Source organism: Populus alba, chromosome 2 (genome assembly GCF_005239225.2).
Source record: "Populus alba chromosome 2, ASM523922v2, whole genome shotgun sequence".
In the NCBI taxonomy this organism is placed as follows: Eukaryota; Viridiplantae; Streptophyta; class Magnoliopsida; order Malpighiales; family Salicaceae; genus Populus; species Populus alba.
The window spans coordinates 14,627,392-14,685,946 of NC_133285.1; the positions used below are offsets into that span (position 1 = coordinate 14,627,392).

Below are 58,555 nucleotides of genomic sequence, written 5' to 3' on the forward strand. Positions count from 1 at the left end.
TTCATCCTTAACCTTAAATTAGTTTGCAATTGACCTTCTTGATTGAACTTAGGTATAAAAAATTCATGAGTTGCAAGTTTTAGAGATTAAAGTTTAGGAGGTTTTTTCCGGGCCTTTCTTAGTTTATTTAAATTGATATTTTTTTATTTCATCTAGAGCTTCATAGTTTTATTAAATTGCTTATGTTAATGATTTTTTTTTTATCTTTTATTTACATGAATAATCATTTAATTAAATAAAATATTTATTTTAAAAAATAAAATTATTATATGACTGAGTATATGATCATATAATAAAGTTAAATATCTTAATTTTAATTATCTCATAATTAAATATCAAATTAATTAATTAGATATACATATAATACTATTGAAAAAAATTTATGTTCATCAAGATGTTGGATAAACTTATATTCATTGTTTTTGAAAAAAAAAAAAAAAAACAATTGACCCGCGGCAAGACGTTGGTCAAATAGCTAGCAGATGCTGCAATTTCATGGATGAGCCGAACTGATATCTAGTTCCTGTGGACCCTTACCTCCAAGCTTGTAAGGCTGCGAGAGAGTTTCCAGTGCCAGCCAGTCAGCTATAACTTTGTACAGTGCTGTACAAGTCGTAGCTAAACACCATAAGCAATTCATGGCTGCCCCTTCACTTATTCTTTTTCATACTAATAATCTAAGTTCTCCCTTTCCACTTTCCTCTCCAAAACGTTATAAAAACCAAACCCTAAATGAAAACTCCTTTTTAAACCTCAAGAAGCAATCTCTACTTCCAAACTTGCGAGTCAAGAATCCCAGAACCAAGAATCCTCGCTCAGCTCCTGTTGTAGTCTTCGCTGCACAGTCTAATTTCTTAAAAGGTCAGCATTTTCCCATTTTTATATTTAGATGTAACTTGATAATTGTGGTCTGATTGTGATTTGAGGGTTTGTGAATTATTAGTTGTTCAGACAGTATGGAAGGTTGGGAAGGATGGTATCGAGACAGGGACCAATCTTGTGCCTGTAAGTTTTGTGTTCTCTGGTTTTTCGATTTTGGGATGGGTTTTTTTTTTTTTTTGTCTAATTTAAGGTATTTTTCTGTTCTGTTTTTTTTATAGAACTCTGTACCGAGACCGATAGCAAGGGTTGCGGTGACAGTTGTTGTATTGGCAGTTTCGCTGTTTTTGCTAAAATCATTCCTGTCAACAGTTTTCTTTGCGCTGGTATGTTCTCTGTTTTTGCTTCTTGTGAAGTTGGGTATTGATGATTGATATAAAATCATATCCAATTCTTATGTTTGGGTTTAAATATAATGAATGAAGACATGTCAACAATCTACTTTGATGGTCCTAAGGTAGCGAAATTCGTTGTTGATTAAGTTCTGAGCTGCACAAAAGGCCTAACGATTTGGGCACTGTCTCGGAGGAGACTAGGTGAAACAGACATGTCTGTGAAGAAGCGGGCCTGGACATAAAGACCCTATGAACTTCATTGTTCCTTGTGATTGGCTCCGAGCCATCAGTGAGATACCACTGATCTATGGGTCAAGAGACAGTCATGAATGTGTATGTGTGTGACTGTGTGGGTACGTTTGATCGGGTTGTAGAGAGATGTTGGCTTTTGTTGCCGAGTTTTGATCCGGGTGCCAGAAAATTATCCAGTCCCAGAGAATGTGCGTGTCTTAAAAAATATCCGTTGATCAAAAGCCTTGTTGAGAAATGAAATTTTATGTGCTTTTCAATTTTCCCTGTTCTACACTTAATACTCTTACAAGCATCTGGACAAACTGTTTGTTTCTGCCAGGGGGGGAGGTTGGTTGGTTTTACTGAAGCGTGTTTGAGCAGTATGTTTTTAACGTTGTTAAGTATTGCTTTCTTCTTGAATAACAGGCTACGATGGGACTCGTATACTTCACATTCATTGCCTTGAACAAGGACCAAGGGCCAAAAGGAGGTGGTGGTACCACTTTAGAGGACCCTGAAGAAGAAGCAAGAAGAATAATGGAAAAGTACAAGTGAAGTTTTTAGGAGTAAGTGATCCAATCATCAAGTTTATATTCATGAAGCATGGCGCTCTAGAATTGGGCATGCGTTTAAAATAGGAAGAGATATTATATATAATGCAACCGAAATTGTTCTTTTGTTTAAAGTAGATTCAATCCTTTTGTTTTCTAGATAGGCTTCAAAATTCCTGAGCAGTGAAGTTCTGGTTTGGCTTAAACCAGTACCCCAAGAAGTGCATTTTGAAATTAAAAGAAATTCTACAGATATTCACATTTCTGCATTCATAATAGCCTTCTGCTTGCTTATATTTATGCAGAAAGCGACACTGTTAATGTCATTTTCTGCCTACTTGGAAAGGCATGGACTGTATTTGATTCACCTGGAAATAGGCATATGCGTGTCCTCATCGAGTCTTAATCCACTGTGCATTTCCTACCGGCCACCAAATTATCTTCTTTTGAGCCTCATGGCTGTTCCTTTTATTCTTTGACTCATGATGGCACATGAGAACTCTATTTTTTTTTTCAATTCCAACTTCTGCGGGACCTTTTCCTCTGGTTAATGATGTTACTATAAATGAAAGCCCAAAACCTGTGACAGCAAGGGAGTTGGTTACCTTGTGTGTGCACGGATGGGAGGTCAGCCCTTGGTATATAATTCCCAAAGAAAGCTGCCCTCCTCAACTGTTCTTTCGTTGAGCACATTGATGGTCTTAGTCATGAAGACTGCACCTTTCCTTGGCACACCAACAAACACTGCCACTCCTCATCCTCGCATAGTTAAATCCATGTTGCTTGATGAGTTGATAAATGCTGCATCCGAGTGAAACAGGACACTATAAATTATGCTGGACTCAGATTAATGTCCAAAAAAGAGTCAGGCGTGACTTAAACTGAAAAATTCAAGTTTATTTGATTGGGAACTACATATTAAACTGTTGTTATGAATCAGATTGATTTGGTTTGCTAATCAAAATCTCTCCCTCTTCTCATCACAACATCAAATATGCACGCAAGTGTTTTAGCCAAATTCGTGAGCCCAATTGCTTCTCTTGGAATACTATCATTAGAGCTTAAGCTGAAACTGATGATGATCATCTTCGTCATGTCAACTCATTACAGGCATTACTGTATTTTTATTTTTTTTTCTCCACATGCTTACGGATGGTCTTGTGGAAGCCAATAAATTCACGCTCCCTTGTGTGTTAAAAGCCTGTGCAAAATTGGCCAGGTGGAAGAAGGAAAACAGCTTCATGGGTTTATTGTGAAAGCAGGATTGGTCAGTGATGATTTGTTCTTAGTTATCTCTTTAGAATGTAATTATATGTGGGGGGGGGGGTCTTGAAAGTGCTCATGTTTTGTGTTCCAAGCATTTCTTTGAATTTGGTTATTATAGCAAGTTGGTGAGAGACAAGAGGAAGGTACAGGATAATGGTGTTTTATGGAATGTGATCATTGATACGAGGATGGAGGATCTTATAGCTTCTAGGTATTCCTTTGATAGCATGCCAAACAAAAGTCTGGTTTCCTGGAATGCGATGATCTCTGATATGCACAGAATTGACATTTTATGGAGGCAATGGAGATGTTTCGTTGTATGCAACGGGAGATTGTCTCCAAATTATGTCTGTGGTTACTGTTCTTCATGCGATTTCGCTGTTAGGGGCTCTTGAATTTCAGGCGAGGCTGAGAAGCTTATGCTTGACATACCTCTGAAACCGGATGATGTGATCATGGAGGCCTTGCTTAGTGCTTGTAAAATACATGGCAACATTGAGATGTGATCTTATATGGCTCTCTCCAGTATGTTTGTGAAGACATGAATTGGGAGGGGATTGCCGAGGTGCGGCTTAAAATGAAAAAAAAATGATTTTTCCATTTTTTTAGTCACAGACTTGTATAGTTATTGATACATGCATAGCTACTAGGATACTAACAACACAAGAAACACAGTCATTTTAATGTGTAAAAAAAATTGCAGATGAAAATCCTAAATTTGCAATTTGTTTCTTTGAAAATAAAATTAATAAAGTTTGTCTTTCTAAAGGATAACAAGACTTATAAATAAACCAGAAAATCTTACTTCTACTTGAAAGAACAATTAGAATTATGAAAGTACAGAGAAAATTAAATAAAAAAATCTAAAAAAAACCAAGAAAAAAAAAAAATACCCAAAACAAAACATCAGCCTAATTCTCAAGAGACTGAACAATCAATAACATTACAATTGCTTATAAAATTACCTAATTTTTGATTAGAGGACATTATCCATAAAAATATATGTTAAATCATTTTTATAATTTATTTGAGTCAAAATCTATAAATTCTCAGAATACTCAGAATCTTCAGTTTTTATAAATCAATTGCATCACTTATTCTAGAATTTTTCAATATGTTTTTTTAAAAAATACATTAAGATATTTTTTAAAATTTATTTTTATACTATAACATTAGAATGATTTAAAAATATTAAAAAAAAATTAAAAAAGTTAAAAAATTTCAAAAATATGATGATTAGATTGGTATTGTACGATTTCAAGAACTTCCAAATCAAGTATTTTTTGTTAGCTTGCACTAACTTTTCTCACAATGTTTTTAAAAAACAAATCATATGGGATGGCTAGGGTGACCAATGATTTCAGTGGACCGGCGTGAGTTCAAACAGTAAAATGTCAAAAAACAAGCTTCTTCCATATCCTACCTAAACACAGGAATCATTTCATGATAACTCAACAACTCCTGCCCTTTTTTCCCCTTCGCTACATTGAAGCAGCTCTTGAAAAAAGGCTATGCAGTGACCCTTTTTATTTTGACTTTGCTCGTCAGAATAGACTAGAAAAGGGGATGAACAAGAGAGGGAGTTTCGAGATATATGTAAATCTTATCCTTTCATTCCTTTTAATTTTCAAACTTTATAATATGGATGGATGGATTTTTATATTTTTTTTTCTGTTAGTCAAATAATTGAATAGATATTGAGTTATTTGTAGATTTTCATCCTTACTTTTACCTAATCCATGTTTCCTCCTATAATGAGAAACAAGTGAAAGGAAATTAGGAAACTATTACCAATCACAACCCTTCATGTATTATTTGCAATCGATTCGGTTTTTTTATTATAATTGAATTCACTTAATAAATAAATTAAATTTATAATTTTTTAAAAAAAATAAAATTCAATGTACATTTTATTTCATATATCAGTCCTTATTATCTTCGTAAGGTTGTTTTTTAATATTAATTTCTCATATTTAATGCAGTAAATCAGAGAAATTGATATTTAATTTATTTTTATACTATTTTTAGATAATGAATTCTATTTAAAATTCACACACTTAAAATAGTTTTGGAACATGAAATTCTATCATTGGATTTGACACCCAACATGAAAATATGTGCACAAATGTCAAGAAAAGCAGCCATGCCCAGAGAAAATTTGGAAAAAAGCCAAGAACTATATATTAAAAATCCTCTCCCTCTCATGGAACACTGGCTGTGCATAGCTGCGTAGCATTAACATGGGAAGTCTTGCACGCCATTAAAAAATGAGGTGGAAGGGATTTGGACTCGTTTAGAATTGCATTTAAAAAGTATTTTTTATAAAATTAATATATTTTTGATGTTTTCAAATCATTTTGATGTGCTGATCTTAAAAATAATTTTTAAAAAATAAAATAATATTATTGATATATTTTTTTAAATAAAAAATACTTTAAAAAAGCAATTATAACCATGCTCCCGAGGAATTTGAACTTTAAAAGAGGCATGCTGTTACCAAAGCTGGCCTTGCTTTTTAACCTCAAACACCTGCAAAGCATTAAGACTGCCATTAAAGAGAATAATTACCGAATTTCAGAGATATAATCACTTTCTTAGGGAGACCCACAAGAGGAATATATATGATTAACCGGTGGCTCTCGCATGAACAGAGCTTTTCATCATTTCACTGTTTTATTTACAAATTACAAAATAAATAAATAAATAAAGGTTTTCAAGATGTTGCTTCGAGGGCCCCCCTCACGTCTCAGCTTTGGACCGGGCATAGATTCACCTTTTTCTTTCTTTTCCTTCCTCAGTTTGCTTTTCTAGACTGCCCACAGGCATCTGGGCCTCCACCTGAAAAATCTCCACTATGCACCTCATCAGTATCAAGGTTCGAGCTTGCTCGTGTGATTTTAATATATATATATATATATATATATATATATATATATTATTTTTAATATTAATATATCTTAAGCATATGAAAAAAATCAAGTAAAATATAATTTAAAAACTACTTTAAACTATACAAAAACACACATTTTGGTTTTAATCAATGATCTTGACTTTGTGAATCAACTTGAAGATTTGTGAACTTCAAACCTAGTTCAGAATTTCAAATTAAATTGAGTTGAGATTGTCCTGTTAACATGAAAGATAATTCATAACCTAGTTAAAACTTGATTAATTTTTTTAAAAAAAAAAAAAAAAACTATAAAGATATTAATTTAAATTTATTTTAAAAAGTTAAATGATATTATTTTAAACTGTCATGTATTAACATAGCTAGTTCATAACAGTGATTGATATTAATTAAATTTATTTTAAAAAGTTAAATGATATCATTTTAAATTTACATGTATTAAATATATCTAGTTTCATAACACTGAGTTCTAGATTTGGTTAGGTTAAAAAATTAAAAAAAAAAAGTGTATTTTATTTTAATTCTTTTGGTTTCAAACCTCGAATCTAGCATCTAGGATAATTTATCAAGAAAATCTTAATTCATCAACTTGATGCAAGAACATGTTTTTTTTCTTAAAGAAATTCAAGCTGCCTCGTCATCTCCCACCACCAATGATTGATGGTAAGAGATCATGTAACATAGATGTAGGGTGATGATCAAAGGTGCACAAAACCTAAGGTAGTCCTCACCTTCAACTTCATCACCTTGACGAGACAATACTCGGTGGTTCCAGCCTAGCTTTTCCAATTGAATGCGAGCCTAAGAAGAAAATAATAATAAAATAAAAATCTGGCAATTCCAAAGCAGAGCGTGCAGTGAATTGATAGACAATATAGAAAGAGCAAACACAATAATTTATCCATACAGCATGCTGTTTTGAGCTCCACCTTTTTCCTGTTGCCTCCACCGTTTGTTCATCATATTGTTCTGGTGATATCAACGGTCAGTAATAATTAAAAAAGAAATTAAAACCTAAGATATTTTAATTGATTAGATTTTAAATATATTTTTTAATAATTTTAACTCAAATTTTTTCATGATCATTAAAGATTTATAAATTATTATTTTAAAATTTATAAAGTTAATATATAAATTTACATGATCACTTACAATAATAATAATAATAATAATAATGCACTTGAAGTTTTGCCCCAGTTGAAGGGACTTGTTCCTTTCATCTGCATCCTGGGTTTCAAACTTTACTGTATATATTGTCATCCCCGCGGTTCCTTATATCCTTACTAAGTTTGCAGGATGTTCAATGAGTCGTGAAATTGGTCGTAGTGCGTGCAAGCTGGACCCGGACACTGACATAAATCAAAAAAATAATAATAAAAAAAATTTATATCATATGAATTTCGAAAATCAACTTCAATCTCATTTTTACAAGGAAATAAATCTTGACCGTAGAGTTAGTAGACAAAGAGCTTACTCATAGTCAACAGTGTGTCAGCTTTCCCAAAAAGAGAACACTTCTCTCACAGAACTCCTCAAAAACCACACCATCACTCTTACCTTTCTTCTTCATCTCCTTTGTCTGCACTCCGCTTCATTCATGGCGGTTTTGAAACTTTACTCTATCTACATTTTCTACACCTTAATCAGCATAAACTTCTCTGCTTCCCCCACTCAGTCTTTGTTACTTTCTGCTTCAACAGATGTTGAGCTTCTGCTTGGAAAGATCAAAGCCTCACTGCAAGGTAACACTGAAAACCTCTTGCTCTCTTCATGGAACTCCTCTGTGCCTTTATGCCAATGGAGAGGCCTCAAATGGGTCTTCTCTAATGGCTCTCCTCTCTCTTGTATTGACCTTTCAGCACCACAATGGACTAATCTTTCACTCTATAAAGACCCCTCTTTGCACCTTTTATCTCTACAGCTACCATCTGCTAATCTCACTGGTTCACTTCCAAGAGAGCTCGGTGGGTTCTCTATGCTTCAAAGTTTGTATCTAAACATTAATTCACTGGGTGGAACCATCCCTCTTGAGCTTGGTTACAGCTCTTCACTCTCAGATATTGATTTGAGTGACAATGTGTTTAGTGGGGCTTTAGCTCCATCGGTGTGGAACTTGTGTGATAGATTAGTTTCACTCAGGCTGCATGGTAATTCACTTACCGGGTCTCTTCCTGAACCAGCATTGCCTAACACAACTTGCAATAACTTGCAGTTTCTTGATTTGGGTAGCAACAAGTTTTCAGGGAGTTTCCCTGAATTTGTTACTCGCTTTCAAGGTATAAACGAGCTTGATCTTTCCGGTAACATGTTTTCGGGTCCAATTCCTGAGACTTTAACTGGTTTAAAACTCGAAAAGTTGAATCTTTCACACAATAATTTCAGTGGAGTATTGCCTCTTTTTGGTGAATCGAAGTTTGGCGTGGAGGTTTTTGAAGGGAATGATCCCAGTCTTTGTGGGCTACCTTTAAGAAGTTGTAGTGGAAGTTCTAGATTGAGCCCGGGTGCAATTGCTGGCATTGTGATTGGATTAATGACTGGAGTTGTAGTTCTGGCCTCACTGTTAATTGGTTATATGCAAAACAAAAGGAGGAAGGGGATGGGAGATAGCGACGATGACATGGAGGAGGAAAGCGGAGATGATGGAGTTGGCGGTGTTGGCGGCGTAGGTGGGGAAGGGAAACTAATTTTGTTTCAAGGCGGTGAGCATTTGACTTTGGAGGATGTGTTGAATGCGACGGGACAAGTTATGGAGAAAACAAGTTATGGGACTGTTTATAAGGCCAAGCTTGCTGATGGGGGGACAATTGCTTTGAGGTTGATGAGGGAAGGCAGTTGCAAGGATAGAAGTTCGTGTCTTCCGGTGATAAAGCAATTGGGGAAGATTCGTCATGACAGTTTACTTCCTCTGAGAGCTTACTATCAGGGGAAGAGAGGGGAGAAGCTACTCATTTATGACTATCTTCCAAATAGAACCCTATACGACCTCTTACATGGTAAGCACATCTTAGGCCTTTCCTCTGCGTTTATATATTCATGTTCCTTTGTCATACACCTGTTGAAAGCACAGCTTCTTTTGGCTGTTAGAAACACAGTTCATTAGGACCAACTTTTGTCAAGGCCTTGAATTGTAAGACAATTTTGTTCAAGCACAAAATTCTGTTTGTTCCCAGACATATCTCCATATTACCATTTATATTATACTAAATCAAGAAAAAATGAGTTATTACATGGTTTGATGCTCTTGCCGACACCGATTAAAAACAAAATTTGTTTCAGTAAGAATAGCCTCCTTACTTGTAACACACCCCTTTGTGGCACCCTCAACATTGAAATGATGGATCTTCTGCGATCCTCATGTCATCAAATTTTTGAAATCTCCCAAGGGGCCGTTCTTTTTAAATGCATTACTTTGTGCATTATTGGATATGTTTAATGCTGTTTGAACATTAGGAAATACAGATCCATTACTCTTGTTTTAAGCATCTGGTTAATTGCAGAGGCCAAAGCAGGAAAACCAATGCTGAACTGGGCTAGAAGGCACAAGATTGCATTGGCTATAGCTAGAGGACTAGCATACCTTCATACAGGTCTTGAGACACCAATTACCCATGGGAACGTCAGGTCAAAAAATGTGCTTGTGGATGAATTTTTTGTTGCTAGGCTTACCGAGTTTGGACTTGACAAGCTAATGATCCCAACAGTAGCTGATGAAATCGTGGCACTTGCGAAAAGTGATGGCTACAAGGCACCGGAGCTTCAAAGGATGAAGAAATGCAATTCTAGGACAGACGTTTACGCATTTGGAATCCTTTTGCTGGAGATTTTGATAGGCAAGAAACCTGGAAAAAATGGAAGAAGCAACGATTTCGCAGACTTGCCTTCGATGGTGAAAGTTGCAGTCTTAGAGGAAACAACAATGGAGGTTTTTGATTTGGAGGTTTTAAAGGGCGTAAGGAGTCCAATGGAAGAAGGGTTAGTTCAGGCACTGAAACTTGCAATGGGGTGCTGCGCTCCGGTGGCGTCGGTTCGACCAACCATGGATGAAGTTGTGAAGCAGTTGGAAGAGAATAGACCAAGAAACAGGTCTGCTTTGTACAGCCCTAATGAAACAAGGAGTGAAATTGGTACTCCCTTCTAAGCTCTCCTCTTACAACCATGTTTTAGCTCCTTTTTTAGCTGTTTCTCTTTAGCTGAGGCAGTGTAGTGGATTGATTACAGTACTTTTCTGTTATATTAATGTGTATTTTAAGTCATTATTTAGCCACTAATTCTTGAGAGTTTGTCCTTAAATATTGTGATAATTAAATATGCTGAAATTATGTTTATCATCCGTCCTTGAGAACAGGCCAATTTTGTCTATTAAGAATTCGTGCTTTGTGGCGTTACTTTTTAATATATACAGTTAAACCTCTATAAATAGATATTATATAAACTTCAAATTTAAGTCGAGGTTATTAATTTATCAGGTTTCGTGTATTTTTATGAAATGATTTATCATATTTTCTTGATGTTTATCATTACTGTTGAGAAACCGAGTTATTTTTTAAAGATTAATGCTTGAAGTTTTTTCTTGGTATATTTTCTTAATATTTAGCAGGCATTTTTTTTTTAATTGGAGCAATTTTTTTCATGCTTTGGATTATTATAATTATAGTTTTTTTAGATATTTTTATATTTAGATCATAAGCACCTAATTTTCATATGCATTACAAAAAGATTTTATTGAAACAACAAGTTTATTCTTTTTAGTTTGATGAGCTTGTCTTGAAAGTTGTTTCTTTATATTAGAGTTATTATTTAGTAGTTTTAGAATAGAGGGATTTTTTTTAAAGTATTTTTTATTTTAAAATATATTAAAATAATATATTTTTTATTTTTAAAAATTATTTTTGACATCAATATATTAAAATAATTTGAAAACATTAAAAATATATTAATTTAAAATAAATAAAAAATATAAAAATTTTAAATTTTTTTAAAAAAATTTTTTAACTCAGTATCAATCAAACATTGCCTGTCGGACCAATAATGTGACTAAGGCTGAGAATTAAAAAATTCAACCTCGAATAGTTAATTTATACTTTTGGTTTTAATTTTTAAAAAAAATCAAATATAATGATTTTAATTGACTGAATTAATTTGTTGTCTCGCGACTTGCATTTTGATTCGAGTTATGGCGAAATCAGGTTTAATATTTTTTTTCTCAAAACTAAACTTATTTTTTTCTCAAAAATTCGATCTCGTTGAAAATGCAGCCTCAATTATACAAAAAAAATATTGGGAGCAGCGATTTATTTCCAAGGATTTTACTATGGGCAAGAGCTACTTACGTCTTGACACCCAAATTCAAAACCTTAAATCATTCTGAAAAAAAAGATTTGCCTAGATTTATTTTTCGACGACAAAAGGTCAAAATAAAGTAATTAAAAAGAAAAGAAATATAAAGACAAAAAATTCAAATATATACGGGTATTTTGAATATCCGATGGGCTTGGATCTAAGTTAAGTGCATAGTGATCTGAATTTAATATAAACTTCTAACGCCTTTGGAATGACGATAGTTATTGTTTTTTAAAAATATATTAAAATAATAATATTTTATTTTTTTAAAAAAATATTTTTAACATCAATATACTAAGATAATTTTAAAATATAATTTAAAATAAAAAAATAAAAAAACTTCAATTTTTTTAAAACATTTTTAAAATAAATAAACAAACATCTAAAACCATCCTATCCTAATTAATTATTATGTCTTGTATTTTATGAAAATGATTTAATATTCTGTTATTCTTTAAAGTATTTTTTATTTGAAAATATATTAAAATAATATTTTTAATATTAGCACATAAAAATAATGTGAAAATATTAAAAAAATAATTTAAAGTTAAAAAAAAAACTATAAAGTTTTCAAATCAGTTTTAAAATGAAATAAAAAATGGATTCTAAACTAACTAAAAATAATCTGACCTAAAACCATCCTATCCTAATAAGTTACTATGTCTTGTGTTTTATGAAAATGGTGGGTTAGTTAATGGATTTTAATTAAAATTTTTTTTTTTTTAATCCAAGATGTTTTCGATTAGTTTTTTTATTTCTCAAAGTATATTTTGATTTAGAACACTTGTTAAATACACGAAGGATAGTTTCAGGGGATGGCAAGGCGATTTTGCCGATGAAAAAACTAGAAAACGACAACGATTTGAAAGCTAGGAATTTTCGTCATTTTGCTGATGTGGTCTGTTAAAAGCTTTCATAAGAAGTTTCACATCATTAACGGCTTAAATTTTATATTGGGATGAATTTTTGATATGATTTTTAAATTTAAATAGCTATATGATAATGAGTTTGAATCACACTCGTTTTCTTTTCTAGTTAAACTTGATTAATCACATAAGACACCTTGAAAATTTCAGAATCAAATAAATTTTACTTGAAATCTCAACTCACAACTTAATATAACTATATCAGAATATAAGAAGAAGAAGAAAAAAGAGGGGTTAGGAACTGAGTTCGATCGAGAATTCATGAATGATTTTTGCCATTTAGCCTTGAGAAAAACAGTGTCATATGAAAATTATTGAAGAAAATTATGTTCGCCACGAATAGAACGGTGGTAGGCTTGGAATCCTGAGCTTACAGCTTCTCTTCCATGCCCAGAAACCCGATCGGAGAACTTTGTCAACTTGTTGCCGGCGCAGTTCAAGCACGTTCATGTGGTTAAAAAAGGCAGCCCATTTTCCAGGACGCCGGAGTAGAGGCGAGAAAGAATGAAAACAACTGAGAGGTTTTACAATCTCACAAGTGCACTTTGCTTTCTCAGCTCAGCAAAATTTGCCCTTTTAAATGGTTCCAACTCCTATAATGTCATACAAAGAGATCTTTGCAACCAAATACACAAAAGGATGGGAAAAGATCAGCAGGAATGTATATATATATATATAAGTTTAGCATTTGTTTGTTGTCTGTTCATAGGTTCCCATTCTCTTCTATTGATGATTCAGAGGCAGAATCATCCAACGTTGAATTTGAGATGGTCTCACTATCAGAAGTTCCAGATGATTTATCTTGATCAACAGGTTGTTTCAAATACCAATACATAATGCTTGCTGTCAACGTAAGAATCATCTTCTGATTTACCTGAAACAGAAAAAAGGGCAAACTTGATATCTATGTGCTTATCTGAAACAAAATAGGAGTTCCAGGAGCAAATGAAGTTTCCAATTGCAGCAGTTCTTCTGCTTATAAGCTGACTCTAGCCCTATGGTGACAGAGAATTTAAATGGACATCATCAGATGAGACCAGTGTTCCATCCACAAGATTACCAACTTACATTGATCCCCGGTGCTTGTGCATGTGTGTGAAAATGTCAGCTGAAAAATGCATCAAATACTGTCACTTGCTACAATTTGGCTCCTATCTAATTTCCAGGCCAAAGATTAGTGCAAGTCTTGCAGATTTACCCTTTAGTTTAGGCACACCATTGCTGTAGTTAGACGTGAAGCATATGCCTAATGCAAACAAGTACTGAAGGATAAGAAGGAAATTACCTCAGTTAGGTCTTCGGGAAGCAAAAATATAGAACATCCTAGCTTCCTTGCAATACTGATGATGTAGGTGGCATTCATCTTTTTCTCGTCATCTGCATCGATCCCAAATTTTTGTGGAAACACAATGAGTATTATTTGAATATAATCACACCCTAAAAATGTATTTCAATGAAATTAAACCAGTGAAGTGAGAGAAAAGAGGAGTGAAGATCATTTGAAAAACTTCAGCAACATACAATTAGAAGAAAGCTTACCAGTTACTCCTTTCGTTACCAGACTCCAATTTACTGCTCTAGGCTGAACAGCGCTCAGCAACTCAAGGAAGAAGATGCCATCTGACAGACTTTTATCCTGAAGTGTTTTGAAAGGGAAAGCTTGTAACATCCAAGGCAAACATGCTTTTCTTGCATCTTTGTATAATCCAGTACTAGATCTTCCAAGTAAATATCAGTTTTGTGCTGCAGCTATAATTCCCTAGGATGTCTATGGCACAATCTTGTTAAATCAAGATGCCAGTTTCGCACACTTAAACTAGAAACAGTTGCATTAACAAAAGTAACATGCACAATACACGCAGCAATAAGAAAAATGGATCCGTACTCTATTCAGGACTTTCTTAACTAGGGGGAGATAACAAAAAAGATGTAGAAAATTGTAATCAAGTTCCTTAGTTTCAGGTCAGACGGGTGCCTTCGCCTCTGCCTCTATCACGAAAGAGATTGGTAAGGTGAAAGTTCGTATCACTCACCATTCTTTGTGATTTCTTATTCGAACCAGGCCGACTTTCAAGTACATTGGTTGTAACATAACAACATCCAATGTTTCATATGTGCACGAGGCTTCACAGCCAAAATAACTAATGATGTACTACTGTAATCAAAACAACCTAGCAGGCCTAGTTGAGCCTTGAAAAAGTAGCTAATTCAAAATGTATCTTATATGCAATGAAATCAGATATAGAATCACACCTTAAAACTTTTCATGCGACTTTGGGTTCCTGAGTTGCTGACTTTCGTGTTGGCCCATTGTAAAATATCTGCATCTGTAATTTCCTTTCCATGGGAATGGAATCTCAAGTTCTTTAGAAGTTGGAGAATGTTGTATCTCATCAGCTGCCACAGATAAGCTAAAGAGAATTCCAAGCATTAGTATGAATAAAAAAAACTGACTGAGCACACTGGAATTCAGAACAAAAATGGAGGGTAAGTGTAGAATAGAGTACATACCCAATATTAACTTCTTATTTCCTTGCACAATGTCATTTCCAGCAATGTTAACCAGGGAAAATTTTAACTGTTTTCCTATTTTTACAACTTGATTACAATTTTCTACTTTTCTGAAAGGCAATTTGATAGGAGGTTTATTTGCAACTTTCCAATTAACAATCCCTGGTGAAACCTTGTCAAGGGTCTCTAGAAGTAGCCACCTGCAGAGCAAAAAATAGTTTCACTTCAGCTTCTGATTGAGGTGTTACATAAATATTTCGAACTTGCTATTTGACCAAGAAGTTCTGATAAGAAACCATGGATATTGTTAAGCCAGAATCCAGGACAGTTGAATAAACTATAACCTATTTGTGTCAAGAGGTTTGGATGAGGAGCCTTGCCATGAAACTTGTGCTTGAACATACTCTATCTATTAAGCTAATACTAACCCATTTCTGAGATCTTCAAACACATTGTCAATGTAGGTTGAATTCCCAAGACTATTCATCCAGAAGCGAAATGCTCTTTCTTCTCTAGAGATTTGAGTGTCGTCTGGTAAAGTTTCGAGAAAAGATATCTGTTTTGTCTGTGTTGACAGCCCATTCCTGCAGGAAAGAAACAGTAATTAGAGCATGCTTTTTTGGCTCTTTAAAGGTGATGAATAGAAAGAAAAACAATCCAAATTTCTGCTGGTAAATTACGGCCATTTGAAATGAAATTCACTTCTTGAAGAAGGGCCAATATTCTCACCTGTGTTGGAAAATATGAGCAACAAAGGCAAGGTTAAGATTTGGGGAACCTTCAACAATGTCCTTTGCAGTTAAGTATCTCTTGCAACCCATCCTGTCTGCATGTTCAAGAACTAACTTTGCCCTTGTCAATGGATCTTTTACTGTCAATGTAGATGGATTACTGTATTCAGGTGCAAGAACGTTAAGAAGGTGAGCATAAGCCTCTGCATCCTGCAGAAACCATATCAACGGTCAAGTATCAGGATAATTGCAATTGCATAAGCCTGTGAGTTGATTAGTTATGTCATTCTACAATTGTATAATTTTTATTTGTCATTCTACAATTGTGTGCCAAATTAAGGAAGAGAACTACTGTCGTCTATATTAGCATCAGCAAAGAGGGATGTGTCAGAATACAATCACACATGAATCCTAGAATAACTGTAGCTACAAGTTCAGGAAAAACTAGGATACTTTGCAATTCATAGAACTTCACCTGTTACACAGCAACTTCACCTTCTTTACATTCAACCATGAATAAATTGAAAACCATTTCAACTTCAACTCAAATGTTATTTTTTCTAGTCGGATCATACTTGTATGGGCATGAAGTTTTCTAACATGCAATCTTTCTAAGAAAATACATGGCACTGACCAACATACGGATCATCTGGACTAAAATACATACAGAGCATACCCCAGGAGTGAAGGCAGATTAGGACTAAAATACAGTAGTTTTTTACTAATCTGTGACTAATCTTAGCGCTCATAGAAGTTTGCCACTATCACAATATAAACTAATCTCCTTACCTTCACATCAGAAGAGAAATTTGTGACTATTTTCTTGTACCCTGCTTTTTTCAGCAAGAAGTTCATCCACCTGAGTAAGATCTTCTCTGGTGGTAGACTCATCAACTCTTCTACATCCTGTTTTTCAAAAGGAGTATATGTCATACAATTTAAACCGATAGTTGATGAAAATACAGTTTCTAAAAAAGACTTTATACCTTACTGTCATCGACTAATTCCAGCAACTGAGGTGTTTTCTTCAAGTTTAGGTCTGCCAAGAGTTGTATCTAAAAAAATAGCAACACCGTCGGGAAAGGTTAAACAATGTATGAAGAGGTGTATGCATCACTTTATTTATGATAGCAAAGCTGAGGATGGAGGGAAAAAGCTTAAGAATCTTACTTTAATGATCTGAGAAATCATCCCAAGCACGAGATGGCGCTGATGAAATTGAAACAAAAGAAGAGAATATTATCATCTATAAAAAAGTCATAAGATTATCAAGAAAATTCATTTAAATAAGAGAAATTGCTGAATCAAAACGTGGAAATGGCACATACCCTTCCTTCAATAAAGTCTTGGGTGCCTATATTCACCACAGTACACCCAATTGCCTTTGCAGAATTGAGGCAGAGTGTATGGTTTTCATTCCTTTCCCATGGATTGAGTATCCTCTTAGTATTGATAGCTCTTTCATCAATTGTACCAGCAACTGCTACATTGATAAGCTTACTGCAATAAAAACAAGAATGCTTCAAAATCTTTTTACTCATCATCATCACCAGTTAAAGAACCACCTCAATCCATAAACGTAAAGTATCATATACACCTCATGCTTAATTTTATTAATTTATCCAGATAGAATAGAGCTGGTGAGATTCAAATTCTTGATCATTTGATCAATGAGGCTCTCCATCTCAATCCAAAATCCGATGAGGTCCCGATAGTGATTTTATATTAATTCTGAACCACGATTTAAAAAAAAAAAAGTGTTACCAAAGAAGCACTCCATCTTTCGCAATCTCGAAGAGATCATTAGTTGAAGGATCGATAGGGAGGTATTTCTTCAAGAAATCATCTTCTCCAAGATAATTATTGATATGTGCAACATAGGATGCCTTCTCCGATTCACTGATGGTGTGAAGCAACGTAGTGGTGGCTGCTTTAAGGAAAGCTGAAGAGTTCTTTGCGACACTTCCTGTTCTTGCACTTGCATGCGCATGCAGTTTCAAATATACCTGCAACAAAAAGGATCATCTTATCTCTGTCTCACTTTCTCATCTCAGCCCGGATACGCATGAAGGAAGTAGAAATGGAAATGAAAAAGACAAACCTTGAGAAAGAACTCGAAGTCAACCTCTTCGTCGAGATTCTGATACAAATCTTGAATACAAGCAGCTCTGTCTTCCTCTGTCAGATTCTCTCCAACTACTTTCAACCTCGACATCCTCGAAGCCAAGTCCCTTAGTGTCAGCTTCCCACTTTCCCTCCTCATGCTCATAAACTTCAAATAAAAAACATTGATCAGATCAAAGAAAACAGAGATTACAAGATTTGATCCAAACATATACACATAAACAAATAATACATGTGTTTTTAGGCTGCGAAGCTCGACTTGGGTGAACTGGTTTTGCAGCCATGGATCTGACACAAGAATGCCAACGTAACCTGACATTTTTTTCTCTCTAGAATTCAAACAAACCTCAAGATTGCTACGTAAAAGAGAAAGAAAGAACGTTTCTTCTCTTTCTTGAGGAGGAGGAGGAGGAAGAGAGAGTGAAGAAGTAGCTGTCAGAGTAATTCAAAGAATTCAAATTATGACTGATATGTCCTTGTTTGCTAGTTACTCTCTCTTCCACTTGCCCATGGGACCTCCTTCGGTGTCGTTTACCTGAACTCTTTTCCATTTGAATTTTGAAAAGAGTCTCCTTTCCTTGTGTTCTCCTTTCTTCTTGCCAAGCAATTAGATGGATACCTTTTAGTTTCTAACCAATTACATATTTTGCTTCGATAACAGATTTTAAAGTGTTGATTAATCAATGCATATCATAATTTTAAATATATTTCATTAAAAGTTTATTTTTAATTTATAAATTTATTTATTTATTAAATTTTATTTTTCAAATTATAATCATAAAAAGTTATTATAATATTAAACTGCTAAATGAAAAAAAAAAATCCAATGTATCAATTATTTTAATTAAAATAATATTTTTTTATTTATAAAAAAGTTTATTAGAATTGATTCAGCCAAAATAAGTACCGTAGTTGATGGCAAAGAGAGAATTATTTTGAAAAAATATATAAATCATTGGATTATTAATTTAACTTGTAGATCCTTGAGTTAATTATTTTAATTACAAACAATATATTTTTATTTGAAAAAAAATCAAGTAAATCAAGTTTAAAAATTAAATTTTGTCAGGTCATTATTTTTTTTTTTAGTCACGGATCTCGTAAATTAATTCATATAATTAAATCTAGTTTATTAATTATAATTATTAAAATTATTATTTATTTTAATTTAGTATGTTCATAAATTTAGCATGTTCCCTCTCATTTTCCTAGGTGCTTTCTAATGGATTACGTTTTAAAATTTTAGTTCTTCTATCATTTATTTCAAAATGGAGATGACTTTTTTAATTAATCTGAGAAAACAAACAAACAAATAAAGATAGGTGGTGATGGATAATAAAGTCATTTGGTACGTAAGGGGATGATTTAGTCATTTTCCAAATTGCAAGCCCCACCATGGGAAAAGATTGCTTGCTTTTAAAAAAGTATCTAAGTTGATAACACACCAAAACACAAAGAACAGAACATAACAGAACGGTCGTATTTGAGGTTTTCCTATGCAATTTATTAATTTGAACGTTGAAGTTCAAAACTGTTGAAATTATCCGATTGCCTCTTTGTATCAAACCTTTCTCCTTGACCTCTTTTTTTTTTTTTTTTTCAGATTTTAACCCTAGTTAGTAAGTAGAGTAATTTTTAAAATATTTTTTATTTAAATATAAATGAAAATAATTTTATTTTAGATTTTTTTATTTTTTTCATTAACATTTCAAATCCATTAATGAAAACCTAAACAAATATTAACATGGTATTTTTTTAGGCGAAAAGCAATTTAAAAATTACTTTGAAAAACAGAAGTTGTTGTGCCAAACGGGTTCTAAAGATTGTGTTTTGTATTGCAGTGAGCGGATTATTTTTCAAAATATTTTTTACTTAAAAATATATCAAAATTATATATATTTTTTTAAAAAATATATTTTTAACATCAACGCATATCAAAACAATCCAAAAACACTAAAAAAATTAATTTAAAATAAAAAAAAATAATATTTTAAAAAAAACATTCACACCACAATACCAAATAAAATCTAATACTCCTTCCTTTTTTTTAGTTGGGCTAATACAATTATCAATATACAAAGTTGATTCACATAATATGTTTTTTATGGAAATCAAAATTTATTATCTTCATTCTTTACATTAAATTTTTGGTATATGTTTGGTAATGTGATGATGCATTGTGTTTTTATAAAAATATTTTTTTAATTAAAAATATGTTCGAATAATATTAAAAACAGTGTAAAATCAATGTATTTTGAAAATAAAATTAATATAAAATTATTTTTATAATAAAATTGATAATATACTAGCAATTAAAGTTATATTTAAGGTATAGTCAAAGCAAAATGAAGATAAAAATGTTAGATTGAGATTGAGGGATGATAAAAGGGCCTTTATAGGAGAAATATTTTTATCCACGATTCAGTCTCTCCACCTAAACAACACTATCAAGGAGAGAAGGAGCCATGTGATGGAGGGACCGGAGAGGGATAAAGGAGGAGACATGGGAGCTAAAAGGGAGGTGTTTATGATAAGATTATAGAAGGAGGTGGAGGTGGCGGTGGTGGTGGTGGTGCTCCTATGACCACCTTTCACATACTTAATTAATTACCCCCTTCATAGTAGATGAGTTAAATGCCATCAATTATGGCAGCATAAATCTGAATTCAGAAGTCAGATGGGGTTATTTATTGGTAGGATTAATTATGCCCATCCCCCAGCACTTTTGCATTAATTACCATTCACGAGTTGATCGAGAAGATGCTAAAAAAGGAAAAGCTATATTTCATAATTGCAAATTGACTGAAATATGTGTCTTTCAGTTATTGGTCCATAATTTTTATTAAACGCTACTGTTTTATTGGGTTTTTCTTATAAACTTGATATGATCATTATCAAATTATTAAAAATCTAGTTGATTCAAATACATTTAATTATATCAATATATTGTTTAATTCAATTAAAACTCGATTCAAATTAAGCTATAAATCTAAATCATGAGTTTTTCATATTAATTTACAATATGAACTAAATTGGAATGAATTTAATAATTATATTTTTTTTTATCACAATAGTTTATTTTCTTTAATTGAAAGGAGTTTTGATTACAATCTCTTTCTTGTCGATGGACCACAAGAAGAAGGATCGTAAGTAGGACCGACTAGCGACGACCTTGGAAATCGACTTGTCATGCTTGTGAATCAGCTTGTAGTCATAAAATATGTAGCAAAATATAGAGTAGAGGAAAAAATTTGGAGCTCATTTGTTGAAGAACATGGATCAAGAGCAATGAAGTTACAACCAAAAGGAGAAATATGTTCTGATAAACCAAACACCAAAGTTCATAAGAATGCGTATCAAATAAAATACCTCAATAAAAATGCATAATGGTAAAATTTAACCAGAAATTGACCCGGAAAAAAAATTAAATTGCTCAGTTAAAGTATTTTATATTTCAAAATGTTTATCTAATCAAGTTTAAATAGTTATAATTAGGTTAATTATGTACTAAATTTTGATATAATCAGTTATATTTAATCAAAATAATATCTTATTTGATTCAACTGAATCTTGAATTTTCTAGTTAAAAACATGTAGCATTGGAAGTTATAATTGTACAATACAAAAGGTTTGGGCAAAGGCTAAAATAGAAAAGATGATATTTTTCGTTTTCAATAGAAAGAATGTGAACCAACAAGCATGGGTGAGTGCAGTGGGAACAAGAACAAGGGGACGAGGATGCAAAAATCCATATGCAAGGTCTCCAAGAGAAATCAACTCTACTATATACCTATTTTGATCTTTTAAAACAGAAAGCCAAACCAAATACTTGTTTTTTTGGTAAGCAAAAACTATACATGAATTACATGTCTTTTTTAATTAAATTTTTTTTTCTTCAACCATCAGCTAAAATCTAAGTGTTTGTTTTGGCATTATAACTTATTTTTTAAAGTGTTTTTAAAATTATTTTTCACTTTAAAAAACATTAAATTGATGCATTTTAGATACTTTTAATGTGTTAGTATAAAAAACCATTATTTTTATACATTTTTAATTTGAAAAACACTTTTAAACAGCACTAAAAAGATGTTTGGAATAATAATAAAAAAAAAATTCAAAGTGTTTTATGGTTAAAAAAAATATTTTAAAAAATTATTTTTAACATCATCATATTAAAATGAATTCAAAACACTTTAAAAAAGCAATCATTCATGCCCTATCAAATTTAATTTAGCTACCAGCAGTGAAAAACAACAAGAAAAGGGTGGCTGGAAATTTGAATTTCTAACATCCGTACACTTAAATAAAAACAACTAAACACTTGATAATTAATTAATGAAGCATCATCAAATCACATCACTTATGGTTGTCAACTAGTAATTAGCCCCATATTAAAAAAAGTATAGGTGTTAAATCTTTTCCGAACTGTAGATCGATCCAGAAAACTTGAAGTCTAATCAAGCCGCGTGTTTTAAATTGATTCGATAAAACCTAATTAAACCGACGAGATTGAGTTAATTCAAATCTAATCCAGACAATGTTGTTTTAAAAAAATATTAAAATAGATTAATGTAATGATTCGCAAATTGATCCAATAATTTAATAACCATCACAAAGCGAATTCGACAGGCATCGTTAGATGGAGGTTGTGAGGAGGACGGCTCACGTGGCTAATTCAGACCACCTACTTTCCGACTATTGTTTATGAAGGCAGAAAGGTAATGGAGTAAATACGGGCCTGTTTTTGTTTTTAAAAAATATTTTAAATTTTTTTTATTTTTTTTATTAATTTTAAATTAATATATTTTTAGTACTTTCAAGTCATTTTTGATATGCTAATATTAAAAATAATTTTTTAAAAATTAAAAAAATATTATTAATATATATTTTTTAATAAAAAATTTATTTAAAAAAACAACCAATTATCAAACAAGCACCAAAAAAGATAAATAGAAGCAGCGAGGACACACATGCGGGGCAATGTGGGCCGCGCTAGAGAGGCCGAGGTGGCGCAGATACACAGTAGACAAAGCGTGGTGCCAAATCCTTGCCGGTGGGAGGTTCAACTTTTACGCATCGTATACACAAATTTGCTTTACCAAAAAGGCAAAACCAGGCCTCAGGCATGGGATGAGATGGGGAGGGGAGCTTGTGGGGAAAAGCTGAGGAAATAATTGGAGGAATATGTAGCAATCCTTGCTGTGTTTGCTTCTACTCCTCACAACATTCAAATCATTACAAAGGTCTACATTGATCCCTGTATACCACATTGGCATATTGTGTAGGTCCATTCCCCACATGCCATTCCCACTATTATCTGTCAAACTGGAGTTAGAACCGTCATCATTGTTTAGCTGATTCGGTATGTGATAAAAGCATTATTATTGCTACGTATGGCTTTGATTTGTTTAATAATTGAAGATCTGATTAGTTTATAATCATGATTACGGTTCCTTCTGCACCGAAATCGTTACCCCTGGCCGCCCGCCGGTTAGACAAATGTTAAATACATGCGTGTTCCAGGAAATACATCAGATGGTAAATCCATGTAGTTGTAATTGACTGACCTTTATTTGATGCTCTGAATTTGAGACATCTCATTTGTCACTTCAGCTATGAGTTCCAAAAGCAGCCAGCCACCATTTTCCAGCAACTGCATTTCCATGCACAACTGGCTGCCTGGCTTTTTTACTTCATCAGGAGATGTACTGGTGTTACTGATTTCTTTTTCTATTCAACAATCACTAAACCTCTCCCGTGATCCATAACTTCGCGATATTTCTAACCAGAGGGAGCAATAATATCCACTAGGTTCAACCGATATAAATGTCCATCCAGCAGCTCATTATGAGCTTAATTGAACTCTCAGTTTGATTCACCATCCCTGTGTATAGTCTTTTGTATATATAAATATCAGCATCCCCCTGCATAAGAAAAACTAGTATGCTATTTCCTGGAGAACTTGAAGTGTCTTTTGGTGAACCTGGATGCAGCACAAACAGACAAAATGAGTAACAGTAGGGAGAATAGTATGGCTGCAAACTGAAAATGTTGTGTTTTGCTAAGCAAACTACAAACCCTTGCCGGCAGGAGAGCCAATTCAGAATAATTTTAATTGTGTATCAACTTTAAACATCCAAACACTAATCAACGAATACGAAACCTATTTGCTATCCCATTAGGCAGGTCTTCCTTAATTTGAAATGACCAAAAAATTGTCTTCATGTTACTTCTGTAAGTAAATTAGAAAGGAAATGTATATATATATAACCACTCAAAGACTTGCGGGAATACAAAGGCTTAAATTGTGCTAGGGAAAAGAGAATTTACCCATTCTAGATGTTGTGCAGTAATGCCAGAGATATTTCCTGAATATACACCGCCTAAGACCTGACAAGTCCAAGGTTAGAGATTCATCAGCATCATCCAAGCAAATTGCGTTTTGTTGTAGAAATTGCACAGGACATAGCAACAACCAGAGGACTAAAGCCCTTATTGACTAAGAGAATATGAGAAATATCAGCAGATGGTTGTGCTCTAAAACACAATCACACACCAATTTCTTTTCTGGAAAATTAGAGTAACAAGAAAAAACAATGGAATTTCCTGTTCAGCTGCAATATTTCAACATCTAGAGTTTTCCAGATTTATACTTTGGAAAATACAGGTTTGACGTTTTCCATAGTTTACCTAGATAAGCTTTTCATTGTTTTCCAAAAAAAAAAAATTATGAAAATATTATTTTTATATATACAAGCACTTTTATCAATACAAAACATTAATTTTATTTTCTTTTGCATTTTTATATTTGGTTAAAGATGAAAATCTATTTTTTATTATAAAATATTTTTTTGAGTTAATAAATAACATGACTTTTTAATGATAATTTTTATTTTGAATGACATAAAAGTAATATTTTATAGTTAGATTATTACAAATGCAAAAAATTAAGATGCATAACTATTATAAAATATAGTTTCAATTTTCATGAAAGACAGTTTATAATCTTATGTATTTCTTCTCTTTTTTAGTGGAGAAATTCTTCGTTTTTTGACAAATGAATACATTTTCCTTTAGAAAAGGAAAACTAAAAATGGAGAAGATTATTGGAAATGAGATGGAAAATGGATTTCAGAAACTGAACAGGCTAGTCCTCCATTTTCCTGTCAAGGCAATCCCATTCTTACAGAGCCCATTTTCTAATTGTGCTTAAAACCAGTTCATTCTTTTATCTTCTCTTTTTGTCCAGTTCTTTACCAAACAATACATCCCTTCAAAATCTTTAAAACTCATAGTATCTATAAGGACAGGTACCTTGGTGACAGTCTCAAGAAACATGCCAGGTCGCACAGGAAGTGGTTTTCGTCCTGTAACGCTTCCCTGCGAACCATGCAAGCAGATTAATAGAGCTCATCTAAAAAATAAGGAAAGACAAGTGGGTTGATATCATATGATGCCAATAATTGTACGTCAACATGCATGCACACATCCACAAATGATCATACAAGCACAAGCATGCACACACAGAGATGTTTATAACTCAAAGATTGTTCATATTAAGTAAATCAGACCCTTCCAGCAATTCCACTCGAAATCCTTTCACTGTTAATGTTCTCTTCCTCACTGGCAGCATCTTCTGCACCTTCATCTTTCCCTAGCATCACGTTTTTAATCATTTCCTGGACAGTTTTCCCTGGTTTCAAAGCTACCAGTTTGGCTATGAAATTCACCTGCATTGACAAGTACACAATCACGGAGATGACAACCACACAATAATGTTCTGACATATATTTCTTCAAACTGTAGAAAGAACTCATTATGATTCTGTATCATTTTGACAAACAAACACCAGCCAATCATAATCAGCCATAAACATTGTTATTTGGTGTGAAAATAAAAAAGTGCAAAAGACTGGCCTCGGATTCAGGAAGCGTCTTAAAACCACGGTCATTTCTCTCATCAAGTATCCCACCTCCCATCATGTTCCTGGCTTCCTCTCTGATTAAAACTAGCCTTGCAAGTAGTTTTCGATCTGGGACAACTGGTCGGGTTTCCATTGTCTGAAAAAATACGGACAAATGTACAATGATTAGTTAAGCCAAAAAAAAATCATTTCAGAAAGAAAAGAAAAAAAGATGAACAAACAAACAAAAAATTCAAGAGCCAAAATTACTCCTCTGAACAATTGATTCAGTCAACATTTGTTTCAAAATTGAGACGCAAGTGTACAAAAGATTAGATGCTTTAAGAAGAATAATTCAGCTAGACCAGCTTAACACCTTGTCAAAATACAGTAACCATCATTATGCATAACAACCAGAAAGAAGGATCAGTGAACTAAATAGCAACAGCTTTAAAGTTACTGTGAACTAAATAGCAACAACTTTAAAGTTACTCTAACTGCATAATTTGAGAAGATAAAAAGAACACAAAAAACTTTAGAATATACATGATATAATGGACTACAAACCAGAAAGTCATTCTATTTGACTTTCCGTTGGGAGTGTTATTTAATAGATCCTATATGCCAAAACTACTAAAATAAAGTACAGGCGTACAGGGATGAGAGCTGAGACTCTAAGTTAATTTTGAAGGAGGCATCCCAGATATCTTGATATCTTAAGATCTGAGAAGGAGTAATTTTAATGATCAAAGGAAACTAGAGACAAAATTATAGACTAAGCTGTCTGCTTCATAATTACTATTCTAATGTTGCTCTGGAACAGTTTGGTCTTGAAAAACTATGTAACCATTTAATTCTAATCAGTAAATCCTTCATCAGGTTTGAGAGATGCAGTTTGCAAACCTTCTACCCGACAAGAAAAAGAAATGGACATCAACTTTAATTTCCTCTAGATGCTTAACCATTCACCATTATCACTTGCAGATGAATTATAGAAATTTAAATCCCAAGATCTGATTCTTTTAAGTGCCAAATAGAATAACAACCTCATCAAATTGAATGAGAACCCATGAAAGAAACAGAGTCCATATGGCAGTTCCCTGAAAGTAGCTTGGTAAAGGTCCATGTTCATGTTGGGCTACATGTCAACACATTGCCGCTCCAAGGGCTTAGGATTGGAGAAAACAATTCTACACCGATGTTACACATGCCAAGGCATTTATCACAATATTATTCAAAAGTATTTTTAAAAGACCAGACATGAAAGGACCACAATTACAGGACATGAGATTTTTGACACCTACATTTGAAAGACTCAGTATATGTCAAGGGAAATAGAAAAGACAATTGCAAGCACGATTTTTTTGTAACTACCTCAAGTATATCATCAGCCTGATTAGCTATATCGTTCAGGTTCGCTCCCGGAATATGAACTTTGGTTCCTTTACCACCTTCAAAGACACCACCGCCAGCAGCAACTCTACGTAATAATTCATGTCTGCTTTCTTTCTGCGGAGTTCTACAAAGCAAGCCAATCACTTGAACCTGAAGGAGAGAATTCAGAATTTCATTGCTCAGTAACAAAGGAACTCCCTTTTAACTAGAACAAGAATTATATATGCATTTAGGTGGCATCTTTACATGCGGGGGGCATTTTTTTTGTAAGATGGGACAATACGGTTTCCTTGATGACTTCCAACAGTGACTTGCGCTGAAAAAAATCCATTAAGAATCTGTTAAACTCCATTTCTGAATCTCATAGTCATCACTACAGTCAAAGAAAATTTAATCAAGCAACAAAAGGCATGATAAAAAGTATTCCTCGATTTGCTAGAGGGAAAGACAAGCTCCTAGTTAGCTGCCAACAAACAAACTATGCCACGAAGAGCAGCAACTATTAGAAACCTCAGCGGCAGACCAAAAAGGTGTTAAAAGTATTTAAAATCATTCATACTACTTATTACAGATAAAAATAATGACAAACGAGGCTGCTATATTAGACTGCATTGCATCTGAGTTTCACTCAGAATATGGGTCCTAATTAGTCATAGGGCCAGCTACCTCCTGTCATTATAAACAATAGGTTTAATAAAATGACGAATCTCCATTCAATCAGAGTGATGGTGTCAATGTGATTCACTCAAGAAGGGATAAAAACTGAGAACCAACTGGACCAACATATATACCAAGAAACCAGCAGACCCATGCTTCCACAAGATTCTCAGTAACAAGGAGGTTTAAGATTTTTGGATGAAGTACCACTTTTACCAATTAACAAGCATCGTTGAAACCAAAAGAATTGCAATTCATTAGGGAAAAAATAAATTATTCCTGTTTCGTACTGGCTATATATAGAATGTCCATTGCAATTCCTAAAGAAATTGCATAAAACTCTTAACATTATCTCAACTCCAATAACAGCAGATTCAGTTCCTTAGAAATCATTTAGAAACTACATTGCTCGTATGACTCAAACAAATTGCTCAAAAATAAATCAAAAGGCAACCATAAACAAAAAAAGATCCACAAAAACCAAAAAAGTCCAAAGTTAATGTTACACTATTACCATTCCATCTTGGTCCTTTTCTGCAAGTTGAATCATATAATCTAGGGCCATCATAAACCCCGCTTCCATCTCGTCAACTCTTTTCCCTATCACTCCATGCGCAACCAACTCAACAGCCACCTTCTCAGAAGCGTCATCCATGTTCAGGTCTTCCAACTGTAAGCCCATACATTTATTTCAACCATCAGTTCGTAGACTTTAAATTTCATCAACAATCAAACTAAGAGTACAAGACAAAACATTTCGACATTTCCAAAAAAGAACAAGTAAAAAAAACCTAAACACATAGCCTGATAGCCACTAGCTTTATCATTCAAAAGCTTGACAATTCAAAGCACTGCATTGTACATTAGACAGGAACGTCTTGTTGTTTCCTTATATGTTCAAATCAAATACCCAAGATTTTATTCTATAATAAAGGAGGGTTAACTCATTTTGTAGCTCAAGATTCAACGGACCTTACAATGAACCAGAAAAAATGAAGAAAAGGAAGTGAGGAACTTACGAGGGTGATCATCTCTTGGAGGACAGAGATAACCTGTTCACCACCTTTAAGAATAACTTCATGTTGAAAAGGGTCTGGTTTCTCGTCCCATTCTTGTTGGGTTCTTCTACTTTTGTTTTCTTCTTGTACGCTTGATTCCATGTCTGAATAACCCCCACCCACCTCATAGCTGCTGGCACACAACACCAGCAACTGCTGTTGCCGCCGCCGCCGCCGCTGCCGGTAGTGTGTGAGTGAAAGTGAAGGGAAGATGAGGAGTTTACGAGAAGAGAGAGGCGTGCGTGGCAGAGAGGAAGGGAGAATGCTGGAGAAGCTGCTCTGCAACATTTTTGCTGCTTTCTTTGGGGTTCTGGGTTTTGCAGATTGGATTAGATTTAGGTAATAAAAAAAATATCAGAAAAGTGTCCAAAAACCGCCGTCTGTGGGAATCGAACCCACGACCACATGGTTAAAAGCCATGCGCTCTACCAGCTGAGCTAAGACGGCACGTTCGATATTCATGTGTGTGTATATATTATATAATCAATGTGCAGTCGTTTTTGCTTGATCTAATTTGGTCAGAAAACCCTACGATATAAACCCTTAGATAATTATTTACTTCTTTTATTTAATTCATATCATTTCATGCTTCAAACACCAAGTCAAGCTCCTAGTTTTTTTATTGGGTTTTGGGTTTTATCTAAGAAACTCCTTTCACCTTGAGACGAAAAGTTCCAACCCTGGAAATTTCTGGTTGAATCTGCAAATAATAGTTTCCACTTTCTTTTCCTTTAGAAAAAAAAATTGGTAAATTAAATGCAATTGGTACCTTAAACTGCACCTTGACATGTTTTTGTTAATGCCTGGGATCTAAATGTATGGAAGCTTTGTGTTCATGTTTTACGTTTTGACTAAATCATCCCATGAATTATAGACTATCAGATTTTATTATGGTTTTGATGACCTCGTGTTATAAATATCTCTCTTATTGTCATCTTTTTGTCTTTTTTTATCTTTTTCCACATGTATATTAATCGTGTCTGTTTGGTATTGAAATTGTATATGTTTTTTTTTATTAAATTTTGATTTTATTTCTTCAATTTTATTTAGTATTTTTAAATTATTTTGATATTTTAATATAAAAAATAAATTTTAAAAATTAAAAAATATTACTTTAATATATTTTTAAATAAAAAACATATTAAAAAAAAATCATTACTACATTCTCAAACACTCCATTAACTTTGGCTCCTTTCAAGAGTAGTTGTGAGAGCTAAATTGGCCATATGGTCAATTCAAGACTTGACTTGATTCGATTGGAACAAAATTTGTCCACATTTAAGAAAAAGAAAAAAAATTTGTTGATTTTGTTAAAAATCACAAGATGACCATTTGACCTAACCTAGTCTGATTAAAATTTAATTCTCAATTTATTATTTTTTATTATAAAAAAAATATTATTTTAATCATTTAAAAAAAAAAAGATTTTGGTTAGATTTCTGGACCGGATTTTATAACTTATAACAAACAATGTTTAATTATCTATGGGATGAGATACGTGGTGATTATTATTGTTATTGTACTTATAGATACCACCGTCAAATTAAACCAAAACTATAAAAGCAAATATGACCAAAATTCAAAAAAAAAAAAATAAAGAAAGAAATACATTCAAGATTAAAATCAAAATCATAAAAATATGAATAAAAAACCAAATCATATGGACCAACTTTATATTTCACCAGTTATCTACTTTACAAATTATGATTTTGAATCACTCTACCATTTCCCTACTGAATCATCATTGTTTCATATTGTAAATTTCATTTTGTTTTGACATATATAGAACAAAAATATAAAACAAAATAAAATAAATTATATAATCTCAAGTTATTATAGATTTTTTTGCCAGATTTTGACCTAGATATTCCAATTTCATTCTGGATTTCTTGGCCGGATCTTTACCGAGATATTCCAGTTTCATTCTACCTGTTTTATTTCAGATTTAAAACTTTTGAAACCATTCAAACCGAAAAAAACCGATCCAATTTGATTTAAACCCATAGATCCAACTAGAAACCCAGGTATAATCCGAAACCCTAATCCTGGTTATCTTTCCATGGGTTCTCTGTTCTTTTACAATGAAAACCTTCATTTCCTCCCGTTTTCATCTTTCCATCCCATGGTTCCTTTTTGAGGACTGAAAGCTGAAGGAAAAACCATGAAGTGTTTCTATGTTTTCAAGGATAGATCCAGAAACCAGAATGGGCAGACAAATTCAGCCCCAGAATTGAGAGAACAGAGCAAATCCAATAGTTCAGCTAGGAGTCGTACAGCGAAATCCTCACCACCTCCAAGAAGCATGCCTGAATTATACAAAGAGAAGGAGCACAATTTGCGAGTTTTCAGTTTTCAAGAGCTCAGAGAGGCAACAAATGGTTTTAACAGGTTGCTTAAGATCGGAGAAGGTGGCTTTTGGAGGGCGTATAAGGAAACAACCAGACTAACGGCTAAGACGATCCTGTAGTGGTTGCCATTAAAAAGCTCAGCAATTATGGCTTGTAGGTACAATCTCTTTCTGCCTTTTTTCTCGCTGAGAATTGCAGTCTCCTTTTTTCTCTGTAATTTTCGTCCTTGGTTTTTCTCTGTCCTTCTGTTTACCTAGTTTTTACTCTTGTTCAATTGCCTTTTACATTTATTATTGCATTTCAAGGCAGAGCCGGTATGATGTGAATATGTCCCTTTTTTATTTTGTATTTAAGGGTTTTTTTTTTTTTAACTGTAGATATTCAAACAAGCTGCTTTTAATTGAAAATACATGGAATGAAATTAACAATCATATTTTAAATTAAAATAAAAGAATTAAAAAGAAAGCCTCTTTTTATGATTGACTAATGTATTAGCATACCCATTTTCTCTAATTAAGGATGAGTAAAAAAATTAAAAAAAATAATTAAATTAAAAAAATTAGAAAAAGAATAATTGAAAAAATCAAATTATTGAAAAAAACTGATTAAAATTTTGAAAAAAACCAACCAGTTCGGTTTGGTTTTATAAGCCTGAATTGAAAAAAATAAACCAAATCAAACCAAACTAAAAAAAAAAAAAAACCAAACTAAACCGGAAAAAACCAAGCTAAACAGGTTTGATCTGGTTTTTATCCTAAAAAATCAAACCAAAATTAATCGGTTTGAATTGGTTTCAGTTATTATTTTTTTTTAATTTAATTTAATTATATTTTTTATATAAAAACTGAACCGAACAAAAAATATCACTCCCTCACTATAATGATCACAAAATGGTAATATAATATAAGTTTTTAAGTCATATAATTACCTTACAGGTACTAAATTTGAATCGGTTGGGGGGAGTTGGTGTAGAAATCAAAGGCCGACACGACCATGTGAATAAATGTTTTGACTTCTGATGTCAACAGTGTCCTTGGCCAAGGTAGCCTAGACGATCCCATTTGGATATGCTTAATAATTATAGAATAATAATGCTGGTAGCCATGAATTGGACTTTGTTTCTCTCTTGGTGATCGCCAGACTTGTGGGATACAAGGGAGATAATGCTTAAATATTTTTTTATTTTAAATTAATATTTTTATATTATTTTAATATGTTAATATTAAAAATATTTTTTATAAAATAAAAAATATTATTATAACTTATTTTCAAATAAAAAATATTTTAAAAAATAACCGCAATCATACTTTCAAATACACTTATTATTATTCTCAATGAGTATAATAATATAAAATTATAGATTTAATGATATAAATTAACAAAAAAATAATTAAAAAAATAAATAAATTATACACGTCAGCTAAACTCCGGAACTTAGATAGTATATGAATAAGATAATCCGCCAAAAATAAAATAGAAAACATCATGCAACATAAATAATAAAAAATTATAAAAAAAGAACCCTAAAAAAATCAAACCAGCCAGCAAAATCTGCTGTTAAAGTGATAAGACTAGCCATACTAAGGATATATTAAAATATTAAAAAAAAGGCCCCTAAACTACCTAGCCACTAACCACAAAACCATGACTGGAAAGTCGAAGAAGCGAGTAGATTTTTTGTTTTAAAAGGTAATGATATCATTTTTACACGGTGCTAACAAACTGAAAAGACTAAAAAGCCCTTGTATGTGTTGTTTTTAAAGGTACATGAGTAATTTAACTATGCAGAAAAACTTTTAAACGACTGATGTGCCCATACAAATTGCGTGATGTTAAAAATACCATTTTACCCTCAACCCAGGTTCAATTTTTTAATGGTCCAAGGGCAATTTCATCATAATACGATATAGTAAATTCTCTTCCTTATTTAGGTCTCTTTTTAAAAAAAAAAAAAAAAAAGTAGGAAAATTAAGTGTTTTTCATGGAAATGTATAATTCCAAAAAGAAAAACAACACAGTCGTTCCTGAATGTTTTGGAATCAAAACGTATAGTTTTGCCTCAAGTTTGGTACTTCACGTCCAAGTCACAAATCATGTCATTTTGCTGTTAACATTAGTTGTCCGTACAAATATTTGAAACTATATGCACACAGTACACATTCTCAATATGGCATGTTGATGAGATATTTTAGAACCGAAATATATCATTTTAATAATAACAAAAAAAAAAAAACCAAAATACTAACTAAAATGAAATTGACAACTTTACTATTGTTTAACCTTCTCATTTTTTAGCAATCTTCATGAAATATCATAATTTAATTCTTAATCACAACTCAAAGTCATATGGAAAAAAATAATTAGATCAATGGAAAAATTTTTATTTGTTTTTATATTTTAAAAGTATTTTTAATAACATTTAATTTTTTTTATTTTAAATTAATATTTTTATAGTGTTATCAGATCATTTTGATGAGTTCATCTTAAAAATAATTTTTTAAAAATAAAAAAATTATTTTAATAGATTTCTGAGTAAATAATACTTTGAAAAGCAATCACAACTACATTTTAAAATATATTTTTAAATAATTAATGAGTTTTTAATTGAGTTAATATCTATTTATAAAAAGAAATTCAATCCGTTTCAAGTTACTTGATTTTTAAGTTGATTTTTTAAGAAAAAAAAATTATTTTTTAAAATTATAATAATAAATTAAAAAATCATCTTAAATAATCTTTTAGCTATTGTTTGTTTTCGTCCTCGAATGGGGAAATGTGTTTAGTTTCGAGAACGTAAAAGAAGGCAATTAAAGTTATGGGCTAGCACGCTTCCGTCATGGGTGTGACCGAAGCGTGTTTTTGTAATTTTATTTTTTAAAAAAATCTGTACTTGAGACCATGGATAATTTTTTTTATTTTTCTGTCCTTTTATTTTTCTCTGATCCTCGTGTCAGACAACCAAAACATGGACGGCATGTATTAAAACCCACAACGGTGGCCTCGCTCCAAATGCCCCTGACCGTCATTTAAGAAAATACCCCCCACGTTGGATAAAATTTCACCCTTATCCACTTGCTGTTATGGCCCGTTGTAAATTGCAAGGTGATTTTGTTTCTTGAAAAATTATTGCAATGTGATTTTCTTTAATGAATGGATTGGGATTTGGTTTAGTGATGTTTAAGTATATCACAGTGATTATTTTTTAAAATAATTTTTATTTTAAAATATATTAAAATAATATTTTTTTTATTTTTAAAAGTTATTTTTAATGTCATTATATTAAAACAATCTGAAAAAAAAAAATTAAAATTTATTTAACCCCTTAAACATAATACCAAACAGTAGCTTGAAATGCAATTAAAATAATATCATTTTAGTTAAAAAGACTTGTTGAAAATAAATCCCAATTAAAGTTGGACTAAATTAAATGGATGATTGATTAACTTGTGGGATCCAACTTGATTTTACAATTATAAACTATCAAACCAAATTAATTATTCATTATAATTTGACTAACTATATATTTAATCTTTATATTTATTTATAGTTTGATACTTTTTATCCATTTTCCATGTTTTGTTTATTTGTTTTGAAGATACATGAGAGGTAAGAGGAAAAAAAAAGATAATATGAGAAAATTGATAGAAAAAATAAGATATTTTTTAATAAAATATCATTAAATTAAACATGATTACATTGGTCACCCATTTATGAACTTATATTCTTTTAAGATTTTTTTATCCATTTATGAACTTCTTTTTTTTTTTTTGTTAATAATATATATCTATTAATTTTCCATGCACCCCGGGAACCGAACACATGTTGCCATTTACTTGCACGGTCATCTTCACCATGCTAGCGAGAAGAGAGAGAGAGAGCTACAACCGTTTTGAATAGTGAAGATTCATACTTTTAAGGCCACGATTACTAGAATATCACATGGATTTCACCTAACATTCACACCACAATCGGAAACCCAGGAGTCCATAAATAATTTTATTTGTCTTTATCTTGACTCTTGTGTGTTTAATACACACACACACAGTGAGAAATGGGTTTTATTCTTTTAAAAAATAATTTAAAAACACTAAAAAATGAATTCTTTTAAAAAATAAATTACAATAAAAAATAAATTGAATTTCAATTCCAAACATTCACCTGGCCTGAAACATGCACACCACAAGCTACGAAAACATGTACACCACAAGCTAAAACCAAGTGGTTGAGAAATAAATTGTATTGACTTTATCTTGACTCTGATTTAAATTTTACATCTAGACTTGTACATGTGAAAGTATATGATGAGAAACGGGCTCCACTTTAACCTAATCACACCGTTTGACATCTAACACAATCTGTTTGATATTACTGTATTGATTATTTTTTAAAATATTTTTATTTAAAAATATATTAAAATAACATTTTTAATTTTTTTAACATTTATATATTATAATAATCTAAAAATATTAAAAATATTTAATTTAAAACAATCTTTTTTACAAAAATATTTTAATAAAACTATTTGATATTAAATAATTTAATAATATAAAAACTATAGCGTTTTTCTTTTCTGATCTGTTCCGGATCGATTCTCATATTTTATCCATAAAAAATAATAAATAAAAGCCATGTCAAGCGACGCTAATTTTTGCGTGACCCATCCCTAACTGCTCCAAATCACTCGCTGATTCGCCAGAGAAGAGGGTAAATTGGTAATATTCCTTTACAGTAAGAGCACTAAAGTTAATTACTCTCAAACTATCACAGGCTAACTGCGACTACCCTTGTTTCTTGTAAGGTAGCGTGGTGAGACACGCGCCGAGGGCATTTTGGTCTTAGTATGCTAAGGACAAAAACGACAAGGCATTGGACCCCGAGAATGGCATTAATTCGTAAATCATGGCAAATTCTCATGGCAATTAAAAATCATGACCAAAATTATTTTAATACTCGCAAGTAACAAACGGTTCCGCTTCCCCGCTTCTATAAAAACCCCACAGCACCCACACGGTCTTCATTCGCTTTATCCGTTTTGCTACTCTCCGATCTCTCTCTCTCTCTCTCTTAGGGTTTCCAACCTTTTTACTCTCAGAGACTTCTTGAAAAGCATCGATGGCGTTAGAAGAGGGTCAGAACGGAGGTGCTGAGAAGGTTGCTGCGGAGGTGTCTTTCAAGTCCTTCAAGCCACAGCTGTTTGTGGAGGCATCAAAGGCTAACGACGCCGTTCAATTCTACAAGACCGCCTTTGGTGCCGTTGAAACTTGCCGTACTACTCAGCCTAAGCGCAAGGCAGACCAGGAGCTCCCTCACATCGTCTCCGCTCAGCTTCAGCTCGCTGGCTCCACCTTTGTTGTCTCTGGCCTCTCTGATGACTCTGCTTCGTACGTTTTCCTCTCCCTCTCCCTCTTGACCTTTATGCTTCTGAAAATGGCTTCTGTATTGTCAGATCTTACTGTTTGGTAGATGCTTGAGTCTGATTAATACGTTTATACTGATGTATCCGTGTCTTCTTTACGTTTTCTCTTTGTTTTCGCGTTTTTCTGTGGTTTGTCGACCGTTTTATGATACTCTGATGTCTGTATAGGAGGCATGCAAGTATGTTTTTACTTCTGCGTCCCGATGTTACAGTCTTTTACTTTCTATTTTTATTTTTAATTTTTCCGGATTTTATCTTATTTTTATTTATTTTTCTGCTAAAATTCCCTTGGCTCGGTTTGTTCTGTTTTTTTTTTACCGGACGATTCTGTGTCTTGGCGTCCTATTTTCTTTACTGTCTCAATAAAATAATGATTTTTTTTAATTCTAAACAGTTTTTTCAATTTTTTGTCGTATATATCTTGTAGTGCTGAATCTCCACGTGTAGACTATTATGCCTTGTGCCTTTTGATTTTGTATTTCTAGTTTACTACCCACCTGTTTGTGATTTGGTTTATGACCTACACATGATATGTCCAGGACCAAGGCTGGGGGGACTCTGTTTGCGATGTGCCTAGAGACTGAAGACCTGGAGGCTGCGGTGGCCAAGGCGGTGGCCGCTGGGGCTGTGGCTGAGGGCGGGATTGTGGAGGGTGAAGGCGCGTGCTGTTGTGCTGAGCGCGTGACCACGGTCAAGGATCCTTACGGTTTCGTCTGGCAATTCTGCTCTCCTGCCGATGAGTGCGGTGCTAACGTGGAAGCTTAAATGCCGTATGATCTTATGATATTGGTTCGCTTTGGTTCTTAGTGTTGTCTGTCTTTCATATTTTACTTTGTAGTAGTGGGACCCTTGTATCCGAGAAGTTCTCTGCCTATTTGGATTAGGTGATTCGTAGGGTTAGTCTCGCCTAGTAGTGACATGACTATGGTTTTTTGGTAATTTCGAGAACACCTTGGAGGAGATATGGATGAAATGTCTTTCTTATCCTTTGAAGTATTGCTATTTCCTGTTACAGAACTTTGGTGTATATTTCTCTTCTATCGTTTCTGCCATGGTTGCTGCAAGAACCTCTGGATCTGACATGGCTAAAATCGTAAAGTTAACTTGGGTTGAGCTAGCTTTGAGTCGGTAGTTAACCTTGTTAACTCACTGGATCAAGTCAAGTCGGGTTTAATGACTGGTTTTCACCATGTTTTTATCATATTATAACACCTTCATTGACAATTTGTTTTTTTTAATTAAATCTAAAAGAATTTTCCATGGCTGGTGTAGACCTGAGGATGGGTGTTTTTTTCTTGGAGCACCTCATTCTACAATAGAATATTCTGATTGGTGTGATTGTTTGTTCATTTTTTTAGGAGTGTTTCTTTTGATGAAATATTGAGATTTAATTAATGTAAAATACTACAAAATACACAATTCATTCATTTAAGGTGCGGCAGATAAAGTTAAGATAACGGTGGATTTGGCCTTTTCACAACCTGTACAGTTATAACTGGTAAGCTGACACGCGTACGATACTCGTGCTGAGAAGTTGCGATTGCATGGGTGTGGGGGGAGCGTGGTCCCCAGGGCCCATTACACTAGTTGTTGGTTGATGGAACCGTGGTCGTGATGGAGGGAGGGGCATCAGTCATACATTGTTACTGGTAAATTAAATTTTCGAAGCTTGATTCTTAGTCTTAATTAAATAATTTCGCAACGTGGTCAACTTTTAATTTTTATTTTTTATATATCTAGGCTACCTCGGATTATCCAAAAAGTTAAAAATATAACGATCACTGAGATAAACCACGGTTCCCCCTCCCATCAGGTGACCGTTCTTATGCGTTATTCCCAGGACCAGGCCCAGGACCAGGCCCAAGCCCAATCTCTTCGAATCCAAACTCTCTTCTATGTTTGTATCTTTTCGAAGAGGCTTAATTACTCTCTTCTATGTTTGTGTCTTTTCGAAGAGGCCTAACTGTCAAGGGTTTGTAAGATGTAGTCAGAAAATAGTTTATTTTTAAAAAATAATTTTTGAAAAATTTTGGGATAGTAAATTATTTTTTGATATTTAAAAAACACTTTCCAGTATTATTATAGAAAATAAACTGTAAAATAATTTATTATTTTCAAGTTTATTAAAATAATAAAAAATAAATCTTACAAATTAAAAAGTTGAATGAGAATGAAATTGAAAAAAAATATATAATTTCAGAAATTATCTCAAATAAAATAAATAATAATTAAAATATAGAGATTGAATCTAAAAAATAAAAAAAAAATTGAAAGATAAAGAAATTAAAATAATAATAATTAATATTTCATGAATTATTTTAAATAAAAAAAATAAGGATCAAATTTGATAGATAAAAAATTTCAATTAAAAAATGATAAGAGAAAAACAAATAATAATTATAAAAATGAGGATTAAAGTTGATATAAAAATTAAATTTTAAGGGATGAAATTGAAAAACAAATATTCAAAATAATATATATATAGCAATCAAAAGTTCGAGGACCAAATTTGATATAATCAAAAAATAATACGATATTTTTAAAATTTTCATAACTTTCAAAAAGTATTTTTTGCTCAAAATAAAAGGAAAATATTTTTCTAAAAACCAAGTCAAATTTTTGTTTGATTGAAAAGTGTTTTTTGTTTACTAATTTTTTTAAAAACAAATAAATACAAAAAAGTTTGGAAAGTAATTTTCTAAAAACTATTTTTCAAGAAACAAACACACCCTAAAGTAAATATTAGTTATTAAGATATCAGCCACCTGAATTTTTTAAGAGTTAGATTAAGAAAATAATCGAAGCATATTGAAGAGATCAAATGTTTAAAGGATTTCATACCTCGTTGTACATGTTGTTATTGATGATTGATAATAACTTTGTGACTGGCGAGGGGCTTTGGAAATTGATTTATATATGTTGATGCCTTTTCTGATCAATTTTATTCCAGCATAGCTATTAAACTTGATTGGATCTCGGGTTATACATTAGGTAAATTAACCCGTGTTAATATAAATTAATTATTATTTTTATATAAAAAATAAATTAAAATAATATTATTTTATTTTTTTAAAAAATATTAATTGATTTTAATCGGATTTACTTACGGATCAACTTTAAATTTGTTTTTTCAAAAAACACTTCGAGCCCGTTTGTTTGCGTGGTTGCTTCTGCGTTTGAAGCAACCACAACAAACAATCCATTTGGTTATGTTAAAAACGCAAATAAATATCGGTGGGGCCTACGCAAATTCGCGTTCTGCACGCGAATTTTGAGAAGCAGCTCCTGGCTGCTTCTCAAAATTTAATTTACTTGCACAGTGCAATTCACTTGCACTGTTCGCGTGACCTTTTTTTTGTATATATATATTTTTTTTAAAAAAAAACTAGTTTAGAATGAATTAAATTTACTCACATTGTCATGTAAACAATATTTTTTTTTCTCAAAAAACTAGTGTAGAGTGAATTAAATTCACTTGCACTGTAATATCAAATCAATTTTATTCCTGATAATATTTTATCTAATTTTATATAAATTATTATTTATTTTATGAAGTAATAGCAATAGTTAAATCCATAACATTTAAATTAAAAACCATCAGTATTAATATATATTTTTAAAATTATTTTATAATCTCAATTTCAAAAGCACTCTTAACCAAACATATTAAACTATTTTTTATTCAACCTCAATTTCAACCACAGTTTTAACCAAACACCTATTTTTTCAAACCAACCTCAACTAAAAATATTTTTTATAGAACAATTTTTTTCAAATCACAACTACAACAACTACCGTAATACCAAACACACCCTTCATCCGATTAGAAAGCAAAAGGCCGGTTTAATAATAGGCAGGAACCAAAATGAAAATGTCCTTTTTCGCACGTGGCTTATCACACTACAAATGACACCCACCACACAGTTACAATAGAAAGAGAAGAACATGTTTCCTCCATGAAAATAAACAAACGAACATTGTTTCCAAAGCCAGCTAAGCTTTATCCATATGTAATTAGGCTTCACCGTCCCCTCTTCTGTTTGAAATGGTTTTTCATGCCTGAAAGTTCAACAAAATGGTTGCCAATCAACAAAGAAATTAGCAATTTATAAAAACAATTAGTAGCATATAGCAACCCTAATTACATATAAACGCTCCATGGAGGCCTAATTTGACGAGTATAATGACTCTTGCATCTCTCATACCACAACACCCCCTCTGATAAAATGCAAAATTTCTATTTTGGAGTGGCCTTTCTAAGGGCTTAATTGAAAAGTTTCAAACAATAAGAGGGTTCTGGATTTAAAAAAAACTCTGGAAGAGGCCAAGGGTAAGTTAGGTGATTGTCTGATTAATCAATTAAACTAGATGATATATAACATAAAGAATAGAGAATAATTGACCCATAGGACTCGAATAAAAACATAGGTCAATATCCAGTCAAAACCCACTTAAATTTATGTTATACTTTTTTTCAAAACGAAATAGTTTTGTTTTTTTTTGTTTTTTTTAAAAAGAATTGGATTAGCCCAGATTGATTTAACCTTGTTCAAATTCGACACCCGGAGCCTGCTGCTTTAATGCTTGCATGCTAGCTAAATCATGGTTGCGAGAGAAAGCATGTAATGAGATACCTTAGCAGCTAGGCACCGGAGTGCTGAGGTTGCACTTGGAAGGCAAAGCCATGGCAAGATCAGGATCGATGCCGAGATAAGGCAACAGGTAAGAATTCTTATAAGAGCAAAGGCAGGTGAAGTTAGCCCCGGAAACAGCCTTGCAACAGTCAACTGATGGCGGCTCAACGGGGTCTGGTTTGGTCACAGATGGTTTGCAGGCTGCGAGACCATCCTCACTAATGTCACACACGCTCACTGCCCGTGAGCCCTCAAACAAAGCAACCACCACCAATAGCACCACCACCAGCTGCCTCTTCGCCATCTCCATCACAAAAAAACCACCACCAGCAGCAGTCGATCTGTCCACTTGTGTCTGCACGTTGTAAACTATCTCTCAGAGTACTACACTTGTTGGTAGATTTGTGGGTTTCCTCTGTTATATAGAGAGAGTCTTTGAGGCAAGAACCGCAGGTTTAGATCCCGTGAACAAGAATTGGCAGGATTCGGGATCACGGGGCCATCTATGTTTTTTTTTTTTTTTTTTTTTTTAATATATATAGCATGATTTACTCTTTAATGCTCCAAAAGTGAACATCCCATCAATTTTTTCTATACCAAATATATTATTTGCTATCCTCTTTATTTGCTCGATATAATATTCGTAAAATAAATACAATTTAAAGTGATATGGTGTATGTATTATTTACGTTTTAATGTATTTAAGTTTTAGCGATAAAACTTTGATATCCGTTAAAAAAAATTAAACATTGATAAATTGTGATGATAATTACTGATGGATACTATTTTATCTGTATTGCTATTGATATATACCGATAAAATAATATTATCAATATGTATCAACTGAATGATAGATGGAATGTATATAATTTTTTTTTAAAAAAAAACAGTTCCGTGGAAGTTTTATACAAATCATCAAATAATTACATATATATACATGTATAATTGGATGAATGATGTTTCTTATTTATACTGCTTTGGCCCATTGGATAAGAAGATCAGGCCACCCAAAGCTAAAGTATCGTCAAATGGATTGGAAGGAATCCTTCAATTTGTCTTGTAATGTGAAACCCAATTATTAGACGAAAGGATTTCTTGTTTAGTGCCATGGAACCCCTCATTCTATCTTTTAAAAATCACAACTTCCTACCTCCAAATTATTGAAATTAAATCATTTTTAAATGCTAATATAAAAAAATTATTCTAGCCATCCTATAATTCAGTGATACGAACCCGTGACACTAATTTTTTAGAGATTACAACATGCTACCTACACTTTTATAATTAAATTCATTTAACACCCCTTAAATTTAATCCCTTCTTAATTATATTTCATTTCCATTAATCTCCATCCATGAAAGATGGTGAAGTGTACATCACAAAATTATTATCACTAGTGACTAATCATTTTTATTTTGAGTTTTTTTTTTTTTTTAAAATAATCAAATCGATTTTTTTTAAAAAAAAAAAACAAAACCGGTTTAAACCGATCAGTTTCAGTCCGTTTGGTTTTTTAAAAAAAAAAAACCAGTTCAAACCAGTTTGACTCGGTTTTTTTTATTTTTTTTATTCAGTTTAATTTTTTTGATTTCAGACTTATAAATCGAAACTGAACCAAACCAATCGATTTTTTTAAAAATTTTAATTGGTTTTTTTAAATTTAATCAATTTATTGGTTTTTTTTTCTCACCCCTACTAGTCACGTGTAACTCAATTTACAAGATTTGTAAAATAATTAAAAACAGAAGGTAAGAGGAAAAAAATTATTTTTAATTACACAATTTGTCTTAAAGGACTCCTTCCCATCCCCACAGATCACGGTCCACCATTAAAACATCAAGACATCTTAAATCCTCGACTCCTACGTTGTACTTCACTGTATGAAACTAAAAAATTACACTCTAAACTAAAATGATCAGCCACTTTCACTGTGTGAATCATAACAATTTAGTTGATTTTACTTCATAGCATGCTTTGGGTTTAGGAATATAGTGGTATTTTTCATGAGATGGTCATTACATTAAAGGAAAGGGCTAGATGATATTTTTACGTTTTTTTTTTGTCCATAATGATATTTTTACTTAATTGTTCCTTGAAAGACAAAAAAAAAAAAATCACTTTAGTCAATTAGCTTTTTAATCTTTGATTTAATTTTTAAACAAGTAATTTACTTTATTACTCATAAAAATTAAAAACAATTTTTTTTGATTTAAAGACTCTTTTGTTATTTACGTGTGGTCATTTGGTAGTTATTGAGTGTTCTTGAGATAGTATGGTTAATTGATAAATAAAAAAATAAAATAAAAAAGAATTGGGTGAACAATGTCAACCGCCTCTAGAGGCTAGTGCAATGTTAGGTGATCATAATCATGATTACAGGGCGGCTTCCAAAAATGTCTCGGTGTCCCCTCTAGGGATCAACAACGCGTGTAGCACTATGGTGGCTAGTGTTGCGCGTATGATCTTTTTTTTTTTCCCTCTTTCCTTCTTGATTTTCTAAAGTTTATTATACTTGAGATTTCATCATTATTCTCTTTATTATATATTTTTAAAAAATTTAGAATACTTTATGAAATTAAGGGGTTTTTCAATTTCATTCATGTTCTCTTTGTTGCAATTTTCTTTATTTAGAATAGTTTATTACATTAAACATTGTTTTCAATTTCATCCCTCAATCAATATTCATCTATCAGATTTAATTTCTATTCTTTTAATTATCTTTTTTTTAGGATGGTGTTTGCAATTTTTTTTTAGTTTGCATCATTCTTTTTGTCAAGATATAATTCTTTTTTTATTATTGCATTTTCTTCACCTTAAGAAGATTTTTTAGATTGATTTCTATGGCCCTTTTGTTTTTTTTTCCCTCTCTCCTACTCGAGTTTTTTGTTGGAAATTAAAAAAAATAAAATTAACCCCTAAAGTTTGGAGTACCTTAGGATTCTCATCCCTATTCTCTTTGTTATAATTTTAAAAATTTAGAATACTTTATGAAATTAAGTGGTTTTTTAATTTCATCCCTATTTTCTTTGTTACAATTTTTTTTATTTAGAATAGTTTATTAAATTAAGAATTGTTTTGAATTTCATCCCCAATTATATTTTCATTTATCAAGATTTAGTTTCTATTATTTTAATTACAACTTTTTATTTTATTTTAGATTTTTTTGCAATTGTTTTTTTTTTTTTTTTTTTTTACGGTTTCATCATTCTTTAGTTTTTTTTCCTATCAATATATAATTCTTTTTTATTATTGTATTTTTTTGAACGTTGCAAGATTTTTTTATATTTTTAATTTTTCTTATTTCATTCTCCAAATAATTAATTTGCTGGATGTTTAGCTTCTTAGTTGAATCCGGTCTAAATTTAATGGTTTTGGGTTTAAAAGATTAACCTCAGTTTACGAAGTTAACACAAGCTTCTTTGGTTTTTTTTTTTTTTTTTAGATTATTTTTTTCATCCTCCAATAGTTTGTTATTTTTTAATTCACTTTCTATGGTATTTTTAGTCGTTTTGAAAATAACACAGGTTGCCTTGATTTTTTTATCTTTCTTGAATTTAGCTTTTCTAAAGGAATTTTGTTTTTAAATTGAATTAAATTAATTGATTTTATTTTCTAACATTTAATTTTTAGATGTTGAGCTCTTGAGTTGAGCTCGAGTCAAGAATTTAATGGATTATGGATTTTGATGTTTAATTCAGTTTACAAGGTTCACTTAGGCTTGCTAGGTTTTTTTTAAGCATTTTTTTCTTTTTCATATTTTATTCTCTAACATTCTTTTTTACTTTTTTTTTTCTTATTTTTTTAAAAAAAAAAACAAGGGTTGCCTTGGTTTTTTTTGGGTCTTTAGTTAAGTTTTTGCTTCTTTAAAAGGAATATTTTTTTTTAATTAAATTAAATTTATTAATTTTATCCTTGACATTTAATTTGAGGCAATACTTGAATGAATTGTTTTTTAATTATTTTTTTTAAAAATTAGTATTCTTTGTTTTTTTTTACCTTTTTTATTTCAATAAAGTTATTCATAATATCATGTTTCGGGTCATGGATTCAGCAAGTTTACTAGGTTTGATTCGGCATTTTTTAGTGTTTTTTAATATTTTTTTTGATCTTGAGTCAATAGCTATAATATTAGGATTTTTTTTTTTAGAAAAATAAATTTACATTCGTCTTAATATCCTTTGTGCAAAGAAAAAAAATGATAGGCCTACTATCTATTATTTTATAGGCAAATATTTTTTTTTATCAAATGTTATCAAGTATGTGATGGGTATGTTGCATTCGCGTACTGGTAAGAGATATTTATTTAAGTAAAATCTCTACACTCAAATAGTAAACATAAAAGCTAAATAGAGAAAATAAAAATAAAAATTCTCACACAAAAAATATACAACAATCTTGTTGTATACATTACTCCAGTTCTCATTCACATAAAAATATCAACCAATGATCATAACATTTAGTGTTTGTGATACATGAGAACTTTTTAAAAGTATTTCACTTAAAAATAATTCTATTTATTTATTTTTTATATCAATATATCAAAATCATCAAAAAAAAATAAAAAAACATTAAATTGATACTTTTCAAGCCAAACATATTTTTAAAATGCATCTAAATAACATAATTTCAAACACAAAAACAAAATGGAAGTCTACTCTTTTTTTCAAGTTAAAACTTTGTTAGGATTTAATCTTCAATATAAGCTCTTTAACATGAAAAAATGACAACAAAAATGACAAAAAAATAAAATTGAGTGAAACTTAGTTCCCAATCATCCAATTGTTGAAGAATAAAATATATAAAAAAATAAACTAAAAAGAAACGACCTAAGTCAACTAGTGTTAACCTTCCAAACTTGCAACCTAGTTCTTAAGACCAGGATCACCTTAGAAAAAGCAAATAGTAATTTTAAAAGATAAAATTGAAAAAGCTATCAAATTCTAAAAAAGAAAAAAAAATTAAAAGAAAAAAAATCAAAATTAATATAGTCGAAAATTAACAAAACAAAGCATATAAATTGACTGAAAGAGAGAGAAATGAGAATGGATGAGAGAAAAATGTTGTCGTTGACACACCGCCGCCATAATGCGTCAAGCCACGACGGAGATCCCACTGAGACGATTCAGTTGAGACAGTAGAAAATCTCAATTAGAGGTTGAAGGAGATCGTACATGCCTTTAAAGCGCGACAAAGCTCCTCACATGCTGGCGCGTGCGTTGCACAAGCTAGCCATTCATCCCCTACTAGTTCTTTTTCGTCTCTACTATTGTTTCGGTTGCAAATTTAGCCCCTCAAGCTTAATTGTTTTACGAAACTGAGCATCAAACGAGCAAGAAAATGTTTCCTCGGCATCACTAAACCCCTATACATAGACAACCAAAATAAATCGCCATTTCCATTTGGAATATATTCGATTTGAATGGGCCAATTCAAAAACAAAATGTTAGGTGATCAAAATAATAAAAAAAAAAAAGGTCGAGCTCTTTTCACTACCCCAATTCACTCCTTAATTGTTGAATATTTGTCCTATATTCAATTTTGATGTAAAAATCTTTAATTGCTTTAAATCAATATAATATTTTTTAATCTCGATAAACCAAGTGACAAAATCTTTTCTCGACATTCCTTGATGTTCTAATTTAGATAATTAAAACAAACTATTAAGTCTAATGCCAAATAAAAACAGGATCAAAGAAGCAATTTGAAAAGAAAAAAGAACCCAATGGATCAAAATGTAAAAATCTAAAGGATAAAAAGTGTTTTTTCTCCTGTGCTACTATACATTTGCCACATCTATTAGTTTTTTTTTTCTCCTTAATTATGAATGTGGTATTATAACGCAAGACTAGAATCTTAAAGGAGCATAACGAAACACAATAAAGACAAAATAAACAAGAATACAAAAACAATATTCCAATCCCCATGCTAAAATCGAGAGTAGAATGAAATGATGCTGTGGTGCTTCATCGTCCCATTACAACGATGAAGATTTCTCAACGAACATCTGCTATGTATGGCGCTTCCACGGCAAATCAATCCATCAAAAACAGCAAGAATTTGCACCTCGAAATGACATCTTAACAAACAAAACGAACCCTACAGAGCACCTTCACAAGGGAGTGGTCTTCGTTAAAGCACGAGCACTACCCCTTTGCTTTGCATATTTTCTTCCTCTCGGACCCACGTATAATTCCTCGTGACTCGCAAGTGGAGCAAATCTGCCCAATACATTGTTGAAACGTGGATTGGAACTGGTTCTTTCTTAGTAAAGTTCTTGATTATGGAGTATATTGGCATATGATCAATTGATTAGCATTGCTTTTCCTATCTTTTATTATCCTCCTGCATCTTCATGTATTCCTTGCCCTAGCTAAGTTGGCGATGATCGGACCCGTTATAGACTGTTTTCTACTTGGTAATAAAAAATATTTTCACATCACCTAGGTCGAGTGTTTACATGTGTTTTAAAAGTACATTTTACTTTAAAAAAACATTAAAGTAATAGTTTTTAGTGTTTTCCATGATTTTAATGAAAAAAATAATATTTTAATATATTTTTAAGTAAAAAAAAATACTTTTAATTAAAAAGGCTCCTTTTCCAAATAATTTTAAAAATATACATTCCAACTTAATATATATAAAAGTATTTATTATTGTTGTTGATTTCATGGGTTGAATGAGAAGTTTAATTACGTGGATTTTGGATTACATTAATATATATTGAACAATTCTCTTTCCATTCTAAATCCGGTTACTCCATCTCTATTAAAGATTGAAACTCGAATTTTCTAATGGAATTCTTAATTTTTAACGCATGGGAATCCCCTTGAAATAGAGTATATTAATAAATCTTAACATGTATGGTTAGTTGTAGTTGGATCGGACTCCTTTCCCTTGACCACTAGCATTCTAAAAATGAACAGAATTCGATTCCAGATTTTCTTGGAGGCTTGCTTTCGAATCTAGTGAGTTCGATGTATGTAGTTGAGGGAGCATAGAGTATCATATGGAGAGCATATGGATGCTTGGCATGCATGCTCTGCATTATAAATAGCCCCAAACACCTTGCAGATTTCATTTCATCTCTTCCCAGAAGCTGCTTGTGCTGCTCTTTCAAACCTTTTCCTGCCCTTCGCTAGCTGTGCTTCCCAATATGGCCTCTACCCAGGTGCTCCCTCCCTGCTATCAATTATTATCTAATTAGAATTCAGTTGCGAATATTTTTCAGTATGAAATTGAGTTGCAGGAACTATGGAGTGTACCTCTACTCCTAGCTAGCCATAGAGCTTGAAGAAGCTTCAAAATATGCTATCGATATTCCTACTTGCCATTGTACAAAGCGTTTTCACTGAGAATGATCTTCTAACAGTTTTTTGAGATAGTTTTTCTCTTTCGTTATATTATTCTACCTAGTTTCCTCACCTTCAAAAACAAAATAAAGTTTATTTTATAAACTATTTCAAACACTTTTACACAAGGAAGTTTTAACCCCTTTTTTATATGTGAGCTTGCGCATCATGGCCGGCGCCCAACCACTGTCCAAAACCAAGGAAAGTTGACGAGTTTACTTTTAAGAATTTAGAGGAAGTGATTATATACAAGAGCCACCTCGAGGCAACATCTGAGAGTAGTGGATCAACCGGGGGTTAATCCAAGTTTTTTTTTTAGGAAAAAAATAGGATTTTTCATTTATTAAGATCCTGAATCGAGTTACCTCGTCAGGCTAGATGATCTAGTTGGTGTATATACAATTTATTTTCATGTGTGTCCCATATATAAAGGGAGGATAATTAATGGACATGGTGTTTCATATTTCAGGTTGAAGCTGAGCCAGTCAAAGAAGTGACCAACAAAGCTGAAACTTCATCACAGGCATGTCCAGTTATTGAAGAAAAAGCTGCCACAACTGAAGAACCCGAAGTGGTTGTGCATGATGCTGATGACGAAGAAGAGGAAGTGAAAAATGAATCGGATGAAGAGCAAGTAGAGGAGAACTTGGAAGAATATTCACCTATTATTGGCGAAGATGAGCCAAACACTGCTTTTGATGACGAACTAGAAGCTGAAGATGGTGACTTGATTTAAGACGAGGAAAGAAATCTTACATGAGGAGAGGTTGTGGTGATCACAATCTTATATGTGTGTCTGGTTTTTATCATTTATGTGTTTTTATTATTTTTTTCTTGACACCTCCCATGTTTTTTTTTGCGTTGTTCTGCTGCGTGTAGTATCTTGAAAACTATATTATAAAGTGTGCCTCAGATTATTAATTAGTTAATTTATTATTTGCTAATTATACAGTATAACTACTTGATTGTTGAATTTCTACCCTTTGATATAGGATTAATCTAAAACATACCTCTAGATAATCTCAATTTATAACTAAAATATCAATTTTACTCTTAAACCTTTCAAATATTCTTAAGTAAAAATCTACTTTCATTTTAAAGATCTCTAATATATATATTTCCATCTAAATTATTTTTTTTTTTAATAATGAACCCGATTCGATTGGCTTAGAGTCAAAACTAAATAATAAATTTAAATATTTTAGATCAAAATTAAATAAATTTAAAATCTTTCTAAAATCAGATATATACATTTGTAGCTTCCTAGCTTGTGTTTTATACATTCGATCAACATTTTATTATCAATAATGATATTTGTACCAGCTATTTCCTGGCTCTTTTTTATTTTTTTCCCCAATTTTGTTCATTTCACCGACTATATAATAAGTTATTAGCTTAAATCAATTGGCCAGGAGCAACTCTCTTTTTCCTTAATTATTTTTCCAATGCATGCAGCTTTGAATCGGAATTAGATTCCAAGTCATGGAATTGATGCCTAGCGAGTTGCTGCGTAAAGGAATTAGTGTAATAAGGAAGGTGTTCAGAAAGAGAAACAAGCAGTAACAGAACCTTGAATCATGCATTACTATATTAAGCCTTTCATTGTGCTCAATCAGAATTTGTATAATATAGTAATGGCTAAGGTCTAGCCTTCAATATAGTCTACATTGTATCCATGAAAAAAGCGTGAGCAAAACTTTCTTTGATAGATATATGCAATAATCTCCTCTCTTTATAGTGTATACTAGATTGGTGGTCAATGTTATGCCACAAATTGATTCAAATTTTCTCAATAAAAAAAATAATATTCAAACAATGATAATTTAAAACAAATTAAGTTAAATTAACTAAAACATGATTTATGATATAAGACCTTCAAAAAAGAAAACGAATACAAAAATAACTTAGCAGAATTTGTATGATATAGTAATAGCTAAGGTCTCATAAAATGGCGTGGGGGATAATGCGCCTGTGCGTGTGCAACACATGTACGCCTCTTATATTGATTTATTAATATTATAATAATACAAATTACTAAAAAAAGCTTTAAAAGTATTTAAACATAATGAAAAACTATGATGCAAATACAAAAATAACCTTCTAAGGTAGCCTTTAATTTTTTACAGTCATTCGACAAACATAAAATTTTATTGTGCATACAATATGTACAAAGAAATAACAACCTCTTCTTCAAGTGCTAATATTTTTTTAGCACAAGCGTTATTTAACTATGCAAATAAATCTTCAAAAACACAAAAGCCCTTGGACCGAAGGCCAATTATTTGAGCTCTTAAGGCCAATATAATATTTCTGTTGTACATAAAATATATAGAACAACAAGTTTGCCCTATTCTCAAATGACATTTAAATTCTATAAAACATACATTTTTGTTCCCAAGTGTAAAGAAAATTGTTAAGACTAATGAAAAGCAAAATTATCATTACATTACTTGAATCCATAATGAATCACCTCATATGCTTAGTAATTCACCAAGTTCTTTTAGTTGTTTTTTGTTAATGTTTTACAATCATAGTATTTTTAATGGTTGTGATTTAAAAATAATAAGTTTTAAAAAATTTATAAATTATAGTTTTTTAATCAAATTTTAAAAGAGATTCTTATATAAATTATAATGAATTAATTAAATATTTTTAAATTTATAATTTGAGTAAAATATATATGGCATCACACTACACCACGCACTACACCGCACGTCAGCAAACGGAGTCCTTACAATTAAGATAAGCACAAAAATCAAATCACACTTTCTTTCATTGGATCATAAAATGAATCATATAAGTGTGTAAATTCATCTTAGCCCTTCGTATAATTTCTTTCTTTTATAAAACTTAATGATGATATAATTATATAATAACGATGCCTTGATTTTTTTTCTTAAATAATAAATCCCAACATTTACTCTGTGTTTAGAAATATGAGCTGACCCTTGTTTCAAACAATTTTAATTTTTTTATAAGAAAAATATATATATATATATATATATATTAAATCATTTAGATATGCTGATTTCAAAATAAATTTTTTTAAAAATAAAAATATCATTTTAATACATTTTAATATAAAAATTATTTTAAAAAACAATTATAATTATATTTTTAAATCAAGCCAGCTTCATTAGACACAAGAAATTTTTTTTAAAAAAATATAATATTTTGATGACTCAGAGGAGGAATAAAAACTTTTTCTCGCTCCATCTTTTTTCCCAAAACTAAATCAAAATACGAGCAAGAGAGAGAGAGTCATGGGATTGCAACCTAGCAGGGACGATGGCCCTTCCTCTGTTTGTGTTAATTGTAAACGACAAACTAAGAAGAATAAAGAAGAGCTTGCTCTATATCCATGGCGGCATAGGCGAGGATATCGAGAGGGCCCTCTGAGATTTTTTATTCTTCGTTTGCTTTTTCAATTCTGGCTCAGTTTTAAAGGCTAAGTAGCTATCTAACAGAACGGCTAGAGCCTCCATGGTTCACAGGGCAGTGAGCTTAGATCCCTTGACTTGACTTGCAGAGAATGGCTAGAATCTCCGTGAAATAGAGGAAATAAATCACATTTTCTCTGTTGCCACAGTATCCTCTCACTCTCTTTTCTTGCTTTTAAATGATTAAAGCAACCTCGATTCTATTAGATTTTTTTTTTTCAATCCAATTCCAGAATCAATATAGAAGTTTCGCTCAGGTAATTTTTGTTTTTTAAAATTTAATTTTTATTTAAAAAAAATATTAATATAATATTTTTTAAAAAAAAATTATTTCAACTTAATAACTTAAACTGTTATATAAAGTTCAAAATATAATTTATATTATTATCTAATATATCTCTTTTAAAGTGAAAGTATTTTAGAGTTGAAACTTGCACAAGTTTACATTACCTTTGTACTTGATTTTTTATTAAATAAATAAGGGTAATGAGATTCAAACTCGTAACCACTTGATTATTAAAAGTTCTGATACCATATTAAAGAACTATTCTCAACTCAAGAGTTTAAGTTTTTGAGTTTAAATTGTTAAGTAATATTTCAAGATATAATTTATATTATTTTCTAATATTTTTGATTTTTTTTATTGATTTTAATAAATTAATTAAAAAATAAAAAATATATAGAAATTATTTTTAAAGATATTATTCACTACGTTACCATACTATCGTATCCGCACCTATTTTTCTAAACATTAATGTCAAATCATATAGAAATCAAAATTTCATAAAATATAAACATTTAATTTATCCCCTCACTGTTTTATCTTACTTTTAAATGATGAAAGCAACCTCGATTCTATTAGTTTTTCTCAAGCCAACTTCAAAATTAATATAGAAGTTTAGCTATACAGTAATTTTTATTTTTTAAAATGGTTTTTATTTGAAAAAAAATATTAATAATATAATATTTTTTCAATGTGTTTTTATATTGATTTTAATGAATTAATATAAAAAATAAAATAATTATTTTAAAAAATATCATATACTACATTTCTATATTATCATATCCGCACTTAATATTTTAAACGTTAATGTCAAGTCATATGGAAATCAAAATTCATATAAACGTAGATAATCGCCACACTTGTGTCTCCAGAGCTAACATGTGATAATAGAGTTTCAGTGAGTATTTAATATTGTGATAGTTTTTATGATTGTAATTTAAAAAATTTATTTTATAAAAAATATTTTTAATTGAAGGAAATACATTAAAAAATAATTAATTATTATTAGTTAGAATTCAAACCTAAACACTGGATTGGAGATTTTTTAGAGAAAGACTCGAAGAATTGAATGGGAAGGCAAAAGGTCCTTTGCTTGTTGCCATTTTTCTTTCCTTTTATTTATTTATCTGTAAATTAAGGGAAATAAATGTTGGTAATGTGGGGAAAAAAGCTATTTTGTTCATCAGATTTACAAAATTTAAAAGATGCTGTGCAGTATATTGGGGTATTTGTTTTTGCTGTAAAAACCATGTTTTATAAAATTTTAAATTTTTTTATGCTTTTATATAATTTTAATGTGTTGATATTAAAAATAAATTTTTAAAAAATTATTATTTTTATTTATTTTCAAATAAAAACTACTTAAAAAATAATAATAATAACCATTTACTCCAAAATATCCCGTTGAAAAGGATGCGACCGCAGGAGTACTTTTCCTATGCGGTTATTAAATCCATTTTGTCCCAGTGACATGATACAGAAAACTCCTATTTCATAGTCTCACCGGTGTAGAGTTTTTAAATAATAATAAAAAAATATTGACTTTGTTAAATTTCATTAATTCAATAAGTTTTTTTTTATGATAAAACCAAACCTGAGTGAGCTTTAAAATTTAAAAGAAAAATAAAATAATATTATTTTAATAAAAAAATTGACTCGAATACTCACTCATCCTTATTGACAGATATAGCTATGATTCTCTGGTTATACGTGTTTAACATGATATTTTTTTAAAAATAAATTTTATTTTTAAATATTTTTTGATTTTTTTTAAATCAACATTTTATAAAATATATATATAAAAATATTAATTTAATATTATTTCAAGGAAACACATAAAAAATTAACTCAAGTACATTTACTAGAAGGTGTTGGAGAATATGGTAATAATTATTTTTCAAAGTGTTTTTTTCTCATAATTATATTAAAATAATATTAAAAAATATATCTTAACACATCAAACTAACATAAAAATACCTAAAATAATTAATTTAAAATAGAAAAAAAAAACATTTTTTTTTAAAAAAAAAAGCAAAAACAAACTATTTGTTAATACTCTGATGGTGCTTGCTAATTACCCACCACGAGAGAAAGATCAAACATTAGCATTAATAATGAGGAATTGGCGTTGAGAAAAACCATAACGAGAGTTAAAATCACCAGTGCTATGGAAGCGGTAAGAATTCTCTTCCCTGGTCATGTGATTCATGTCTGCTGCAATTCCAAGACATGTTCACTGTTGGACGTTGACCATTTCATAAGTGATTAACCCATTAATTGATTCATCTTTACTTTTCCAAACCCTACAACTTTGTCTACAGAGGCTTAACGTCATCGGTTATCGCACAGAAACAAAGCGCAGCGTCCATACACAAAAATGGCTACGCGTGTGGGGTTAAAAGAGTTAAAAAAGCTCCCAGATTAGGGTACCTAATATGCCTGTAGCTGAAGCCGTACGTGATAGACTAGACGAGAGGAGAGGAGAGGAGAGGAGAGAGAGAGAGAGAGAGAGAGAGGCTTTTCTTGCTTAATTGCTTGCAGAGTGGTGAACCCCAAGAAAGGAAGAGACCAACTCAGCTTTATCGATAAATCTTGCATTGGAATATACACTCTCTGATGATCTGCGACAAAGTAGCCAGGCAAAGCGAAAACCCTGAAAGAAGTTAAAGATATATAATAATATAAAAAGAAAAAACCCAGAAGAAAAAGCAACCTCACCTTGTTGCCCCATCATTCTCTCTCTCTCTCTCTCTCTCTCTCTGAAGTCTGACCTTACCTCTTTGTTTTCCTGTCTTCTACTGTGAAACTTCGTTATCTGAGTTGTTTTATCTTCCCTTTTTACCTCCCAGTTCAAGTTTTCTATATGCCTTTTACTTTTTCCACAAGCTCTAGGCTTCGTTTGTTTATGAGTTTATGGGGTCCGTGTGTTGTTTCAATGATAAACTTAAATATGTTTAGTTACTTAACATATATTATATTCTTACACGATTCCATTGGAAACTCTCCTTTAGCTAATAAAAAAACATCGTTTATAGCTTTTATTAAACTTAATCTCTCAAACTGCACAGCAAAAACTAGGACGATGCCAAACAAGCCGCTCAGCCTCTTTTCCCCCTTTAAATTGATGTTTTGCACCCACGCTTGCACTCACAAGACTTGCAGTCACACCCCAGAACAAAACAAACTAGAAAGAGTACGATCCAAACGTCTCCAACATTCCAACGCTTCTCTGCTCCAACACCATTAATGGAAGTAAGTCCTGTTTGTTCTACTTTGCTCTTTGTTTGACACATTTGTTACAGAATATATAAACTCTCCATTCTTTCTGTCTCTTTGCTCTTCATATAAAGTTCTCTTCTCTTGCTTATTGCATTACGCACTGACTTCTTCTTGGTTTTTTTGGCGGGCTAGGATTATTATTATTCAAGGAGCCATGTACCAGCATTTGGAAGCTGGGACTGGAACAATGACATGCCTTTCACTCAGTGCTTTGAATCAGCCAGGCAAGCAGGTCTGCTCCGTTACAGTTACTCAGAAGATCGTGATCTCTATGTTGCTGGTGATCTCTATGAGAATGATGTCGTCACTCCTACCATGATCGTCGTTCCTCGCCGTAGGGTATGTATATATATGGAGCATATCATTGTATTTCTTCCATCTTTTGGCCCTCGACAGTTTTTCTAGCCTTGTTTCAGAAGGAAAAAAAAACAATTATTCTTAAAATTTTATTATTAGATGATTATTTAACATGATCAAACAATCGTAAAAAGGGAGCATATAATTTCCCCATGCCTAGTTTCCGGGTGTTTTTTTTGTTTTCTGCTTTCTTCATGCTCATGAATGAAGGGATCATGAAAGGTGGTGGTGGGGCTAGAGTGACAAGTAAAAGTTCAAAGAAGAACAGGGGAGAAAAGAAGATTCATTAAAAGAAGTTTAAGTAAAGGGGGCATGAACTAGGGGACATAGCCATATGATGTGTAGAGGATGCACTAAGCTTTGATCGATTGCTTTTCATTTATAATTTTTTTTTTAAATCATGGCGTGCGGGTCATGTTTCCAAGAAAAAGAAAACAAAAGAAAAATTAAAAAAAAAAAATCCTCCAATGTCTTATGACAACGAGGGCTAGTCTAGGGCCTAGGGCATTGATGGATGCCATGGCTAAGCTAACCAGCAACACATATAAAATTAATTATAGCTCCATTGATAGCTTCATTTGGGAAATGCTGGTTACAATTGATGAACATTTCAGGAAAAAATGCGTCGCCCTCGGGCCAAAGAAGAGAAAAGGGAGCAAAGTTGGGCGGTGACAAGTGATGTAAAGGAATCGCCAAGTCCTCCTCCGATGTCGGCCAGGCCAACACCTAAACCAGTTGACGAGGACTTGTATAAAATCTCACCGGAGCTCCTTTATGCAAAAACCAAAAAGGTAGGGCTCACATTACTTTTCTTATCCTTCTTTCAAACTGAGATCCCATTACTACTTTGCTTATAAAATATTTTTTCTTTTTATTTACATACCTCACAAAGCTATTAGTTTCTTCTTTTTTGACTTTCATTAAGTTTTAATGTTTTTCTCTTCTTCTTCTTTTTCTCTTGCAGAGGGGAGGGCTGTGCTTCTTTTCAAGCTGCTTGATGCCCACCTGTGCTCTTTGAAGGCTGTAGGACCGCGTAAATATATTTATATTAATATATATTATATGTTATAGTAAGGGGAGGAGAAGCACATATTATTTAGTGCCCGTTTGGTAACGCTGTTAAGTATGTTACTGGCCGCATTACCAAACGTAACCTAATCCTTAATGTGACAGAAATTATGCTATATTACTACTAGTTAGCCAGCTAGCTGAGACTTGTTGCCGGGTGGTGAAGGGTTGTTTTTCATTTCTTTTGTTTCGGGTGGTTCTTTTTTTTTTCTTTTGTTCTTTGAAAGTCTCTATGGCATTTGAAAATAGGGACGAATTAGAAAGGTTTTAAAAAGATAAGGGGGGCTAATTGATGTGGGGTAAGTTTGTATCCCCTTTATGTGGAAAAGAAAAGGAAAAAGGCTCTCAAGCAATTTCATCCTCTGCATTTAGTACTTTCTTTCTTTCCTTTCCATGTCCAATTTAGAGTAACTCGTGCGTGGACTGACTGGCTGGCTGGCTGACTGATCAGATCATTTGTATGGTATCATCACACCAAAGTGCTTCTTTTACTATCAAGTGTACCTCCATGGAATTTGTATGACATTATTTGAAGTTTGGAATTTGAAACTTTAGAAGGAATAAATGTACTACTAAATTTCTTTTTTTAGTATTCCAATGATTTTAAAGATCAACCGTTTAAAACCTAGTTATAAAATAACATATTAATTTAGCGGGTTGATTTAGAAACTTAAACCAATATTGGTTAAAGAAAAATTAGAGAAATGATTTGTTTAATTCATGATTTTGTTAAAAATTTATTAATTTTGTTTTAATTTTTTTAATTAAAATAGCATTGTTTTGATATTTTTTCAAAAGAAAATTTTTAGGGAAGTAACTTGAGTTGATCTCTTTTGAATTTGTGACCTAGGCTTTGTTTTTTTACTTGATTTTTAAGTTGATTTTAAAAGTATGGTTTTAAGACCTTGCTTTATCTAAAACCCAAAAAAAAAAAATCAAAGCCCATAGTCAAGTGCTTGAAATCTTTCAAAAGAAAACTTTTTTTTACATTTCTTTTTCCAACTCTTTGTTGAAGTCAAGAGGTCATGCTGGTAGCCTAATTGAGAACAACAGGAACTAGGAAACCTAACTTATTAGCTGATAAACCTTTTCTATATACACACACACACACAATAGTTAATGTGAATATTACAATATAACTATAATAAACATTTCATAAATATATACAAGCCTATAAGAATACTATAATACAATATCTCAAGTGATGATGGAGATTCAACTCAAAACTTGAACCTAAGATTAGTAAAAGAAAGGAAAAGGGTGTGGTATTTGAATCGTATTAGTAGCAACTTTATCATGCACAATATGATAATCAACTATAACATGCTTAGCATGAATATGAAAGATAGATTTCGCATACAGATAAGTGTTAACTTTATGGTTATGATAATGATTTAATCATATGTTTTGATAATAATATAAACACTTGATATAATGAAACATTGTTTTTGATAATGATAATGATGATTCTAATAATAATGATACTAGTAGTAATACTAATAACAATGATAATAATAATAAAACTGATAAAAAATAATTAAAATAAAAGGGAGTTTTCTTGTAGCA

General features: G+C 31.7%; 7 protein-coding genes and 1 non-coding gene across 9 annotated transcripts; 4 read left to right on the forward strand and 4 right to left on the reverse strand.

Moving 5' to 3' along the window:
* The first annotated feature begins 476 nt into the window (after positions 1-476).
* LOC118049975 (uncharacterized) lies at positions 477-2,541 on the forward strand. Of its 2 annotated transcripts, XM_073407373.1 has the most exons (5): positions 477-861; positions 944-1,005; positions 1,101-1,205; positions 1,872-2,011; positions 2,302-2,541. In XM_073407373.1, the coding sequence occupies exons 1-4, from the start codon at positions 639-641 to the stop codon at positions 1,998-2,000; spliced, it is 519 nt and encodes a 172-aa protein (XP_073263474.1). In that variant the 5' UTR covers positions 477-638; the 3' UTR covers positions 2,001-2,011; positions 2,302-2,541. The 2 variants fall into 2 exon arrangements, with proteins under 2 accessions (XP_073263474.1, XP_034916057.1); XM_035060166.2 differs by lacking the exon at positions 2,302-2,541 and having other exon boundaries at positions 481-861; positions 1,872-2,249.
* Positions 2,542-7,631: 5,090 nt separating this feature from the next.
* Positions 7,632-10,495, forward strand: LOC118049974 (putative kinase-like protein TMKL1). Its single transcript, XM_035060165.2, has 2 exons — positions 7,632-9,163; positions 9,668-10,495. The coding sequence occupies exons 1-2, from the start codon at positions 7,768-7,770 to the stop codon at positions 10,306-10,308; spliced, it is 2,037 nt and encodes a 678-aa protein (XP_034916056.1). The 5' UTR covers positions 7,632-7,767; the 3' UTR covers positions 10,309-10,495.
* Positions 10,496-12,958: 2,463 nt separating this feature from the next.
* LOC118049973 (fimbrin-2) lies at positions 12,959-18,269 on the reverse strand. The gene is made up of 14 exons (XM_035060163.2): positions 18,035-18,269; positions 17,780-17,950; positions 17,443-17,684; positions 17,007-17,178; positions 16,849-16,887; positions 16,665-16,733; positions 16,468-16,584; positions 15,677-15,888; positions 15,376-15,531; positions 14,948-15,147; positions 14,690-14,847; positions 13,976-14,072; positions 13,722-13,813; positions 12,959-13,310 (listed from the first exon to the last, which is right to left on the reverse strand). The coding sequence occupies exons 1-14, from the start codon at positions 18,119-18,121 to the stop codon at positions 13,140-13,142; spliced, it is 1,983 nt and encodes a 660-aa protein (XP_034916054.1). The 5' UTR covers positions 18,122-18,269; the 3' UTR covers positions 12,959-13,139.
* A 4,900-nt stretch (positions 18,270-23,169) lies between these two features.
* LOC118049972 (protein PEP-RELATED DEVELOPMENT ARRESTED 1, chloroplastic) lies at positions 23,170-29,193 on the reverse strand. The gene is given in 10 exon segments (XM_035060162.2): positions 23,170-23,785; positions 24,133-24,192; positions 25,117-25,182; positions 25,374-25,532; positions 25,719-25,862; positions 27,080-27,250; positions 27,347-27,364; positions 27,366-27,416; positions 28,272-28,427; positions 28,777-29,193. Coding segments are annotated over 10 exon segments (1,197 nt in total). The 5' UTR covers positions 29,104-29,193; the 3' UTR covers positions 23,170-23,740.
* Positions 29,190-29,262, reverse strand: TRNAK-UUU (transfer RNA lysine (anticodon UUU)). The gene has a single exon. It is a non-coding gene; the product is annotated as a tRNA-Lys (tRNA).
* A 6,908-nt stretch (positions 29,263-36,170) lies between these two features.
* Positions 36,171-37,594, forward strand: LOC118049971 (uncharacterized protein At5g48480). Its single transcript, XM_035060161.2, has 2 exons — positions 36,171-36,544; positions 37,119-37,594. The coding sequence occupies exons 1-2, from the start codon at positions 36,276-36,278 to the stop codon at positions 37,342-37,344; spliced, it is 495 nt and encodes a 164-aa protein (XP_034916052.1). The 5' UTR covers positions 36,171-36,275; the 3' UTR covers positions 37,345-37,594.
* A 3,620-nt stretch (positions 37,595-41,214) lies between these two features.
* On the reverse strand, positions 41,215-41,517 carry LOC118049968 (putative lipid-transfer protein DIR1). Its single transcript, XM_035060160.2, has one exon. The coding sequence runs from the start codon at positions 41,515-41,517 to the stop codon at positions 41,215-41,217; it is 303 nt and encodes a 100-aa protein (XP_034916051.2).
* Positions 41,518-55,386: 13,869 nt separating this feature from the next.
* Positions 55,387-57,360, forward strand: LOC118049967 (uncharacterized). The gene is made up of 4 exons (XM_035060159.2): positions 55,387-55,537; positions 55,697-55,903; positions 56,536-56,712; positions 56,886-57,360. Exons 1-4 carry the CDS (start codon positions 55,532-55,534, stop codon positions 56,937-56,939), a joined length of 444 nt encoding a protein of 147 aa, XP_034916050.1. The 5' UTR covers positions 55,387-55,531; the 3' UTR covers positions 56,940-57,360.
* The last annotated feature ends 1,195 nt before the right edge of the window (positions 57,361-58,555 follow it).

Excerpts from the sequence above, each read along its gene's own strand:
- LOC118049975 (XM_073407373.1), top strand. The coding sequence starts at position 639 with ATGGCTGCCCCTTCACTTATTCTTTTTCATACTAATAATCTAAGTTCT. Across the intron at positions 1,006-1,100 it reads CAGGGACCAATCTTGTGCCT|AACTCTGTACCGAGACCGAT; the intron begins GTAAGTTTTGTG and ends TTTTTTTTATAG. Across the intron at positions 1,206-1,871 it reads CAACAGTTTTCTTTGCGCTG|GCTACGATGGGACTCGTATA; the intron begins GTATGTTCTCTG and ends CTTGAATAACAG.
- LOC118049974 (XM_035060165.2), top strand. The coding sequence starts at position 7,768 with ATGGCGGTTTTGAAACTTTACTCTATCTACATTTTCTACACCTTAATC. Across the intron at positions 9,164-9,667 it reads CCTATACGACCTCTTACATG|AGGCCAAAGCAGGAAAACCA; the intron begins GTAAGCACATCT and ends GGTTAATTGCAG.
- LOC118049973 (XM_035060163.2), bottom strand. The coding sequence starts at position 18,121 with ATGTCAGGTTACGTTGGCATTCTTGTGTCAGATCCATGGCTGCAAAAC. Across the intron at positions 16,585-16,664 it reads AATTAGTCGATGACAGTAAG|GATGTAGAAGAGTTGATGAG; the intron begins GTATAAAGTCTT and ends TTTGAAAAACAG. Across the intron at positions 15,889-16,467 it reads ATTTCTCTTCTGATGTGAAG|GATGCAGAGGCTTATGCTCA; the intron begins GTAAGGAGATTA and ends TGGTTTCTGCAG.
- LOC118049971 (XM_035060161.2), top strand. The coding sequence starts at position 36,276 with ATGGCGTTAGAAGAGGGTCAGAACGGAGGTGCTGAGAAGGTTGCTGCG. Across the intron at positions 36,545-37,118 it reads CTCTCTGATGACTCTGCTTC|GACCAAGGCTGGGGGGACTC; the intron begins GTACGTTTTCCT and ends TGATATGTCCAG.
- LOC118049968 (XM_035060160.2), bottom strand. The coding sequence starts at position 41,517 with ATGGCGAAGAGGCAGCTGGTGGTGGTGCTATTGGTGGTGGTTGCTTTG.
- LOC118049967 (XM_035060159.2), top strand. Across the intron at positions 55,904-56,535 it reads TCGTCGTTCCTCGCCGTAGG|GAAAAAATGCGTCGCCCTCG; the intron begins GTATGTATATAT and ends TGAACATTTCAG. Across the intron at positions 56,713-56,885 it reads TTTATGCAAAAACCAAAAAG|AGGGGAGGGCTGTGCTTCTT; the intron begins GTAGGGCTCACA and ends TTTCTCTTGCAG.